Genomic DNA, 72089 nt, shown 5'->3' with positions numbered 1-72089 from the left:
TAACGAATAATTAGTGAGGGATATCAATGACTCTCTTATTTTGATATTTCCGAATTGTGCATACAAGAGTAGTTTTTTTGAAAAATTATCAAAACATTAACATGTCACAACTTTCTTATTTCACAGAGATTTTGATGCAATTTGTAACGTTGCGCTTGTTTAGATCTCTCTATTGGTTCAAATCAACATTTGTTTTCTTAGGTGGATTTGACCTTTAACGATAAATATATAACTTTAAGAATCCAGGACAATAATTGAATACAATTGAAAATATTATGGATGCTTAAAAGTGCTTTCTATATCTGGCTATGGTAGGTGGTATGTTATTCGATGTTTATATCAAAGATATTTATGTTGCCATGATTATGTTTTTAAAAGTCAGTAAAAAAAAGGCTGAGAAAACAATGTGGAGGGGTATAATATTCAGCCTGCCCGGCTTTATGCTCTTAATCTAGTTCATGCACTTCGGGTACATGTATATTGGAAAGGGAATTTGGGTCGTTATAGTCAGATAAACAAACACAACACCATGGCATTAATAATCTTAAAAGCAAGTAGTAGAGAGAAAGATTGATTAACGCTCATAAATTATTTACATGTGGTAAATATAGGTGAGAGAAGTATGTGACTATCATTGAGAAAACGTGAGAAATTCACAGCATCAGACAGATGTCGAATGATGGAATAATTGTCCGCCATGCTCGGATAATGGGAACAGGTATTGCACATTTGAAAAAAAATAGTTGTGTTTTAATATTGCTAGAATCAATGTTCGTGTTTCTCTCTGCTTTGGAGTATTTCACTTTTCAACCCTCTGATAATGTACTTCGATTTTGAATAATAATATTTAAAAAAATGGATAAGCAGGTTGATGATGAAATTGTGATAACATTTTGTCATTATAACCATGCCATTACAAAGATTGCAGAAATATTAATAAATACTCTTCGAAAATTAAACAGGAGCTTTATGCAGCAATGTTTGCACATGCATGATCGTATCACATTTCTTGCAACAAAAATCTGCATGGGGATTATGACTATTGTAAATAAGAAGAAAACAAACCTTTATACACGGGCACCGGTCACAAAACAAAGACGCAAATCTATACGTTTACAGGTATGTAAGGATCTTCAGTATCTGATCATTATCAGCAGCAGCAGCACAAGAAGAAGAAAGAAGATGAAGGACGAGCGGAAGAAGAAGACGAAGAAGATAAAAGAAGAAGAAGGTGATAATGAAGAAGAAGACAAAAAAGAAGAACAAAAGAGGGAAAAGGGAGAGAAGGAGAAAAAGAAGGAGAAGAAAGACAAGAAAAATTGGAAGAAGAAACAAGAGAAAGAAGGAAGAAACAAGAAGAACAAGAAGATAATAATTAGAGATGAAGAAAAGATGACGAAAAAAACGAAGAAGTAAAAGGAGGACAAGGAGAAGGAAAATTGAAGAGGACAAAGAATAAGAAGGACAAGAAGTAAAAGGAAGAAGATGAGGAGGGTGAGGAAGAGGATGGTGCTTAAATGTACCTGTTTCGAAAGGTCATCATTAAAAAACGTTGGCATGTAAAATAACATTTATTCAGAGCTAACGAGGAGCACCATTTTAAAGGAAACCAAAACCCAAGAAAAGAGGCAATCTTATTGGAGAGAGTAAAATGAAAGGAACAATTTAAAAAAAAGTTTCATCAAAATCGGTTATGAAATAAGCAAGTTATGGGAGTTTGAAATCTCTTATTGTACTTTCTATGGGCATCCTCAAATTGGCAAACGTGCTTCAAAATGGCTGATTTTGTGGACAACTCTCCATTTGTTTTGTACACATATTTTCAGATTTTCCCCCTTTATTTTACATATTTCACATCATCACCTCCTCACCTTGACATATATGGTGTGGATTATATTTTCCCATGACATATGTTGTGCTCAGAAGGAGGCAAGATGCAACTTGAAAGATAATGAGGAAAATCTGAAAATTTGTGCACAAAGCAAATGGAGAGTTGTCCACAAAATCAGCCATTTTGAAGCACGTTTGCCAATTTAAGGATCCACATAGAAAGTACAACAAGACTTTTTGATTGTCCATAACTTGCTTATTTCATAACCGATTTTGATGAAACTTTTTGTAAATTGTTCCTCTCATTTTACTCTTTCCAATAAGATTGATTCTCTTCTTGGGTTTTGGTTTCCTTTTATCTTAAGGGAGAAAAAGAAAGAAGAAGAGAGAGGGGTGGGCGTGCGTGTATATAAGCGTATGTGTGTGTGAGAAAGATTTTGAAGTGAGCTTGTTAGAAATAAAAAAATGGCATGCCGAATCCAAAGCTCAAAATAGAAACGATATTGCTGAATATGGATAACACTTTCGAGAAGACACCTGACCGTGAAATGGGTACTGTTTTTATCTCTGATATCAAGCGTGGTGGTTACCAAAATTATCACGATTGTTTTGAGCAATTCGATCAAAATTCAACCATAACTAATCTGACTACATATTTCTTATTATAGATAGGAATTGAAAGCATACCGTGGCCATGCATGATAATGATATAGCGGTGGCGTCGTAATTCGGTGATCGAGTTGAAAATTGGGTCATACGCCTGCGCACTATTGTTTTCTTTAGTACACATCCTCATCATCGTGTTCCACAGAAAGGGTTTTATTATCTTGCATTAAGCAGTAATGTTAAATGCTCACCGCTGAACCACCACCCGAGGGAATAGAAAAATACTCGTTACTAACGAAAATGATAATATATACGAAGACAAATGTACTTTATTTGATGAAAATCCCCATTGTAACTGTACATGATGAATATAACTAAAATCTAAATGTAAATTATTAAATAAGACAATGTGTAATGTAATTAAGGAAATGTACTTTTAGAATTAAAGAAAAGCAAACAGTGTGAAGGGTGGGAGAGTTGTTTTATCTTCTCTGGAAATGATTGGGCGCGGATCTGCCAATTGTTGTATGCCAATGGATAGCATTTTACTCCCGGGTACACACGATTATGAGTGACCATCGACTAAGATGATATTCCTTCATCGATCATCCGGTTTTTCTAGAAGATTGCAACAAACTGGCACTCAATAAAGAATTGGACCGAATAACCTATTGCAATTTTAACACGAATTGCAATAGGAAACCTTAAAACTTTTCGTTTATCGGGTTCCCAACCATGGATGATTTGCATCACACTTGAATAATTATCTCAAATAAATGAAGATTATTCATTAAAAAACAACTTCATTTCAGCTTAGCAATGTTAACGTTACTTTCCGGTGATAATGATTACTTAAAAAGTAAAAGTACTGTATGAAAAACAATCGAAAAATAAATAAATAATGATGATGCATATTTGAATTTGCAAAATAAAATAACAAACGATTCATACAGGGGGCAATTGTGCAATTGATGAGAAAATACTATGAAGAATTATTAAACATATATGACATTTATGAAGTATTTCCTTTTAAAAAATATAACATAGATCTATTCCATAGTATTCGTTACTGAAACGCAAAAAAAGAAAAAGAAAATGAAAGACAACAACAAATACGCATGAACTATATAAGTGATAGCTTTTCAGCCTTTTATAACATTTTCGGATATTTTATCATCTCCCTCTGATACACGATATGGCACAAATCTAAATAGTCCTAACATTGTAATAACAGAAGGAATAAATATTAGAACTCACCTTTTTATGTGCCATGAAGCCGTTCAGTTACTTCTTTTTACTTCTCGTTATATTCCCAGCTCAATGATCCAGACTGAGTTCAGCTTTGAGACGGCTTTCATCATTTATTCCAAGTTGTTTAACTCACTCAGTTAAGAAAAGACCAGCATCTAGCGATTTCGGTGCATAGAGTGGTTGAGAGTAAATGTCTTCCTTACTCCTTATGATCATGCATGCCGTGTGCTGTTCATCTCTCCCGCTAATGACGCACACACCCACTACATACACACACCGCTACGCACATCTTCACCTACAATCACTGTACCTTAAGCGTGGTTAACGCGAAGAGTGCATTGCCAGATAGCGTAAAAGAAGCAACGGCTCCCCAAGCTGCAGCTAGCAGTAGTGCATATTCTGGATAAAATGAGGGAAGACGACCAAAGCGAGGCGCCACGATAAAACGTTCTCTTACGAAATCGTTTAGAGGGGCTTTTACAATTTTGGTTTATTGAACGTAGCCTGGATTTTTTTAAACGAATTCACGAGTAATGTTGTACTGTTAAGTCAAACTAAATGCCAAATCGACATGGTCGATATTTATATATATACATATACATACATACATACATACATATATACATGTGATTATTTCCTGATGAAGCCCTATATGGGTGGAAATTTGATCAAAATGGTCTCTGTACGGTTGTTTCATTCTATTTGTATTTTGTTTTACAAAAATACAACAGACACAGAACCTACGGTTACACACACACACACCCTAACCCTCACACACACACCCTCATACGCACACACATATATATATATATGTATACACACACACACCCATACATATATATACACACACATACACACACCAACACCCTCTCACACACACAAACACACCCCGACACATATACAGTGCGTCCGAGAAAAAAAACGAAACCGAGATTAAGAAATGATTTATCATAACTTAATTACAAATGCAATAGACAAATGACCTATCAATGTAAAGCTAAGAACCTCCTCTTTCATCTGATATTATTTAGATTATTCCTCATTCACGCATGAGTGAGCAAAAACAATTTGAAGCAAGGATACAAAAAACTCATTTGGCGGGGGTATCTGAATTTCAAAAAGAAAATCATATGCCTAAAAAGTTTAATATCTGCTCTCTTTTTTTGATACCTCAATCACAAAAAAATGGTCAAGAGGTAAAAAGTTATGTTCCCTCGAAACAATGCTTGTATTTTCATAATTTCATTAAATAAACGTATTTTCACCGGTTTCCCCAGTAGGTATCGCATGGTTAACAAAAGACTTAATGCATGGTTGATCGTAAAGAAAACGGAGTGTCGAGTGAGTTCGAACGCTAGCCTGTAAAAACTCTTCGTTTTATGAAATTATTAAAATTCAAGCCTATTTAAAATAACTAGAAATTAGTTATTTCTTGACCATTTTGTAAAAATTAAGGTATGAAATTAAATAACAGATACTGAACTTTTGAAAAAATGTGGTTTTAATTTTGAAACCCAGATAGAGCCCGCCAAATTAATTTTTGGTATCCCCTCTTCAGATTGTTTTGCTCACTCATGCGTGAATAAGAAAAGGTACTTTCAGATGAAAGAAGAGATTCTAAGCTTTACAATTGTAGGTCATTTGTCCATTGTATTTGTGATTAAGTTATGATAAATCATCAATAAATCTCGGTTTCGTTTCTTGTATATGTATGTATATATATATATATATGTATATATGTATATATATATATATATATACGTGTCTTAACACATATACACTGTATGGCGCTTTGGCAAAGTACATGTGTTCATACAACTTTTCTCTACAAAACAGCACCAAGGAGCTAAAACAGAATGCAATGAATATATCAATATATAATGCTATACCACCAACGACCCAAAACAGTGGCTTGTAGTAGAAAATGATGAAACCGCCATCGACAGCAGGTAATCCAACGTAATCTTTATTTTCCATATATTTTCTTGAATTTGAAAAAAATGTATTTATATAAAATAGACTATGCATTATTTATATCTGATATACATATTTATTACTTGAAATATATTCATTCAGGAACACGAGATTAGTACATTAATAGTGCCGTATTATTTGTATCATTGTTATTGACTACAAACAAAAATATGAATCGTGGAAACAAACCTTGTCCATTTGGCATACTTACCATGCAAATATTTATTTATTTATTTTCATTTTATTTATTTTATTTTTGGCAAAAGGAATGCGTGAAATTACAAATACGAGAAAATTGACACACCCATCGACCGATGGCCAGGGATAGCCAAACGGACACTATACAGTGCGTATAAAAAAAACGGGACAGATTTGAAAAGTCTATAAAATTTTAGTTTCAAATTATTATGTCTATATTTTGGTGTTAATAGGTGCTCTAAGGTCTTGTCTTTCAAATGCTATCAAAAAATTCAGTTTCGTTCATGCTTGAGCGAACACGGGACGTTTTTGTTAGGGGTTCAAAAAGAGGCTTGCGCCAGAATTGAATAATATGATGTTCGGACTTTTTGCTAATTAGCAGACTTCCTCTTAACCTTTTCATTATCTTTGCCATAATTTTCAAATCATGCGGTCAAAATTCATTTTCAGATCTATTTATTTGCTTGAATTATTCTGTTACTTCTTTTTAATATGCTCTCTGTTAGCTTTGAATATTCCTTCAAGTTAAAATATTTTTTTTCAACCGAATTATGGGAGAGCATGGATTTTTTTCAAATCCTTTCATTATGTGCTACAAAGGTTATGGTGCCTTTTGAACAAAGCCACACAGATGGGCGGGCGCTCGGGTTGCTCCCCCCCTCAATTAAAAAAATCATGACCAAGAAAAAGTGTACAGGAAATAAGGAAAGATAGAAATTAAAATATGATGTCATTTTCTGAATATTATGTCAAAATCTATCACAAAATTTGATATTGTAATTACAAAAAGTGGGAATATTTGCGTGCTCACTTCGCTCGCTCACAACTTTTTTGATACATTTTACCCGATCTGCCATATCTAGCTCCCTCAAAATTGACTCAATACACCATTGTCATTGAAAACATGAATCCCTTCCTGTGCTTCCTGTCAAGCAATTAAACTTGGTCAAGGAATTAATGACCCACTGAAAAACAGATTCATATCTTTTAAAGGTACATAACATTATTTGTTTCAAATAATAAAACGATTTGAATAATCACAAATTCTCCCAATTAATAATTCAAATCTTCTTGCTTGGGTTGACAAAAAATCTTCTTTTCTCAGTTACTTATGAAGGAAAATTAAAAGGTAAGAGAAGTTTAAATGAAAAAACAAAATAATTCAATTAAATGAAAAAACAAAATAATTCAATTAAATGAATAACTTGTAAATAAAATTTGACAGCATAATTCAAAAATTGTGGCACAGATAATGAAAAGGTCAAGAGGAAGTCTCCTGATTAGCAAGAAGTCTATCATTGTATTACACATATTCTGCAATTCTGGCGCAAGCCTCTTTTTGAACCCCCAACAAAAACGCCCCGTGTTCGCTCAAGCAAGAATAAAATTTATTTTTTTAAATTGCATTTCAAAGACAAGACCTTAGAGCATCTATTAACACCAAAATATAGACATCATTATTTGAAACAAAAATTTCATAGACTTTTCAAATCTGTCCCGTTTTTTGATACGCACTGTAGTTCCTAATAAAGGCTCTCCCATCACTGGTCGATAGTCACTAACATTATTATAAACATTAAAATGAATCAAATCACATAGATTTGAAGGTCATCATGAAATGTTATTCCCAATGTGATAACCACAGTAGAATACAACTGCCGATGATAAAACTAAGCGTCCACTGTCTCTAATACGGGGAACGTCATAAAAAAGTCGCATTCCCTTCTTTCTTTTCTCTCTTTTGATCTTTCTTGCTTTTTAAGTACATTTTCCTTTATTCCTTAAATTTCGTCATTGAATTTTATTTATTTGTATATTCCTGTATTTATATATTTATTCATACATACGTTGATTCAATTATACAATTATGTATTTTTTCATTCATATCGGTTTTTCCCCTCGTTTTTGTTTTCACTCATCTTTTTTTAAATACATTTTCCTTACCTCTTTCATGTTTTGTCCTTTTATCTTTTTTCTTCTTTCTTTCTTTCTTTCTTTCTGGTCGTCATTCATTCATATATTCTTTCTTTCTCTCCTAATTCTTTCTTCCTTCCTCTTTTTCTTTCTATCTTTTTTGTTCTTTTTCTTTCTGCCTTTCCCTTTCTTTTTTCTCTCTTCCTTTCTTTCATCTTTCCTCTCTTTGTTTTGCTTCTTCTGTCCTTTCACCCCCCCCCTTTTTTCTTATCAAATTCATGAATTGCTTAAGATCTGAACAAGCGTTTAACCAAAGAGATCTGTTTAAATATCCTTGGTTTAACACAGCCTGCGTATAAATGTAAAAAGTTGCAAGTCACAATGCTTTGCTCTCATCCCCGTCAGGTTGTAAATTCCATAAGCAATACTGAATTGTTACCAACAAGCCCCTCCCCATCCCAATCTAATTATTTGAATGATGATGTTATAAATAAGAGGGAATATGCTAAATAGATGTTCATATTTCAACTTTGAAGAGCATTTCATCATTATATTATCTTAACACAAGATCAAAACTTTGACAAAATACGAAAGCCATGCTAAGAAACATTTTCAACATTACAATGAAAATTCCAATTGATATTCGTTGTTGTAGGGCCTATAAACATATTGAATACATTTCCTAAGAAAGACAGTGTTCACTGCATTGCAATATATTCTCATGTTCTTACTGTAGGCCTACATAAATGGTGTTTTGTGTGATGATTTCATTCAAAGATATAATTTTTTGTTTAAATCATGATACCTATATCAGAAGAAAGTCTTCCGCATTGCTGTTAGTATACATATATATTTTTTTAATTCCTCAATTATCATCAAGCAAACACATTTTAAGGGACGTGATACCAATTAAAATTATCATTCAAGTCACCTTAGTAAGTTATAAAGTCTAACTACAATACTGACCCCTCGTATTCTCGTTTATATAAGCCCCTCCCCAGTATACAATATACAGTATACAGTGCGTATCAAAAAAAGTTTACACTTTGAAAAAGACCTGGGAATTAAAAAATATACAACATGTGGGTTTTTTTCACATATAATCTTAAGTTTGGGTCTCATCTATCCAATGAAAGTAAAAGTTTTGACAGAATGTTACACTTGAGTGAGCACTGTCCATTTTTGTAAAGCTCGCAGAAATCTGTTTGCGCAGAAATGCTCGTTTTCACGCTGTGTCAAGTGGAAAGGGCGAAATCAAACTCACCCTGTGACACATTTCTCATATAATTCCCTTGCACTTTTAGTCAATTGAAATAAAACGGATACATTCAAGCATCTTGTAACAACTTTGCCGCCCAAATTGACATTTCAACACTTAGTAAGCATAACCTTTAACCTTTTTGTGCCAGCTGGATCTTAGGACATAACTGAATCTGAACAAAAGTTTATTTCAGACATCTCTAGCATTTTTTCACTAAGTTTTTATCATTTAAAGTGGGTTTACATTTCATTTTTATTTAATACTTGTTTCTCCACATTTTTCACAAGCTTGACTATGATTGTCAAAATGAAAATTAAGCCTTAGCCATTTCATGTAAATTACAGCTCAGTGTAAAGCAAATGTCGTCACGATAGCCTCGGTGTGTGGGGAATTGGGGTGGGGCGCAATGCACTCTTTGAAGTGTTTTTGGCAAGGAAACAAGTTTAAAAAGGTAAAAGATATCTTCAAATCAATTTTCCTAAGCTAAACTCCACATGTTCTTCATGATTAAGGTCTACTTTTATCAGCATAATTGTTTCAAAGTTCTGCGCAAATCATTTTTCACTAACTTTTCAAAAGTGAGTGGTGCTCACTCAAGCGGAAATATTTTTCGACAGTTATATCGTCATTTGCTTAAATGGATCTGTACCAATGTTAAAGTGTGGAAAAATCTTCAGGAAATTAGAAATGTATAATTTTACAGGATTTTTTCAAAGTGTAAACTTTTTTTTTTGATACGCACTGTATATATATATAGAGAGAGAGAGGGAGAGAGAGAGAGAGAGAGAGAGAGGGAGAGAGGGAGGGAGCGCGAGACCTCGACTCCCATTACTTAGTATGGCAATTGAACCACTAGTGGATGTAGAGCCCTGGGCCATCATCCCCAAGTGATTTCTATATAATCTCAAAGTGGAATGCATAATGAACTTATCGTTTTAACGACGAGGTAACTTCCATCAAATTGTCAGAAAGCCCATTCTGATTGGTACGTCCCCATGCTCCCTCAGTATGCATCCTTCATGATCGAACCCCGGTGGGTGTTTTAGTATAGCTGAGACTTTAAGAACGACTGGCGAACCTTTATTACGCGCTAAATAATCAGCAATGAGCATTAGTGAATATCACTTACCATACAAGAAAGGATCACCAGTCGTTTTTAAAGTCGCCCTTTAAGGAAACCAAAACCCAAGAAGAGAAATAAAAGTTTCATCAAAATCGGTTATGAATTAAGCAAGTTATGGGAGTTTGAAAACTCCTGTTGTACTTTCTATGGGCAAATTTTCCTCATTATCTTTAATGGCATCTTGCCTCCTTCTGAGCACAACATATTTCATGGGAAAATATAATCCACACCATATATGTCAAGGTCAGGAGAAGATGTGAAATATGTAAAATAAAGGGGAAAATCTGAACAAATGTGTACAAAACAAATTGAGAGTTGTCCACAAAATCAGCCATTTTGAAGCACGTTTGCCAATTTGAGGATCCACATAGTAAGTACAACAAGACTTTTTAATCATCCATAACTTGCTTATTTCATAACCGATTTTGATGAATCTTTTTTAAAATTGTTCCTCTCATTTTACTCTTTCCAATAAGATTGCTTCTGTTCTTGGGTTTTGGTTTCCTTTAACTTTACGAACTCCTTTATGAAACGATCCCTTTTAATATATATTGGTTTTCAAACGTGTATGTATATTGACTTCTCCTAGGGATTTGGATAATCATTGTAGTGGAAGGGGAAGGCCGAGTTTAAATATCGCCGATGTGAAAATGAGAGAGAGACAACTAAAAAAGGATCTACTTTCTACACTCTGAAATGCCAAGAGAAAGTTATGACGCTAAAGGGGAAATGAAATGACGAAAAAGGGAGCAAGTAGGGAAACAAGCAGATACCCCCCCCAAAAAAAAAAATACGAAGAGACAGAGAGAGGGAGGGAAGATGGTTTTGTTGAAATGATTTTAAAATTAAACCTATATTAGGAAAGCAGGTCTCTTGATTGATCACAGCATTTATATTTTAACAAAATTAATGTTTGATCGAAAATTACAGGAAATTCCACTGTCATCAATCTTTCAAACACTGTCTTGCCCATTTATCTTATAATGCAATAAATATTTTGCAAATAATATTTGCACCTTCACCATGTCATTTGGCATTTCACGTAATTTTAATAACTTTCTATTTGGATCAGATTTGATCATCACTGAATATTTGTCGTCGTATTCTTTAGCTAACATGTACCATTAAAAAGGATGTTGAGCAGAGAATTCGTTCAAAAATCATCGAGTAATCAACGAGACAGAGAAAGGGGTCAATCGAGCGAGGGCTGATTATCAGCGTTATGTATTTTTGATTGCCCCATCCATTGCTCTATCAAAAACGATTGTTTATTGAGGAAGACTTGAGCTTCAAGAGTGTACTTTAGAACTATTTCATTATGCCCCCCCCCCCCATTGACCCACTGTCATAGTGTTTTTGTTTCTAAATTCGTAAATGTACTCTAAAGTGCAAGTCAGAAAAAATGTTACACTTTTTAAAGTAAGTATTTTTGAGGAAAATGTGGGATTCAGAGAGAATTTCTAGCATGTATGGATAGAGTTTATATTCCTTTGTCACTTGGTAAAATTTGTTTCAGTGTTGCTTTTATGGTTGAATGCACAACAGCCATTGTTTTAAAAAGTATCAAAACCCATTTGCGCCAAGTCAGGTGATTACCTTTACCAGCTGAAACAGAGATAATAGTCTAGGAGCCAGGGGGCTTTATTCAGAATTTTTGGTGGGGAAGGTTTGACAAGCTTATCCGGGGTAAAATTGTGCGCTGATTCCAAAAATGCCACTCTTATTGACCGTACTCACGCCATTTTGGTCATTTTGACCAAAAATGACCATTTTGACCACTCTTTGGAAAATGGTCCCTTAACAGACTGCTTTTGTAGCCTCATGCAATTAAAAGGGTCTATCTTAAGTAAAAATGCACACAGATTCCAGCTAAAGTGCTTTCATTTGCCAAATCACAATAGCAGTGGTCATTTTGGCCATAATTTGGCCAAAAATGACAATTTTCATGATTTTTTGGCCGAAATGTGTTACAAATATTGATCAGAGCTACGACTGGATGTTTTTAGAAATCCACATTTATTTTCAAAATGTGCGCTGGATCATAACCATCAACCTCATGTAATTTATTCCGTCAGTTTTGACCTATGAGGGTCATTTTGGGTACTTTAGACATAACTGACCATTCGCGCAATTTGCATTATTAACTGTTCAAATAGGCAGGAAATTGAGGTCTTCAGCATGCTTTTTCTTCTTCCCTTATGAAATGAGAATGCATTTATATGTCCTTCATGTGTAAAATTTTATGCTGATTCCAAATATATCAGTAATAATAACCCTATTTAATAGCTTGTGGTATTTTTGACCACTTATGGCCCTCAAAATGGCCAATGACATCAGTTCATTTTACCCCCAAATACTTCGAACGTTACCAGAACCATTACAAGGTGTGCTGCGACACCTAACATTGGTGTGTTAATCCTTTAAATTGAACATCTCACAAAGTATTTTGACCTTATGTTATTTATTCCATTAGTTTTGACCTATGAGGGTCATTTGGGGTACTTTATACATAACTGACCCTTCACGAAGTATTGCATAATAAAGTGCACATATACATGTAGGCAGGAATTTGAGGTCTCATAGCGTGTTTTATCTTCTTCCCAATATAAAATGCAAATGCGTTCAAAAATCCATCTTGTGTAGAATTTTATGCAGATTCCAGATATATCAGTCTTAATGACCCTATTCAATAGATTATGGTTATTTTGGCCACTTATGGCCCTTAAAATGACCAATGACATCAGATCATTTTACCCCCAAATACTTCGAACGTTACCAGAATCGTTACAAGGGTGTGTTGCGACATCTAACATTGGGGTGTGTTGATCCTTTAAATTGAACATCTCAAAATTATTTTGACCTCATTCCATCAGTTTTGACCTATGAGGGTCATTTTGGGTACTTTAGACATAACTGACCATTCGCACATAGGCAGGAATTTGAGGTCTTCGGTGTGTTTTATCTTCTTCCCTTATAAAATGGGAATACATTTAAATGTCCATCTTGTATAGAATATTATGCTGATTCTAAATATATCAGTCTTAATGACCCTATTGAACACCTAATGGTCATTTTGGCCATTTATGGCCATAAAAATGACCAATAACATCAGTTCAATTTATACAAAATACCTCAATGTTACCAGAATCGTTACCAGGATGTGATGTGACTTCTAACATTGGTGTATTAATCCTTTAAAATGAACATTTCAAAAGTATTTTGACCTAATGTAATTTATATCATTAGTTTTGACTTTTGACCATTTTGGGTAACTGACCAATCGTGCAATTTTGCATAATAACTGTGCAAATCGGCAGGAATTTGAGGTCTTCAGTGTGCTTTATCTTCCTCCTTTATAAAATGGGAATGATGCATATGTCGTTCTTGTGTAGAATTTCATGCTGATTCCCAGTATGTCAGTCTTAATGACCCCATTTAACAGATTATGGTCATTTTGGACACTTTTTGGCCCCAAATGACCAATACCATCTGTTCAATACTTCAATTTATCCAAAAATACTTTGAATGTTACTATAATCGTTACAAGGGTGTGCTGTGACACCTAACACTGGTGTATTAATCATTTAAATTGAGTGTCCCAAAAATATTTTTGACAACCTTGGTCATTTTGGCCAGATTGTCCCCTGCCCAATGTGTATACTAAATTAGCCTATAGTGAACATAGTGAGGAGACAATTCAGGATTGTGTTAATATTAGCATCAATTATTGTTAAATTGGAAAAGTTTGAAAGCTTTAGGGTGAAAATCAATGCAATGATTCCATATAAATCAGTGTTATTGGCCGAACTATTGGACTTTGTGGTAATTTTGATCACCTTTCCTCAATAATTTCTCGTGACCACACATTATTTGATTTAAAAAGGGCTCAAATGTTGCTTAATATTATTTTCAGCTTGAGCTACTACACCAATAATCAAGAGTTTAATGAATGTGATAAAAACCTTTACATCAAGTACATAAGGTTGTTTGACCATGCACTTTGGTAATTTTCATGATTTTAGGCACATTAACCATTTTGTAATTCATGGATACGAATTCAAGAATGATGTTAGGTAGGACATATTTCAAAAACTTTCTGCACCAGATTAATACAATGATTTAGAATATATCAGTCTTAATGACTACTTAGTGGTCATTTTGGTCCCTACAATTAGCAATGACAATTACATGTATCAAAAGTATTCCAATGTTCTTGCTCTATATTTTTGTAAGATTTGTTGTATCAATCATAATCAATGACAGATTATCTAATTCAATATGATATTACTAATAGTACATAATCAAAATGTGACCATTTTGGCCACTTTAACCGTTTATCCAATGTGTGAATTTTGAAATAAACATGACTTAGCAGTAATTGTAGGCAGGCCTGAATGTAGGTCTATGAACATGATGAAATGCGTTCAATCCATTTTCATAGGAAATATTAAAGGCTCACCTTGAGTAAAAATTGTGCCAAATATCATGTGACTGTCTACTGTGGCCCCTTTGATCACTGTATGTTCCTAAATAGCCATAATTATTTTCCTTCTTTAAACATGTTAAAGTCAAATTGTACTGAGAATCATTACAAAGCAAAATAGGTCACAGTGAAGTTCACAAAGAGTTTTGACTATCATTCATTTTTACAATCTTTGTTTTTTCTTGTACAGTGATTCACAAAGCTCACATTGGCATGATTGGTGAGCAGCAAATTTACCCTTAATTCTTTTGAAGACGTACTGGGTAATAAAATACATTCTCTATATGAAATTATTCTCTGTGCCGAATTTTGGTCACTCTTTAACAATTTAGGGCAAGTTTTCCACTTTCAACTTTACCAATCATGCCAATGTGAGGTTGTGAAACATTATACAAAATGGCAAAGGTAATAAAAATGCACCATGGTTAAATCTATTCGTGAAATCCACTTTGACCAATAGCTTTGTAATGACGCACCTTTGAGTTCAGGATTAGTGGCTTCCTCTAGAATATAGTTATCTGTATAATTTAAATAAAAAAGGAGGGAATCATGTTATGGTTACTCAATGACCATACAATGACCAAATGGTGAGGTATTTGGCACAATTTTTTACTCAAGGTGAGCTTTTAATATTTCCAATCGAAAGGGATTGAACGCATTTCCACAATTGCTCCTGTCATGTTTATTTACAAAAGTCATACATGCGATAGTCAAAATGGCCAAATTGATTTCAAAATTTTGATAATGTGCTATAGTATTAGTCATATCATATTGAAATCAATAATTGATATAATACATCTTATTAACAATACGGAGCGACAACAACATTTGAATCCTCTTTGATACATGCAAATGTGATTGGTCATTGTCGGGACCAAAATGACCACTAGCTCATAAAATGGTCATTAAGACTAATATATTTGGAATCATTAATCTACATTAATCTAGAAAAGTGTCTTAAAATAACATGTAAATGATGCTAAAATGTCTCATTCCTGAATTTACTGCCCCATATATGTGAGGTTTCCATAAACATTTACTGTGTGGTCAAGGTGGCTAAAATCATGTAAATGACCACAGTGCCATGGTCAAACAACCTTATGTATGCACGATGTAAATGATTTTATCACAATTATCAACACTCTACACCAATTGGTAGCTCATGCTGATGATACTGACCAGCATTTGAGCCCTTTTTGACTCATCAAAGCATGCAAGGTCTCTCTCTTAGCTGATCTCTCCACTAATTAGAGATTCCTAGGGTCCATGGTCACTGGTCAATATTGAGGGAAACGTGGTCAAAATGACCACAGGGTCCAATAGTTATGGTCTGTGTGGAATAATTTCATTGATTTCCACCAAGAAGCTTTCAAACTTCCCCATTTAACAATAATTGATGCTAATATTAACGCAATCGAAAATTTCTCCTCATGTTCGATATCACCTGAATTTACATACACAATGAGCAGGGCTGGCCGGGTGGTCAAGGTGGCCAAAATTTTTGGCCAGCTTGACCCCCCGGTCAGCCCTGCTCATTGTGTATGTTAATTCAGGTGATATCGAACGCCCAAAATGACCAAGGTAGTCAACTTTGGGGATGCTCAATTTTAAGGATTCATTCACCAGTGTTGGGTATTACAGCACACCCTTGTTAACATTCTGGTAACATTCGAAGTATTTCTGGATAAATTGAACTGATGTTATTGGCCATTTTAAGTGCCATAAGTGGCCAAAATAACCTAAAGCTGTTAAATAGGGTCATTAAGACTGATATATTTGGAATCAGCATCACATTTTACATAAGATGAACTTTTGAATGCATTTCCATTTTATATGGGAAGAAGATAAAACACGCTGAAGACCTCAAATTCCTGTCTATGTGCAGTTTATTATATGCAAAACTGCGTGAATGGTCAGTTGTGGCTAAAGTACTCCAAGTGACCCTCATAGGTCAAAACTGATGGAATAAATTGCATAAGGTCAAAATACTTTTGAGATATTCAATTTCAAGGATTAATACACCAATGTTAGGTGTCACAGTAAAGCCCTTGTAACGATTCTGGTAACATCTAAAGTATTTTTGGATAAATTGAACTGATGTCATTGGTCATTTTAAGGGGCATAAGTGGCCAAAATGACCTTAAACTGTTAAATAGGGTCATTTAGACTGATACATTTGGAATCAGCATAAAATTCTACACAAGGACGTTTAAATGCATTCTCATTTTATAAGGGAAGAAAATAAAACATGTTGAAGACCTCAATTTCCTGCCTATTTGAACAGTTAATAATTCAAAACTGCGCGAATGGTCAGTTATGTCTAAAGTACCCAAAATGACCTTCACAAGTAAAAACTGACGGAATAAATTACATGAGGTTGATGGTTATGATCCAGCGCACATTTTGAAAATAAATGTGGATTTCTAAAAACATCCAGTCGTAGCTCTGATCAATATTTGTAACACATTTCGGCCAAAAAATCATGAAAATTGTCATTTTTGGCCAAATTATGGCCAAAATGAACACTGCTATTGTGATTTGGCAAATGAAAGCACTTTAGCTGGAATCTGTGTGCATTTTTACTTAAGATAGACCCTTTTAATTGCATGTGGCTACAAAAGCAGTCTGTTAAGGGACCATTTTCCAAAGAGTGGTCAAAATGGTCATTTTTGGTCAAAATTTGGCCAAAATGACCAAAATGGCGTGAGTACGGTCAATAAGAGTGGCATTTTTGGAATCAGCGCACAATTTTACCCCGGATAAGCTTGTCAAACCTTCCCCACCAAAAATTCTGAATAAAGCCCCCTGGCTCCTAGACTATAAAGGCCTGATTCACACAAACAATGAGCGTGAAGTTTAAGCGTATGTTTATTAATCTAGAGAAACAAACAAGAGAACCCCTTTTTCAAACAATAGCTGTTGTGCACTCAACCGTAACAACAACACTGAAACAAACTTTACCATGTGACAGAGGAATATCTACTTCATCCATACGTACTACAATTTTCCTCCGAATCCCACATTTTCTTTAAAAATACTTAATTTAAGAAGTGTAACTTTTTTTTCTGACTCGCCCTGTATAATTTATAAAGGGACGAGGCAGAATGGCCAAAATTCCTCAGTCTCAGTAGAATACTAGGTAATTATACTTCAAAAAATTAAGATAATGGTGAAGTTATTTACTACAATACTAAGGAATACATGTAGCAAACCTTGGTCCATTCTCTTGCTGAAATTTTATTTCATTTTTAATATTTTCTCAGAACTGTATCTAGTTATGCTAATGCTTCTAGTATTGCCAATATTCCCATTCTGTCTCGCTTTCTCTTCCTTGCACCCCCACCCCTTTAGATCCTATTTAAGATTTTATTTTCGTTCTAAATTAGCAATAGTGAACAGTTACATCGTTTAGCAAATCAACAGTTCGTTTTTAATCAAAACATTAAACTAGCAATATTTGTCATTCGAGAAACTCATACATTCTAAATTGTTCGCCCTTTGCAACTTCTACTGTTACACTTTTGGTAATTTTACAATCCGAATAAAATGGCAAGAGGAAAACTGATTATAATGACATTGGATTTACGTACAAACTGCACATACACACACAACACACTACAAAATAGATTTGCCTTTATTACAAAATAAAAAAAAAAATCATTTGAAAAAAAAACCCACTTATCTCTCATATCTTGAGAATTTATTTATTTATTTATTTATTAAACAATATTTCAATAGGGTGCCCTTTCAGCAAAAGCTGGTATCAAAAGGGGCCCTAAAAGCATAAAAACAGTACATGTATATACAAGTGGTAAAACATACAATGTAAAACAAGGTAAAAACATATAAATCATACATAATTATTAGAAGACAGAAAGGCGTTAAAATCGGGCTAAATCACTAAAATATTTGTGGTACAAGAATCATTGACATTTTAACATTTGCTGGACATTATATATGATTTCAGTTCTTTTTTAAAACTAGAGAGTGTGGATAGGGTTTTTAAATGAAGGGGCAAGGAATTGAACATTGATATTGAGGAAATAATGAATGAGCATTTATAATATTCAGTATTGCATTTTGGGACATCGAGTAGTAGATTGGAGGCGGATCTTGTATTTACGTTATGTTTTTCGGATACTAATTTAAAATTTTCATTAAAAAAGTCGGAAGATAAATTATTTAAGCTCTTAAATATAAATATACATCGAAAATACATTACTCTTTGGGGATAGGAGAACCATTCAAGTGTTTTAAATAACTGATCAGAAGGGGTGAGGACGTTTGCTTTGAGTATTATTCTGGCAGCACGTTTCTGAAGTTTTATTATTTGATTTGTTTGTGTGATAAATCTTAAACCCCATACCTCACAACAATAGTCAATTTGACTTTGGATTAAACAGTTATAGATTAGTTTAGCAGTGGTAACATCAATGAATGGATTAGCCCTTTTCAGTATGGCGAGAGCAGCACATACTTTTTTACTAACGTGTTCTACATGATCATGCCAAAGAAGTTTATCGTCTATTATGACACCTAAACACTTAGTGGAGTGAACCTTATTTATTACTTTACCATCAAACGTGATAGAGATATCTGAATCTGAATTAGGAGCGGTAATTATATTTGTTCATTCTTTGTCTTGATCCCAGAATCATCATATTTGTCTTTTCAACATTGAGAATCAATTTATTTAATTTTAACCATTGGTTTAAAGCATTTACATCTTCTTGTAAAGCCAATTTCATACTATCTATATCACATCCTGATAAAAATAATGTTGTGTCGTCGGCATACATTGTAACTTGACCATTCTTTATTACATTCGGCAGGTCGTTAATAAGTACTAGAAAGAGTAGCGGACCTAATATGGATCCTTGTGGTACTCCGATAGACACACTTTCTTTCTCAGAAATAGATTTGTTATATTGAACACATTGCAATCTCATGTTGAGATAAGAGTTAAACCAAGTGTTTTATCGGAACAGCCAATACGCTGGAGCTTATTTAGCAGTACATTCGTGTTGACAGAGTCAAACGCACGTCTAAGATCAATAAAAACAGCGCACACAAGCTGACCATTGTCTATTGCTTTAGACCAGTGATCCGTCATTGAAGCTAAAGCGGCTGCGGTTGAGTGACCCGGTCGGAAACCGAATTGTACTTTACTCAAGATTGACTTTTTGGTGAGATAATCGTAGAATTGTTGATGGGCAAGTCTTTCAATTATTTTGCTTATCGTGGGGAGAATTGAAATTGGGCGATAGTTACTTAAATTTGAAGTGTCACCTTTTTTATAAATGGGTAAGACTTTTGCGCATTTCCATTCATCAGGGTAGGTGCTCTCCAAAAAGGATTGATTGATGAAATTTGTAATGTAAGGTAGAACAGTTTGAATTGAAATCTTTAACGGTTTCGCTCCAATGCCATCCAAACCGCACGCTTTAGATTCTTTTAACAAATTGAAAACCTTTTTTACCATATCTTCATTTACGGGTGAGAAATTAAACGTATCTTCTGGTGGTATTGAATTACACGCTGTGTTATCATTCTGGTTATTACAGTGTATATCATTACTAGTTGCATTTATATTGATAAAATAATTATTAAAAGCACAAGCAATTTCCATTTCGTCTTCAACCATCTCGCCTTCTATATTAAACTGGTTTGGTAATTTCTGTTGACTTTTTGGAATTAGGTTTCTTAGACATTTCCACATATTTTTTGGATTATTTCTGTTCAATTTGATTTCATTCATAATGTACGAACGCTTTTCATTTCTTATCAATGTATTAACTTCGTTTCTTACTTTTTTGAATTCAGTCCAAGTACTCTCCATTTTGGTTTTAATTGCTTTGACATGAAGGAGATCCCTTTTTGTCATAATTCTTCTGATGTCAGATGTTATCCATGGCAGGCTTTCATTACGTACTCTTATTAACTTGATAGGTGCAATTTTATCTATGATGTTTTGGTATAATTCTTTCCAGGCATTCCAACTGCGATTCACATTCGTTGGATCTAAACAATCATCAAAGTTTACATTAAGAAATTCTTCATTAAAATTGCTTGGAGTAACTTGGAATAACAACAGCAACCAATGGAATAAGAATGGCATAGATAATATAGACTCCTCGGTCCGTATATAAGTCTGGGTTAAGTTATAGGCCATATGGTCTCAATCTATTGAGAGTTAAGGGAAGCTTAAAATATTGTTTACATTATTTTTCTTATGTTTAATTTATCCCCAAGTACTTTCAAGACGGAAAAGGCTATTTCAATAAGTATTCCCGGATAGTTTTAAATGCCGAAATTATAAGCTGATTTACTGGCAGGAGTAACTATTTTAAGAGATTTGTGTCACATTTAACCCGTAGGCTATCCGTAGATTAACCTCAACTTAAGACCAGAATTTAAATTAGATCCGAGTTCAGAATACTGGCCCGTTTCTGTTAAAGGTCACAACATGGCTCCTTTCTAGTAAACTTGCCCATCAAATTCATTCATTAATTTTTGACGTTATTGACCAATTTCTGCCAAATAGCAATTGGGAGAGTCAGGTCAATAAGTCCGAAAGGGCAAAACTTTTAATTAAAACGGCGTTTCAGAACCATTGCCTTGTTCGCAGTGGGGAACTTATAAATCCCCTTAAAGAGCACACACGCCCTACACAACGCCTGCAATGTGTAGCAATATAGTTGATACACCATGGTGTTTTTTGTTTACTGCCAACGCATTCTAAAATTGTAAAATATAGATGTTTAAAACATCCTATAGTGTTATATATAATTATCTTGAACAAATACGGTAGCGCTGCCGTACTATCATGCGGGTTATCGTCTCTAATCACCATTCACACTCTAAAAAATGAAGTGCTAATTCAGCTCTTAAAGAGCGTGTATAGTGACTGCACTTCGGAGTGCTGATTTTTCTCGTTCAAATTTGAACTAGACAAATCAGCACTCCGAAGTGCAGTCACTATACACGCTCTTTAAGAGCTGAATTAGCACTTCATTTTTTAGAGTGCAACTTGTAAAAACAGCGAAAACTAAAAACATAACGTGCACCAATTTCATTGAAATGTGACCTCATCATAGCTTCAATAACTACCAAGCTCAACCCAGCATCTATAATTGAAAGGTCCGAACAAACAAACAAAAATACTGCATGAAAGATATATACCATGCCCCCCCCCCCAAAAAAAAAAAAATCCCATTAAGTAAAAATAGACTTTGGTGTAAAAAAAAGCACAAGTGATTCAAATTTACCATATTTATTCATTTTTACTGAACCAACTAATAATCATAAATCCTGAATAAGCAAAAATAACTATTAATTTCTAATCAAGTCAAGACACTTGTTGATACCAATATGAAAGAGATTATACAAGTAAAAGGAAAGACAGGTGAGAACTTGTGAATGCTTGGTGACATTGACCCGCTAAATCCTGCCGCTTTTCCTCCTTTTCTCGGGTCCGAATATGCGGCGATTCCATCATCCGTTCTGAGTATGCCTTGAACAACCCCGTAAGACGACGAGTTTGCTACGATATGACCCCGATCCTGAAGCGCGTTCACGATGCTCTGTCATGGTGAAAAGATATGAAATGATCGATATCAACGAAGTTATTGCAACTAAAATAACAAGTACACGTGCTAATTTACTTTTTTTAAATCTGTAATTATGCCCTTTTTAATCAAACAAAATCTTTTTTGAGCGTTATTTATTTATTTATTCATTCATTTATCTATCTACCTATCTATCTATCTATCTTTCTATCAATCTATTTATTAATTAAGAATTATTTTAGCAGGGTAGCCCCGTTGGTAGTAATGCTGTTGTCCTCTGGGAGCCCTCCCTGTATAACATAAAACAAAGAAAAATGCAAGCATGATATCCAGTATATAAATGGAAAATTCAAATCCTAAATATAAACAGATGGAAAATTGAGGTATACATCTAATAATGGAAAATTAAATTGAGAACAATAATGTGATCCAGAGCTACAGGTACAAAGCAATGGGGAAAGAAAGATATAAGGTAAGAACATGAGATGGGGAAAGAACAACATAGAGAACTAGAGCGGAATAAGAACGCACATTGCCATGCTTTACACCAGAATATAATATTGTATAACATCACAATATCTTTTAATCCGAACTGCACGGATCCAGGTTTAACAAAACCAGATCGACCGTGGTCACCAACCGAACTCAGGACCTGCTTTCAAATCAAAACCCAAAAGGATTCAAATCTAATGAATCCAAAACCTGGCCGGGCCCTAACCACAGCCGTCCTGAGTCCATGCAGTTTGTAGGGAAACAAGGTACGAAAAAGGAAAAAAAAGATCTTCGTGTACAAAATTCCCGAAATACAATTACTGAAATGCTGCAGGCAGCTTTTTGGTCTGTATGGATATACCATCAACGCCATACTCTGACCTAAACGTTAACTTTTCCTATATCTTAGTTAAACATAAAGGGTATTGGTATAGTAGTGAATAGCACAGAAGTATATGAAATCTACTTGATAGTTTTTGCACTCTAAATATATCATTCTTTTAAAATGATTAATCAGTGTATCAAAAAAATTAAAGAAAATGTAAAACAGTTCTAAGCACTGCTCTAACCTGAGGAAAACCATTTTCAATAAAAGCCTTGTTCGTCAAAAGATTATTGTGAATCCGAGGTTCATTAATGGCTTCGTCTAGAGAAACATTCATGACCAAAGTCCGCAGGATGACCTGGAAAAAAGTAAGTGATATAGATCATCTTCAGCGTTGTGTCAATGCAATACTGTTACAATACGAGTGTTCGTTATACTTTTATCGTAATACTGAACTGCCGAAGAAGCAATAGTGTCTTTAGTTATCACGGAAACAGAAATACCATTGGTGGCAAATCGATTGTTTGATATATGACGTGTGTAACCTCACAGATTTTAAACATATTAAAAACAAAGTCAAAGCCCAAAACCATCAGACGTGATAAAATACGGTCCTGTCCAAATAAGCGTGTCATAAAAAATCAAATAAAAAGTAAAAACTCACTTACTTGTGTACCAATCTCGCTCTACTGCCTAATTATTTCTATTGCGAGAATAATGACAGATAAAACATGAAATTGCCATTTCTCATGTTTTATTGCCACTGGGGGATATTCCCAGATTAAAGCGACATTCGCAATTTGTTAACAAGTTAATAAACAAAGCAAGCCATAATCAACCAGTAGAGACCTCGTCCAAGGAGGTCAACTTAAAAGGGGGAAACCGGGTCACGTGACCTCCCAGAAGGAAGACATCCGACCGGGACTCCAGGACAGGTATCTCTTGGAGTGCAGATCCCCTTATTTACATTTATCATTTATTTAATACAAGGTTATCTCATGTGTGTGAAATAATGTTGGAGGAGAGGCTTCAAGACCTGAACGTGAATTCTTGGAAGGGGAACCTGCAGGGAGGAAGACATCCAGCCGGACTTCCAAGCCAGAACGCGTGGGGATGTTGGGTTACCCTCTCCCGATTTTCTTGACAAAATTACTGTACAGTCCCTCCCCTGGGGTTAAAATTTGACCGATATGAGAAAAACACCCATTAATCAGGCTAGACCCACCAAACAAGCCCATCCAACCCACCAAACAAGCCCAACCAACCATATCAAGCCCATCAAACTAACCAAACAGAACCATCCAGCCAACCGAAACAAGTTTAAAGGACAAGTCTACCCCAACAAAAACTTTATTCGAATAAAAAGAGAAAAATTCAACTAGCATAACACTGAAAATTTCATCACAATCGGAAGTAAAATAAGAAAGTTATGGCATTTTAAAGTTTCGCTTCATTTCACAAAACAGTTATACGCACATCTCGGTCAGTATGCAAAAGAGGAACTGAAGACATCACTCACTATTTCTTATGTATTTTATTATATGAAATATTTTCATTTTCTCGTCAATGTCATGTGAAATGAAGATTATTTCCTCCCTGAACGCGTGGAATTCCATTATTTTAACATTTTGTGCTTCAGGCAAGGAGGTCCTAATCGTCAAATTCGTAAAAATTGAAATATTGTATAATTCAAACAATAAAAAACAAAAGAAATAGTGAGTGAGTGACATCATCGACTCTCTCATTTAGATTTAACTGGCTTGTTCATATGACTATTTTGTTAAAAATAAGCGAAACTTTGAAATGTCATAACTTTCTTATTTAACATCCGATTTTGATGGAATTTTCAGCATTGTGCTCGTCTGATTTTTCTCTATTGATTCAAATCAACATTTTTCTGAGGTGTTCTTGACCTTCAAGTATATTTCAAAATTTCAAGATGTACATAGCATAACTAAATACATGTACGTATACCCGTGTCAAACCAACATTAGGCATTTCTTTTAGGCATTTTTGTTTATCCAGTATGATGAAAATTTTGCCCATTCTAAAGTAATTGCCGCTTCTTTTTTTAACCTGACTGGACAATTATTTCCTGTATTGGGTAAAATACTGCCCAAATTGGTTGGACACACAATCACCATTACGGAAGTAAAAATTTACCCAATATTTTTACATTGCATAAATCATGTACATGAGTACCACTACATATCAGCCATAATTACCAATTAACTACATAATCACAACAGGTATTCATATTGCGCCATCTTTTTAGAAATAACCTTTTCTGAGGCGCATAAATGCAATCATTATTTCCCAAGCGTAGCTTAGGCAGCCTTCCAGCGCTCAGTGCATTTTAAGGAATTAATCCTTCTGGGTACCCATTCACAAAATCTAGGTTGAGTGCAGCACAATATGGGTAGACTTCTTGCTGAAGGAAAACATTCCATGCTGGTATTCAAGCCCACGTCCTTATGATTGAGAGACGAGTGTTGCAACCGCTAGGACAAATTGTTAATATCATTTCAATTGTGCAATAGTATTAACAAAAAAACTTGCTCGAAATGGTGAAACCCGCTAAAAATACTGCGTATAGAGCGAGGACCCCTATGATAATAATGCAACCATAACAATCCAATCAAACCAACCAATGCAAGGCTATCCAACAACCTTTTAAGCCCATCAGGCCAAACTCAGACTAGCCTGTCCAGCCAACCAAGTCCATCCCAAAACAAGCCCAGCCAACCTACCAAAACTAGTCCGTGAAACCAATCAATAGTGAAACCAGACTATAAGCGTAAATATGTAATCTCCGGACTTTAATTTTCATTTGAATTGCTTTGAACTTGAGTTATATGAAAATGTATACACCGGTCTGAAGATGAATATATCTAAATAAAAAGACTAAAATTCAGCAAAGCAAGAGGCTGCAAATTTTATGAAAAAAATGCATAGAATCGTTTCACCGCAATGATGACTTAATTTAAACGCTATAACTTCGTTATTGTCGGATTTCGATTAAATTTGCATTGTTTCTTTTTTTCTTCAGATTTTACTTTATCTGTTCTAATCATACTATTTTTTAGCCTGTAGAACTGCACCCCTTCAGGTCCGCATGTTTCCTTCATAATTATTGAATAGCTCAGTAGTATTGATTTCATGTGACTCTAATCTAATAATGCAGGATGATCTTACCCAGAGAACGGAGGTCGGAATACGGAAACCGCCTGACGCTCCGATGACCATCTTGACATCCCCATCACTGTCGATGATGACGGTGGGTCCCATGGTCGATAGAGGGCGTTTGCCAGGTGACAGCTGGTTAGCTGGCAGGGTCCATGTTTGGTATTTTGTGTCGAAGTAAAAGTTTCTTAAATGATTGTTGAGAATGACGCCTGTTGACAATGACGCATCTTTGCAACCGAAACTGAAAGTATGGAAAGTAAAATATACCCAAATCAATATTACACGTGTTTACTTTCAATTGAAAAAATACTATTCAATGTTCTAAAGTGAAAAAATGCTTTGTGAGAAAAGAAGGGAAAAAAAAAGGTCGGACAAAGGAAAAAAAAAGAATTATTATTCCTGAGTGTTGTAATCCCCATCTGGGTATTTACTGGCCGACATGCTTATATTACAATAACCGTGATTATATTCAAGATACCAAGAACTCTGCTTTACAATCTGATCAACGGTAAATCACTCGAGTATAATGAAGTATGATCCAAGTTCATATTGGATCATTTCGAGAAAATCGAGAAAAATTAAATGATTTTTGTGTATGTCGAGTGAAGACTTTGGTCAGTTTTTCATTATTACTATTCTTATAATTATTCTTTTTTTGCGGGGGGGGGGGGTACTTTTGGATGAAATTCTGAGATATAAATTACACACAACTTGGCTATATGCCTAAGAACAATATTACATGTTAAACGCAATTCGACCATGGACTTTTGCAGTTTTTATGTTCACATACTTGATAAACCTTTCCCAGTAAAAAAATTATGTCAACTAAGACCTCATCTTTGTGTGCATATTTTAAACGGTATTACTGATTTTTTTAAATGACCTTTCATCAATGAAAACTGAGAAGCAATAAATGAATTTGATGACTTCTCATGTGCATCATCATTGTTCTAAATAATGAATAACAACGACGAAAGAACGCATTCCTCCATGTTCACAGAAGAGAGGGCCATCTTTCGTCTTGACTTAATTCATGTGAATACCGTTCATGCCCTTTCAGGACACACTCTACAGCACGTTGTTCATGCCCGTCGCTCTAACAATAAGTTGTTTATCTTTTATGTTCAAACTTTTCAAAACAACTTGTTCAAAACTATAAAAAAATCAAAATATTATTTGCCAGAGTTACGGGCATAAACAAGGTGTTTAAAATTTTAAAAAGTGGTTTTACAGTGTATGAAGAGTACCATTACTTCCGAGACAATCTGAGAAAGGCTGCAGGACTATTTCCTCTTGTACAGTATATTATTTGTCAAGGTCTATACTTACTAATATCCAACTGATGTTGTCATTGACACAGCATCCCCATTAGGAGCCAGAACGCTGATGTGACTAGTGTCACCAACATCCGGATCTTTGTCGATGCTTCTGACCTGCGCGCTATAAACGGCTTGGTCAATGACATAGTCGTGTGAAGATGTAGAGAAGACATCCGGGTCAGCGCCTGTAATTAAATCTCTGACATACCGACTAAATTCAAGAGAGCGAAGATCTTCCAGTGTCTAAAAGGGATACAGAAAAAAAATCAAGCACGTAAAAGTTGCAAGAACAAACTTACAAATAAAGCAGAAACTGCGAAGACTTCGGTTCTTTCCTAGGGAATGGAAAGGGTACTATGATAATACACCAGTCGATGGACTGTACTTTATCAGAAAAAGAAGAAGATTATCTTGTTTGATTTGTGGCAAAATTGAATAAGGGATATCCCTTGTAAACATATGAATCATCGTCTAATACATTGTCTACCAAACTTATTTTTCCCATCCGAGGGACAATTAAGTTAAAATATGAAAAGTAATGTTTGTGAGCAAGTCCACTCGTGTCAGGGGGGGGGGATATAGATGTCCAGTCCATTAAACATTCGAGACAGACGTATCAAATAGGACATCGGATATTGATTATCATAAGGTTCCTGACAACATGAATTGTGAACATTGTTGGCGATCATGTATTGCAGATAATAATCTTCCAATGAGTTCTCAAAGATTGTCTTATTTCCAGAAAATTTCATTAGAAATCTTTCTTTATAATATGCTTACAGTATTTTCCTCATAAGCAAGATCAGAGCACACTTTTCGAAGTGTCGAGACAAAACAAATTTTTACATGTCTCTTACCGAATAACAATTCAGTTACTTATATTCAGGAAAACAATCCTCTCCACTTAATGTTTTTCTTAAGACATTCTCTGGCATTTTCACAATTTATCTACCTGTATATTCCCCGGTTAGCATGTCCTTACCTCCTCGACCACCTCAGACCATGTATCACCGAGCTTTGTCCTGAGTCCAAAGGCTACCTTACATATTTCTATAAACCTATGATACAAGAGGATCCTCTCTTCTGATGTCATATTATCAGAGGTGGGAAGATTGAACTCTGAAAGAAAAAAATATAGAAATTAATGACCTCGAAGACTTACATGGTGGCAGGGATTGGAGCGTTACGTTTCACGGCGTGGAGAGTCCTGAAAACATAGAAAAGGGTATGTATGTACACTGTTTGTCATAAAGGTGGAATAAAATATTTTTGAATAAAAGTCGACAGTTTTGTTGGTATTTGAAAGGCTACGCGTAGACAAAATGGTAATTGAGTGATTACATAATGTTTCCCCATTACACAGCTGACATTATAACATGAGAAATTTGAATTACGTAATAAATTCTTTTGTTGTAGACTATAAAAGCCTATGCATGTGATATTCTATCCCTTTCCCTGATTTGGCACTGTTTATAAGAAGGTTGCATTTTTTCGAGTTCCTTGTACCGTTTGAAATAAAAATCGGTAGAGACGTTCCCTGGACTATGCCTGGTCCAACGGCAACAGCAACACGCGAGAGAGTGGCAGCACTGCGACAGGAGGGCTACAAGCAGACTGATATCGCAGAAGTCCTAGGGATATCACAGAGTGCAGTCTCTAAGATTCTGAAACGTCAACCTGAGGAGGGGAATGTGCGGCCACGGAAATCTCCAGGACGTCCCAGATTGACCACAAGAAGAGATGATCGCCAACTGTTGAATTTCAGCCGCAGAAACCGGAAATTGGCCACGAGCCGTCTTCGTCGATTGTGGAGAAGGTATCATGGGATCTACGTTTCCCGGTCAACCGTTAATCGCAGACTGCTCCAACATGGTTACCGAGGACGACGGTTGACCAAATGTCCACGCCTGTCTGTTCGCCACAGAGTAGCTCGTCTTCTTTTGGCTAGGGAGCATAGAAGGCTTCATCCAGGACATTGGCAACATGTGGTCTTCACGGACGAGAGCCGGTTCATCCTTGACCGAAAGGATGGGAGACAACGAGTTCGTCGATTAGCCGGGGAAAACCTTCGCGATGAATGTATCCACGAGACGACTCAAGGCGGAGGCGGCTCAGTGATGATATGGGCCGGCATCCATTATTGAGGGAAAACGCCACTGATATCTTGGAGTTCCACTGTCTTCCATATGCAAGACGAACGTATGGGCACAATTTCCGACTGCAGGATGACAACGCTAGACCGCACAGGGCCGCTGCAGTAAGGGAATTCCTGGAGGCAGAGGGCGTCGTACAGTTGCCATGGCCAGCTTGTTCGCCGGATATGAACCCCATAGAGCATGCATGGGATGCCCTAGGCCGAGCCATCAATGACAGAGAGGTCATTCCTCAAAATCTGCAGGAGTTGGCAGATACTCTGAGGGAAGAATGGGACGCTATGCCTGTTGACGTCATCAACAAGCTTGTGGACAGCATGCCACGACTTCTGCATGCGCTGGTTCGGGCCAGGGGTGGACATACCCGATACTAGCGACTGAGTAAGAACAATGACTCAAGTTTGATGCAAATTTGTCCATGAAATCACAAAAAAGAAGTCATCTGGAAAACTGAGAGAGATTGAAAATAAATATTCATGATCCTTTAATTTACTGTATATTGTCGTCGTTGTTGTTCTATGCTCATGACATCCATCGCTTAGGACATAAACTTGTAAAATATCACTGTCAAACGTGTGTAAAAGGCAGAATAATAAAGTAAAGTGGTTATCATGCACCATAAATGCCATATTCAAATCATGTTGTAATAATTACGCTGTGAAAATTTGGTGAAAAAATATTCCACCTTTATGACCAACAGTGTATGTTGGAATGAGGGACATTGAAGAAGAAATAAACACATTGAAATAAAAGACATGCAGTTATAATTGGAATGCGAAAAAAATGAAAATGAAAGAGAAGAGGAAAGTATTCTTTAAGTCTGGATGAAGCTCTTGAAATGACTATCCACATGAAGCACACGAAGAGTAGAAGCCCGAGGGGGGGGGGGTACTCGACCAAAGAAGGAGTAGGTCTGTGCCGCGGGCGAGACAAATAAAAAAAAAACGGGGCCTTTGAGCGGGCTTATGGTAAAAAGGAGGGTCCTCGGAACGGGCTTCGGAACTACAAACGTTTGTGAAAACGGGGTCCTTGGAACTGGTTGCCTTCGTGTGAGTGCGTATTCATCCTTTTGGAACTTGCATACATGCATGCAGCTAGCCCGGCGGCACGGGCGCCGGGTGCGCTAGCGCAGAGACGATGGTCGGCATGGTCGGACAGCGTTTTGCGACCGATTTTCACCAACATTGCGGCTCATTGTAGCAGATCAATACGGCCGGAACGCTTTGGGCGGATTTCTTTCTTCTTTTCCTCGATTAGAGGAAAATGCTATGCTTTGGAGCGGCTTTCTTTGTTCTTTTTCTCAATAAGACAAAAATGCTATGCCTTGGAACGGAAATTTGAGTGTAAAAATGGGGGTCCCCTCCGCGCCACATACCCACTATGCATTATATACTGAGTGCTCCCCCCCCCCCCCGGGAGTAGAAGAGATAAAGTTGACGCTCACAGCATCATGAATAGGCCCCTATCCTTATTCTGGAAACCATTCATTACACCATCCAAACAGGTATCTTAAGGACTATCCGTAATGTGAACCGTAAACCTATATAGGTTCTCAGTTATCAACAAATATATGAACCAATTAAGCTGATCAAGAAAACACAGTATAATAAAGTATAGGCCCCTTAGTGAAACGTCGGGCACAACATACCGACGTATCCTGACATCTTTCGCGATTGCCCGTGATGTGTGATGAATTCACGAGTAATGTCATTTTTTTTAAATTTGATCTGGACTGTGACTGTCTGCATTGATGAAAAACACATTTTTCATTGCATATTCAAAGCTTCGTGTTAGTATTTTGTACTTAATTTCATTCGAATTGAATGAATAGTGTTCGAACTTACACTCATATACCCTTAAAATTATAGGTTGATCTTGGATGTAAAATCATCACTATCATACGTGTAAATTATTCACTGGATATCTCCTGTATCATCAAATTTATACATACACACACCCTCACACCCTCACACACCCACACACACACACAACGCACGTTCTCATACCAACACACACACATATATAATTAACCCTTTCTGAGAGAAAATAGCATTTTAATTCAATTTTCTGCATTTTCCACGAATTACCAGAGTCTAACTGGTTTTAGCCTGATAATTCGTAAAAAAGACAGAAAATTTAATCAAAATTATATTTTAATTCAATTTTCTGCATTTTCCACGAATTACCAGAGTCAAACTGGTTTCAGCCTGGTAATTCGTACCAAAGACAGAAAATTTAATCAAAATGATATTTTTCTGAAAAATATAGTTCTATTATGCAGTTAACCAACAGATTTGGCAGATTATTTCGATACCACTAGATTCCTTGACCTCGAAAATGGTGGTTTAGGTGCAAACAATATGAGTTTAGGTTATTTAGAAGCCGAGATATTGCCAAAAAACCCTTTCACGGCGGTCATTTTGTAAATCAAAGATAGCAGCCATATAGGGGTCGGTGTAAATGAAAACATTGTTTTTCTGATAGCTCATACCTTAACGTTTCCAAAAATGTATAGTTTTCAATTTATTCAAAATCATCCGGAGAAAGTTTCAATTTTAACAAAGTGAACCACACTATTACTTTCTATATGGTGACATGCGATGATTGGCAATGAAAAGCCACGTGCATGTTTCCTGCAGGAAAGACGTGGCTTTGACTTTTGGCAAGGTACCTAACCCAGCAACACGTTCATTTGAAAAATGAACACAATAGCACCATCATAGCGGAATTTCCGCTAAAAGACACGGCACAGACTTTTTACAAATTCCCTTAGACTTGATCTTCAGATAAGTTCGTTGCAAACATTGAGTGTGAAACCTTGATAGAGTTATATTATGAAATTAAAAAACAGATTTGGCAGTGTAACTCGACTGAAATTAGAATAGTCAATGACCATTTATCCGTCGATGTTTGCCAATATAATTACAATCTTTTTATCCGTCGACGTTTGCGATTATAATTACAATCTTTTCACCTTGTATCGACTTCCAGGGTAGATGTTACGTAATCACCGCATTACCTTGTAATGTCCTCAGCATAAACTGAAAATATGGTCCATTAGATGTAAGCTGGGAAGTGTACATCGAGTAATCAAGAAAATCTTCTACTATTTCCACTCCTTTCCAGACAGCTGTGTAGCCTGCGAGATCCCTCATTGTAATATTACCACCTGCATAGTAAAGTGAAATTTTCATATCCTGTAGATCTGATTATTAAAATGACTTAAATTTATATACACAGAAGATTCAACATGACATCACGCCGTACTTTAAATAAATAAATGCACCCATCAAGTTTTTTTTCTCCTGCTTTTCAGAATTAAGCCAGATTGGTGAAACTTTTACGACAGCGAGGATTCTTCTAACCAAACTTACTAAAGTGATTAATTTGGCCCAGTAGACTTCCATCATCGTTATATCTATATCCCTCTTATGGATATTCATGAGTATTCTAAGTAAACGACTGGTCAATTCGCGATCAAGTGACATATAATTTCAATAGGAAAGCACATCGCTGCAAATATACACAACAAAAAAAGTAAGTCCCCCCTAAATCAAGTTGCTGTAACTTTTGAACCGATTTTTTTGAGATATGATATTTCATAGGTGGTTTTCTACACCTATTAAACAACTCCTGGGGATAAATGAGATTGATCGATTGAGTCATGCATGAGTAATTAAAGATTGAATTAAAAATTGACATTTTTGAAAGTCACAAGAGTCGTTTTTCAGATTGTGCGAATACAAAGTTGGGCAAAAGTTGTTTTTAGGTGAATTTTATGGTGTTATGCTGTTTTACTTTCCATCATTTAACCATTTCAGACCAAATTTTGATATCGTATGTTCATGGTTGAGTGAGCACAATGTATTGCAGGGGCCGCGGGGGGGGGGGGGCTTCAGCCCCCACTTTTTTTTCCAAAAGCATGTACAAAAAAGTAATACGAGTATTTTTGTGCATGGTCAGCCCCAGTTACACCCACAAATGTAATAATCGCCCACAAATGTAATAACGCCCACAAATGTAATAACACTTTACCCACAAATGTAATAACGCCCACAAATGTAATAACACTACCCACAAATGTAATAATTTTTGATCGCCCACAAATGTAATAACACTTTACCCACAAATGTAATAACGCCCACAAATGTAATAACACTTTACCCACAAATGTAATAATGCACTTTACCAACAAATGTAATAATGACTTTACCCACAAATGTAATAAATTTGAAGTGATTTTTGGCGAATTCGTTCTAAACTAATATCCTATAGTAATGCGTTCATATAGCACAAAAGTTCAAAGTCTTTTTTCCAGACCCGGTTAATGAAATATACAGTACAAGTCCAAGTCTTTTTCCAGACCCGGTTTTTCAAAATTATAATATACGTCCAAAGTCTTTTTACCAGACCCGGTTGTTTCAAAATTATAATATACGTCCAAAGTCTTTTTTCCAGACCCGGTTAATTCAAAAATTATAATGCAAGTCCAAAGTCTTTTTTTCAGACCCGGTCGTTTCAAAAGTTATAATATACGTCGGTGAGGGGTAAAGACAACACTCTAAGCCCAAGCATTTTAAGTGGGTTTAATTTTGAAGATTGGTCTCAGCTGTCATTTTTTTCAATATTTCTTTATGTTTTAAATAACCGGGTCCAGACAAAAGACTAAGCATAATACTCGTGTTATTCCACAAGAATAAGAATATGAGTCTTTTGTTTTTAGGATTGTTTAAATCATTTTTAAATCACCGGGTCTGGAATAAAGACAACGCTCTAAACATGTGCTTTTCTACATGCATGGTCTTAATTTGGAGGATTGTTGGTTCTTAGATTCGTTGTTGGGGGTTGAGTTTTATTGATTTTTTATTCCTGAAATAATTGTGTCTGGAGGAAAGTCGATCTTCGACAATCGGTCTTCATGTTGTTCCACAGTAATTAGATTATTGGATATTCGTTTTAGAATATTTGTAAAAACTATTTTATTTTTCAAATAGTAACCAAGTCTGGAGAAAGGATGTCTGATTTACCCACGCGTTATTACAATGTTTTGTAGGGGTAGTAGTATTATTTAAAAAAAAGACATATTTTTACTGGGTGAAACTTTGGAAATTTGGTCTTAGATTTGAAGTTTTTCAGTTCCTTTTTTAATAGCCGGGTCTGGAGGAAAGAGTACGTTCTAGAACTCGTGTTATTCCACGAGAATAAGAATATAAGGTCTTATGTTAGATTTTTTTCGTAACTGTTTTAGGTATGGAATAAAGACAACACTCTAAACCTCTTTTAAAACAGGTTCTTAGGTTGAAGGTATGTTTGGTCTTAGACTTTGATTTTTTTTAATTCTTACTATTAGCGTTTTTTTTGAAGAAAAAAATGGTCGGGCTGAAAGACTACGCTATATTCAGCATTCATAAGATTATGGGGTCTTTATACTGTTTTAAACTGTTATTCATAATGTTTAAATAACAGGTAACCGGGTCTGGAGAAAAGACTACGCTTGATTCTCAATTTACTCTTAGTGCACATATTCACAATATACACCGTATAAGTTGAAACAACAACAAAGACATTAATTCCACCAGTTTTAATTAACTGGGTCTGGAGAAAAGACTAAGCTCGATTCCCATTTTTTCCACAGGAATATCATTATCGTATCTTAGTTTGGACTTATATTATAAATTTTGAAATAACTGGGTCTGGAAAAAGACTTTGGACTTATTAAAATTCTTGAAACAACCGGGTCTGGAAAAAAGACTTTGGATTTATATTATAATTTTTGAAACAACCGGGTCTGGAAAAAAAAGACTTTGGACTTTTATTATATTTTTTTAAACAACCGGGTCTGGAAAAAAGACTTTGGATTTATATTATAATTTTTGAAACAACCGGGTCTGGAAAAAAGACTTTGGACTTATATCACAATTTTTTAAACAACCGGGTCTGGAAAAAAAAAGACTTTGGACTTTTATTATATTTTTTTAAACAACCGGGTCTGGAAAAAAAACTTTGGACTTGTACTTTGTTTTATTAACCCGGTCTGAAAAAAAGACTGCACTTTTGTGCTATATGAACGCATTACTATAGGATTTTAGTTTAGAACGGATTCGCCAAAAATCCCTTCAAATTTATTACATTTGTGGGTAAAGTCATTATTACATTTGTGGGCGATCAAAAATTATTACATTTGTGGGTAAAGTGTTATTACATTTGTGGGCGTTATTACATTTGTGGGTAAAGTGTTATTACATTTGTGGGCGTTATTACATTTGTGGGCGTTATTACATTTGTGGGTGCAACAGCCCCCCACTTTGAAAACTGTTCCGCTGCCCCTGTATTGTGACGTATCATCATAGGGGTTTTTGGTAGTATCCACTACAACTTGTTAGATCATGTTAAAATTTGAAAATGTTGGTGGCTCCCACATTTTAAAAATCTGGATCCACCAGTGATTTGTCCATACATTCCACTTATCCTCATAAATTGTTAGGAAAAGAATACATTTATACAGTATAAAGAGTATTAATTTTTAAGTTTTCGAGTGTGCTCGCTCAACCATGAAAATGTTTAAAGTTCGGAAAGTGTTTGGTGATAGGAATGATGGATGATAAAAACAACAGCAATTAAAGTCACATTTGAAACCGAATTTGACCCCAATATTCACTTTGTTACCCTTTAAAATGAGTCTGTGACATTGAAAATACCAATTTTCCCACTTTGATGCGTGCTCACTCATCCATGAATAAACAAATCGATTTCATTTTTTGCAAAGAATTCTGCCCATAGGTTGATAAACATTACTGCCAAACGACATTGCTAAAGACAGCCTTGAAAAAAGTTCCACCGTATTGAATTAGTAGTTATGCTTAAACATATGCACCCATAATGTACACAAGTCTATGAGAGAGGAAGTCAAAATTTTAACAAATATGAAATGAGGGTTTGTTTCATGGACGGTTTTTGTTATTTATGCCAACAGTTATTTCATGAAACTTCGCACATGGCTTCAGAGTAACACTATCCAAAAGGCGCGAACATCAAAATAACCATTCGATACGGCACAGAGTTGGGCCAAGGCCTTGAACTTTCTTCTCATTTGCATAATTTTCGAATATTGTGTGCTCACTGATGCATTAAACATCGATTTTTTTTCAATAACGTAAAAAAGAGCTAATCACATTCCACAGGTTCATTCAAGCGTGAATGTTTAATTAAACGCCTTTGAATCATTGGAGCATGTTAATTGGTCATGAACATAACGAAAAAGTTGAGAAAAGATCATTTTCAGTGACCAAAATGAAACAGTACTTGCTTATGATATTTGAAAATCGTATTTTAGTTTTCAATAAATGTTCATTGAACAGTGAAACGATGAATATTGTTAAAGATACTCTTCCCAAAAATAACTGTCATCATGTTCTATCATTTTTATTGACAGAAATGTGTAAAAAACCGTCTCTGTGGTCTAGTGGTTAAGGCACCGGCGTTCAAAGCTGGGGGCCCGGGTTCGATTCCCGGCAGAGACATTTTTTCGGCATCACCAATTTTTCCAAAGGGTAGATAGCTCTGGGGAACCTTGATTTAAGCTACGCCTACCATTGTTCTCTTCATCCATTTCTTTACAATATTTAAATAAAAAAGAGTTGCCAAAAGCTGTTGTACATGTATAACTTTACACACACATATATATATATATAGTTACATGTATATTTTAGATTTGAAACCTTGATGAAAATTACATGTGCCTGATGGAGAAATATTTATTTGAAATCCGCGTTGTGATTCCAATGATGAGTTTAACAGAGCCAAACTCGCCTAGTCGTATTATTCTACCTGACTTTCAGTTTGCTGGCCAAAGTTTCCTACTTAAAATAATAACACATGAATATCTAGTATACGTTGTTGCGTCGTGGTTTAGTGGTTACGACTATTGTCTTTTAAGGGACGTGGATTCGATTTCCAGACATGGCGTATTTTCCTTCAGCAAGAAATTTACTCACATTGTGCTTGAGCCAACCCAGGTGAGGAAATGGGTGCCCGGTAAGATATTCCTCCAATACTTGAGCGCATATATGGCAGCCCGGCTACAGCCGGGAAAATATATATTAATATGGTAACTACGCTAAATGAAAGATCCACATTATCATTATTATTACTACTACCATTTTAGGCTTATAAAGTTCCAACGTAAATCCGGCATGTCTGTTGTAAGTTGTCCATATCCCTAGACGGTTCTCTTTTAACATTGAAAATGTAATTGAATTGATGTTGAATCTTACCCCCAGCCTGAATATCTTGAACAAGCTTAGAAGCAGTATGCCCCTGATAAAATTCCTCCACTCCGTTTTCAGCAATGGCTTGTAGTGTGTCGGCTAAATTTTGGTTAGTGATGACATCACCCTCGATAGCAACACGCCCCTCTTCGGCGTTGTAATATAGGTTCCTGTGAATAAAAAAAAAATTAAGGAAAAGTTTAAAAGAAGTGTGAGTGGGGTAAGTGGGAGGGGAGGATAAAGATAAAGAAAGACACAGAAAGTGGAAGAAACGAAAATTATCTGTGACTTAATATTGTTCTCAGGGGCGACGGTAAGAAGTTGAAAGTGGGGTGGCCGGGGAAACATGGGAAAAGGGCACCTTAAAACAAGTAAAAAAAAATGATTTACAGCTGTGTAATGAGCCGAAAAAAAATGAGGGTGTCTAAAAATGTGGTATTTCGTAGAATTTATGAGAAGCTGCGAGCAAGCGAATTGAGCGGGGAAAAGATTTGACACTTTTAAAACGAAAATCCAATATTTGTGATATATTTCGAATTAATATACAGAAAAATAGTATATTTCACTCTTTTTCTTTCTTTTTATGTCCTTTTCCAGGGACTCAGTTTTATAATATGAGGGGAGCAATAAATAGCTCTCCTAGATCTTTTAAGGAGAGCGGTATAGGAGCACTACAAAAAGGTCTTCTTCAACATACAAGGGGAGCTTTTTGTCCAATTAACAAAACAGATGGAGGAAATGTATGTACTATAAAGTTACAATCAACAACCAAAGGAAGTATTTGTAATCGTTTTACAATGTTTTGTAATTAGATTGTGTGTTATCAAAACCTGTTTGAGTTAGGTTTTGACTTTGGCTTAAAGTTAAGTCACTAACATTTTTTTTTTCAGGGGCTCCATTTTAAATTTTTTTGGCAAATTTCGGGGGCTACTTTTTGCATTTCGGGGGCTCTTTTTAAATGCTACTTTTTTGTATTTTGAGGAATACCTGTTCACTTATTAATGAATTATTACTTTTTGTTCAATATTGTATGATTTTTTAAAGTTATTTTTCATGCTTAGAATCTTGGATGTGGGTTGTGTGTGGGTGGATGTGTGTGGGTCAGTGCGTGTGTGTGTGACTGTGAGTTGGACTTGGATATAGATATACCTGTTCACTTATTAATGAATTATTACTTTTTGTTCAATATTGTATGATTTTTAAAGTTATTTTTCATGCTTAGAATCTTGGATGTGGGTGTGTGTGGGTGAGTGCGTGTGTGTGTGACGGTGAGTTGGACTTGGATATAAATGAATTCAATATCTAATTTCTACTCCATCTATTCCAGTACAATACCCTGTACTCAGCCATGTACATGTAATAAAGTCCCACGTCCCCTAACTTTTCCTGAAGTTCTTTGAAAACGCAGATCTCCATGAAAATTTCATTTCTCTATTGGGGAGTCTAAATTCGGTGAGAATGTATTCATTAAGAACTTAAATATACATGACAATGAAGAAATCATCAATCTTTATTGGCAGTTTTGAATAATATTCATGAAATGTAAACTCTGTCTGAAACAGAAAATCACCATCATTGAGACCTTTACTGAGTGAATTGTCCCCCAGAGCTCTGGCAGAGACAGAGCTCTAACTGGCTAGCTAGTAAAAGCGCCAATGCGTGAGCCTGCCGCCAGCCTTGTAAAATAGATGGAGCTTTGTTTGATGATTTATTGTCTGATATAATACCTCATCCCCTAGAAAAAGAAAATAAATGATTTCTTAGTTATAATTAATAAATAAGGTAACTTATTTTGGAAGTTAATAAGCCGTTTTGAAAAGCAAAGCCGAATGACAACTCACCAATGCTAGGTTACAAGTCTCTGGGATTTATTTCCTGTGTAATTCGAATTATTTAATCACAGAATCGTGATATCTGTAGGGGAAACATGTGCATTCGAAATTGCACATGGTGGTAGTCATAATGGACCCCTATACATGCAACTGTTTCCCGACCGTTGCATTGATTTTTTTTCCGTACTTGGTACCATGTGTATGGAAATACGTGGTACAGAAAAAATAACGCAACGTCGGAATTTGAAACTGCGCTACTCGCTATTTTTAAGGATTATTCATGACTTTGAGTGTTGGATTTTGGATGATTTTTAAATGGTAAGCGGAGCTCGAGCATATTGAGTTGTTATTCACTCGGCAATAAGCATGATTTTGGGTGATTTCGAGGGCGACTTTAGGCATTTCCGCGCAGGTCAACCATCGCGAGGCGCGCTATTAATCGCGCTACCAAAAATGGATTAAGGCGTGCATGTAGCGCGCGATCGGTCTCATGCGCCTTAAAATCGAATCCCTGCTTTTCCCTTTTTAAGTCGTGATTTTTTATTTATTTATTTATTTTTTTTTTCTTTTTTTTTTTTTTTTTTTTTTTTTTTTTTTTTTTTTTGGGGGGGGGGAATCCCCAATCTCCCGTATCTGTGCGCCACTGCTTTATCTACCCCACCCTTTTATGACTTATGAAACTTAAGGCATGTGCATGTACGATTATTCTTACAAAAAAGTAGTAACATCTAAAAATGAGTTGTTGTCACTCGTTACCACATAAAACGGGTCCTTCTCATGTATGAAAGGGGCACAGAACACGTTCGTGAGGGGAATGTTTCTGGGTAAAAGGGGGGCACTGATTCGAGAAAGGGCACTTACAAGAAAGCAAGGGGCACTTGCTCACACATAAAATGAGTCCTTCTCATGCTTGAAAGGGGCACAGAACACGTTCGTGAGGGGGCATTTTTCTTGCGTAAAAAGGGCACTCTATCAGTGCTTATAAAATAATGTGGGGGCACTCTGCCCCCGCCCCCAGGATTGCCGCCCCGGCAAGTTGTTCTTCAATGAATAATAAAGAAAGTTGATAACGTTAAATAAAAATGGTGAAAGACAACACAAGTATATAAGGTCAGATTGTGGGTTTGGGGGACATGACTTTGTTCTTAAATACATGCTATGTTGTTCTATAAATATTAACCAGACAACTACTGAATTCTATAAATCTGTACATGGTTAAGTCAGTTCCTTTAACCAGAACTTGAAGGCCGATCGGAGTTTAAATGAAAGTCCTCGATCACGTCTTTCTTTCATTAAACAAAGTCTGACGCCCTCTCTGTTGAATTTTTCAAACAATAAATATCGAACTAACCGAATATCAGGATATTCGTCCCACTGGTCTTCAATGCTTCGTAAGGCATGGTGAAGATGTGCTCCCACTGTGAAACCATTCCTTGATATATTGATGACGGGCTGGAAGAGATCGGACCAGGGTAGTTTACCATACTTCTGATGAGCATTCCACATACCTCTCACTTCACCCGGGATGGCGACACTCTCCATTCCTATAGGAAATTTTGAATGTTACGTTCCGGGGATGTTTTCATGAAACAAATATTGACTTTCACTGACAAGATGAATTTTATGGATGTTACTCCGGGATGTTACTGTAGACGCAAGTTGACTTACAAGTTACTTCTCCTGCATCATTCGTGTCTATTTCATTTGATATGTCATTGGTAAATTAACATTCTTCGACTGAGCTAGATCCCGATACATAAAACAGAATGAATAGTGTGTAACGGTAAAAGAATTTCATCTTATACTTGCTGTGTTTCGTATGTTTTTTTTTATCAAAACAAAGCTTGATTTTCAGTGAAATTAGCTTATTTGGTAACAAAATCTAATGGCTAAGCCAGTATCTACCGAGATAAGGACAACACCTGTTTTCACACATTTTCTTCTGAAACAACAGAAAACTTAAAAACGCATATATTCCGATACTTCTCCAGTTCTTCGTGTTTTTTTTTCTTCATTTTTTTGTTTACCCTACTGATTCATTCAACTCATCAACATATATTTTGGGTAAAATTTGCCAGTTTAAAGTACTTCTTGGCAGTAAAGTCTACATTGATCACGATCGACCTTTTGTAGAAATTATTGCTGTGACAGTCCCCAGTACCTCTACAGAAGATTAGTCTACAAATGTAGACCCACATCTGCAGTGTGTGTATCACAGTTGATTCAAGGAGTCTGCATAGCAGACTAGGCCTACTGTGGCTGCAGATGTGGAAATGGCTCGCTTCGCTCGCCCTCTCATGCTGGTTTGCTCAAACCAGCAGCAGCGCGCTTCGCACGCTGTGATCCCACCTCACGAGCCATTCAGAGTCTGCATAGCAGACTAACTGAAGATATAAACCATGGTCATATTATACACCGATATAGTAGTAAAGGAAAATGAAATACATCACCATATCAAACATCATTTGGCAAATCGCCATAATGAACATCATTTGGTAATTGAACGTTTCGACATAGGGAACTTGTATTTACCGTACTTGGCACCGTCAGGCCCTTGGCCAGCAAACATCTCTGGATAAGTGGCAGCCTGCGCCGATTCCTGGGCATCAAGGGACTCGACTATGCCGCTAGCTCGGGTGTAGATCACCATGAAGAATCCACCACCAATGCCTGAACTCTGACCATTCACCACACCCACACACAACGCACTGGTAATGGCGCCATCAACGGCCGATCCGCCCTTCTCAAGGATATCCCTTTGGTGTGGAGGGGGAAGAAAAGAGATAGGAGGGGCGAAATGTACAAAAAGTTTCAAAGATGGATGGGGTTTCTTTAGAAGAAAAGAAGAATGAAAAAAGACAGAAAAAGTGAAACAGAGAGTTAGAGAGAGAGAGGGGGGGGGGGGACAAGAAACGTTGGACACAGGGGAACAGAATATGGGATACACAAAAAAAGTTTAAACAAAAAATACCAAGACAACAACGAAATTAATGAATATTTGGTTTAAATAAATCACAATGTATACATAGTCGAATCGGTATCGAATCTAAAAATAATTTCATAAAGTCGATAAAGATGTAGGATATGTCGTGAAAATTTGACTAACTATGAATCAAAGACGCTATGATTTATCTTTTCAAAGAATAATAAACAGATCCTTCACAACCAGGTCTATTTTATGATTTTTGGAAGATATTGATTTCGATTCGACTCATTAATTTTGATAGTTCTTGGTTGTAAATATTCTTACCTTCCCATTTCTGAACATAATTGTACGTCAGTCGCCACAGCGCCACTTTCGTAATATTTAAGAGTCCCACCTATCGTTTCAAGAATAAAAAAAATGTGATCATTCATTTTTCTATCTCTCAGGGTGGAGTGATATCATTTCTGATTACAATGTTAATGTATTTGAACAGTTTCATCGTCAAGCTGTTTCGAGTTATCATGGGTATTTGTGACTTCTAAGCAGTCATATTGACAGAAATACATTTTATCTGAAGATTTGAGCCTGGTTTTTAAGAAACTCCTGTTATAAAAGAGATGCCTACGCTCTCTCGCACGCACATAGATAAACGCACACCATACACGCACACACCCATGTGTTTGACAAACCCTGTCACGGATACTCGCTTCCATAGTAAATATACGATACACATACAGTGCGTCCCACAAAAAACGAAACCGAGATTTCATGATTTATCATAACTTAATCACAAATACAATAGACAAATGTACAATGCACAATCGGTATGTTTGTATTTTCTGTATATTGTGGAATGACCTTAAAATCCTAACCACATTCGATAATAACCACGAAGCAGAGAGAAGAAAGGCAGATCTCAATTTATTTATATTCGACCTTCCAGGTGATTTTCGTTATATAGGTTATATGATAAATTATAGTTTCCAATTTGGATTTACTGTGGAAATTCTTTCCCACATTTTTTTTCATTCATTACTCCCCATTTAATCTGCAAGCAGGAGAGACAATTGCATAAAAAAAAAAGTTTAGCAAAAATCCTGCAGAAACTAAGAGAGTATATAAATCTGTCAAACCGCTAAATACATATTGCGACCTTTTCAACTTTTGAAATGCTGAGAAAATGTTTACCAATGTGGTCAGTTGCAGAGTTATAAATCACGCCTGTCATTTTGTCATACAACTTGTTTTATGTGTCGTTAATCAAATTGTATATGGTTCCCAGGTGTTTACATTTGCATTGGATGACCCCTAAATGAGGCCCACGAACTCCCCCCCCCCCTGAACACGGTAAATAGCCGATCGGTCTATACATAGAACCCTTCCGTTATACCATGGATTTCTAGTAGGATCCATGGTTATACCATGGACCTACCAGCAAATTTGCTGGTAGGTCCATGGTTATACTGACCGTTTGGTCTAACCGCCACGCAGTTTATTTATCAGATCCCTTATAACTCTTTCATGTGATACCCACTGGTCTAACCTTCGGTGCGTATCCATGCCAGGTAGACCATCTTTTTGTAGACCAAGTTTTTGACCAAGACAACCGAAGCAAAAGTATGCGCGCATTCTTCTAATATTGTTCCTTGAAATTACGTCCTCGTAACTATTACATTTTACAAATTTTGCCCATTGTTTCCCATGCTGCCTTTATTTTGTTTATTTCATATCTCCCATCCCACCCCCATATGCACGCTCTTCATGTTTTTGTTGTCTCTTGTCTAGCAGTGTTGAACCCGGCCGTATGGTGACTCTCTGAACCGAAACGTTCCTACCGTGCCTTAATGGTCTGATAGGTGTATTGACTTTATCAGATCTGTTATCGCTATATCGATACATAATGTACTGTTGGTAATTAACCCAACCAGCAATGGTTCAAATTATGACTCGACAAAGTCAAAGTACGTTGATTTCCCATTGAATTTAGTGCACTAAGTATAAATATTCATGGTTTATCGCAATGGCCTGTTATTTATACAGGTATACTTTACAGTTCTTCAACGCTGAAGAAAAGAACCAGGGGAAAATAAGCTTTTAATGTATTACCTATTCATCTTTTTATGCGATATCAAAAGGTAAAAAAAGCACAGCCTTTTCGATGATGTTAAGCATATAACAATGGCATTCTGTAGGCAAGACCTGAATTCTAATATAACTTTTCCAGGCAATAGAAGCACAAAAATAGAAATGGCAGCTGTACATATTTTTTCAGGATTCCCGACACTTCTTGTATTGTCGTCGTCAGTGTTTAAAGACTCGCTGAAACTTCGAAGTGTACACAGAATAATTTTGAAAATTCCTGTTTTTATTTCAAAATTATTCAACGTAAACTTCGAGGTTTCAGTAAAATACAAGTATAAAATATATCATAAGCATAAATATTTTATTTAAGATTCAGATTCCCTCTGCAATATTTCCTTATATAAACAAACTTACCTGTGGCAAATAACAAGCTCATCAGTGTGAAAAGGATGACAAATATCTTCGAATTCCTAGCCATCTTACTTGATCTCAGACTTGGCGTAGTTTGACCACTGCAACAGGGAAAATCCCAAACAATATGCGGAATGTCGGAGCGTAGGCCCTAATATAGCAGTTATATTTAATAGTGAGTAGGCCTACATGTATGTCACCAATCGAGTAAACAAAAGCCCCCACAGAGAGAATAGTTACAAAGACACGCAGCGATTTGCGAAGGTCACTATGAAGATAAATAAGCCGAAAAGTGAGCTCGTTGATGTACGCATGCGTATAGTGTGTATGGGGGGAGTGGGCTTAGAAATATAAGGGTGTGTGGGGGGTGTGCGAGGGTGGGTGTGAGTGTGGGTGAGTGGAGGAGGGGCTACGATTGGTCTAAATCCTTTTTTACCAAATGCCTAGTGGGCTTTATCCTATACATCGCCAGGTGACATCGCAGATGGTCTAAATTTGTGATCATTCAAGCAAAAAGCGATTAGACAAACTAGGTTTAGCTCGAAATATTATGTGAAAACGGTTTTTGTCTCACGTGCGTAGGTGCCGCTTTTGTCTTACCTCCATAGGCGCTGCTTTTCCGACGGCGGCGGCGGAATCAACACCAAATCTTTTTAAAATGACAGCATAACTTAGAAAGTATACGGACCTACGTGTAGTTCATGAAACTTGGCCATCCTGCTTGAGTTTCAGGTCACATTAACAAGGTCAAAGGTCAATTAGGGTCAATGACCTATGGCCATGTTGGGGGTATTTGTTAATTTTCATCATAACTTTGAAAGTTTATTGGTCTAGTTCATAAAACCTGGAAATAAGAGTAATGAATTATCACTCAACATCTCGTGCGAATTTCAGGACACATGACCGAGGTCAAAGGTGAATGAACTTTGGCCATGTTGGGGTATCTGTTGAATTACCATTATAACTTTAAAAGTTCATTATTAGTTCTGATTCATAAAACTTGGACATATATAAGAGTAATCAAGTATCACTGAACATCCTGTTTTAGGTCGCATAACCAGGGTCAAATGTCATTTAAGGTCAATGAACTTTGGCCAAGTTGGGGATATTTGTTGAATTAGTCTAGTTCATAAAACTTGGACATAAGAGTAATTAAGTATCACTGAACATCTCATGTGAGTTCAGGTCACATGACCAAAGTCAAAGTTCATTTAAGGTCATTGAACTCTGGCCATTTTGGAGGTAATCATTAGATTGCTGTCATAACTTATAGCTATAGTTTATAAAATGTGGATATACTGTAAGGGTAATGAAGTATCACTGACGAGTCTTAGGTCGCATGATCAAGGTCAAATGTCATTTATTGTCAATGAATGTAGTATTGTATCATTTTATGAGTGGTGTTTTTTGTGAATAGGTATTATATGATAGTTTTCAAAGTCGGCACTGCTGCTATATTGAATCGCGTGATGCAGGTGAGACTGCCAAAGGCGCTCCACTTGTTAGTGTTACTAGTCAAAGTAATTCTTAATGACAACGACCAATGTGGAGTCAAATCATTATATACTAGCATATCAAATTAGGATAATATGGTAAATTTCATTGATGTCCCTGCTGACCGCATTGCCATTCACCATCTCTGCCCCGCCCTAATATTTATCTATACGGCCTTTACAAAGGCTATGAACTGTAGGCGTGAGTGAAAATAACTCCTTTGAAGGTTTTTCACAGAATTCTTAATTGATAGCAGCCGCAAGATTGCATTTTTACATGATTTTCAGTGTCCTGCAAGATTCACATTGTATGGGCAATATTATTAGGTCATTATTTAACAATATCCTGTAGGAAATAATGACACCAGAATATAGTCATTATTGTAAAATATCTGATTTACACCATGTAAACCATCTTTCCCTAAATGTTTTTGTGTTTCATTTTACGTAAAAAGTTGTTGGTGATGTACATAAATTGTTAAAGGTAAATGCTAGTTTTGGTAACGATATCAAAATGAGTTCTTAATCAGCAAATAAGCACAGAATTCGGGTCAAGTGTCGGGCTGACATTCAAAGCAATAATAATAATACACTGTCCCACATGCGCTTATCTGTGTTGGTGATCTTCAGTGTGAACATTTTTCAGCATAGATTTCAAGTTTTCACAAAGTTCAGTTTATGTAACTGTACCAGATCTAGATCCTCGATGATATACTGACAATTAAGCCTGGTTTTACAGACTTTCTCATGAAATCAGTGTTTACTGCAACTACTGGAATTTCTCTTTAAATACAACAATTATGAAAGTACAAAAACACAATGTTGCATGACCAATAGTATATTCATTAAATATTTTAAATGCTGTGCAAGCGTATGATGAAATAAATATTTAAGAACGTTTTCTATATTTTAAAAATCAAATATTTTCATTATTAATGAAATATATTATTAATACGCCATGTGTGTGGTGAATTTTGTATTTTGATATACAAAATGGCTGCCAAAGGCCATAAAAGTATTATGCACAATGAGAAATGAGAGAAAAGAAATCACAAGAGTGAGCGCTAAAATGCATTATATATGTGATAAATTAATTGGATACTGTCTAAAAACGTATTTTCTAACGAAATATATCATTCAGGTTTCAAGTTTGTGTTAAATACTGTATTTCGACTTTCAAAATGGCCGCCATCGACATTAACCGTATTATGTACAATGCAAAGTGGGAAACCAGTATTCACAGAAATGAGCACCAAAAATGCACGTAATAGTGATCAATGAGCAAAATATTGCCTGAAAGCATAATTTCTATTAAGATGTATTATTTATTCTGCCAGAAAAGTGATAAATACTGTTATTGGAAAGTCAAAATGGCCGCTATAGGCCCTTACAGTATTATGCACAATGTGAATGGGAACAAATTATTTCAACAAAATTTGGCTTTGCTTGGTCAATTGGTGATGTATGAGTGGAATGTTGTCTGAAAACATGATTTATAACAAAATATATCATATCTTATGTAATTTAGGTGATAAATACTGTATTTCAACATTCAAAATGGCTGTCATATGCCATTCTTGTGAACATTATTTGTCTCCACCCAAATTGTATATTATACGATAACTGGCTATGGTGGCCATTTTCAATTTAAGAATGCAGCATTTATCACCTTAATTACACAACATTATGATATATCTCATTAGAAACCATGGTTTTAGACAATACTTCACCTTTACATCACAATTCACAATTATATGCAATATTTAGAGTCAAGCAAAGACAAATTCTGTCAAAATTATATGTCCCATGTTACAATGTACATAATACTTTTAGGACCTATGGCAGCCATTTTGGATTTCACAGTACAGCATTTATTACCTCCACCATGTCCACGACCCATATGTGATGTATTTAGTTAGAAATAATGTTTAAGACAATATCTTTACTCGTACATCACAGTTATATGCATTTTATGATTCTCACTCTTGTGAAAATTAGTTTCCCTGTTCGCATGTTACATAATTTTAGTTAGGGCTTGTAGAGGTTATTTTGAATGTCAAAATACAGTATTTATCACCTATATGGAAGAAAAAATGCGATAATTAAAAAAAAATGTTTTCAAATAACGTTTTACTCATACAACAGGAATATATGGATGTCATAGTCAAGCAAATCCAAATTCTTACAAAATTATTTGTCCCAATTCACATTGTAGATAATACTGTTAGGGCCTATTTGGGCCATTTTGAATTTCATAATGCAGTATATATCTCATGCATGACAAAAGAAATGATATGTCTTGCTATAAAACATGTTGTCAGACAATATTTTACTCATAGATCACAACTACATGCATTTTATGTTTCTTACTCGTGTGAAAATTAGTTTCTCCATTCGCATTGTACATGATGAATATAGGGGCTATGGCGGCCATTTTGAATTTCAAAATACAGCATTTATCACATAAATGGCATATTTACAATTATGTTTTTAGTCAGTATTCCACTCGTTTATCTTAATAATATGCATTTTAATGCTCAATCTTGTCATTTTTTGGGCCCCGGCCATTGTCATTGTTCATAATAGTCTTTGGGCCAGTGACGGCTATTTTAGATATCGAAATACAGAAATGTTCCCATATTTGACATAAAATATATATCTCATTAGTAATGATGGTTTGCATGTATTACTTCTTTCATACATCGCGTTTTTTGCAGTTTAGTGCTCATTTTTGTGAAAATTAGTTTTCCCTATTCATATTGTACATGATAGTGTATACAATGGCCTATGGCGGCCATTTTGAATGTCAGGAAAATAAATATTTTGTCAAAAATTATTTTTTAAGATTATATTTCACTCTTGCCACATAATTTCATGCATTTCACAGCCAATGTGCGGACAATTTTATGAGTTTCATGGGTAATTTGCATATTTTGACGGCCATATTGGATTTTGCCAATTTGCGGAAAATGCTCAAGGTTACACCAGTGGCATCATCCAGATTCGTAATCAGCACACTCGAATTGACAAGAAACCATAAAAAAATATTGTATATATAAAAAAACAAGGTTTGGTCAATTTTCTATGGGGCCTATCCTGGACTAATAGGAGATTTGTTGACTTCATTGTGATTTAAAGGGATGGTCCGGGCTAAAAATATTTACATCTAAATAATTAGAGTAAAATACACAGAGCAAAATGCTGAAAATTTCATCAATATTTTGTGAAAACAGTTATATGCACATCGTCATGAATATTCATTAGGTGGGCTGATAATGTCATGTCCCCACTTTCCTTTTTCAAATGTTATTACATGAAATGATAAATGTTTCATTTTTTAATACATGTGTAAATGATGTGTCTCCATTTGATGAAATAAGTTGCGGCAATAAAAAAACTAATGCACTTAATCAGCTGTCAATCCAATTGTTTTAGTTCTGGTATAAAGTTTTTGAATAAACATAATTTAATATAATAAAATACAAGAAGAAAAATTGCAAAGGAACAAATGGGGATATGACATCATTAGCCCACCTAATGAATATTCATAAAGACATGTAGAACTGTTTCAGCGGAATAATGCGAATCTTGCATGAAGCATCTTCGTTATTAATGTGATCCGATTTTGATCAAATTTTCATCATTTTGCTTTGTGAGTTTTACTGTATTTATTGAGATATAAATATATACAGCCTGTATCATTACCTTAAGTACTGAATTTACCTGATTTATCTTTATGTCGGTATATTATGTATACCGTTGGCAAGTAACTAAACCATCAATGGTTTAAAAAAACTCCACAAAGTCAAAGAACATTGATTTTACATGGCACTGCATGATAATAAATATTCATGGTTTATCGCAATAGCCTTTTATCATATGCTATACAGCTCTTCAGCGCTTTGTCAAAGCAAAGAACCGAGGAAAGGAATAGGCTTGAGGTTTTTTTTTAATGTATTACCTAAACATATTTTTATGCGACATACGCAAAAGAGCACAGGCTCTCCAATGATGTACAGCACAACGATGCCACTCTTTAGGCAAGACCCGAATTCTAATATAACTATTTCAGGCACTAGAAGCAGAAAATAGAAAATGCAGCTATCATATAAGGTACTTTTCAGGACTGCCAACACTTCCTGTAACGTCGTAGTGAAATTTCGAAGTGTACGCCAAATAATTTTCAAAATCCTTATCTCTTATTTTCCAAATCTTTTGACGTACACTTCGATGTTTGAGCAAAATTAAGTATTAGTATCAAATATAAGTATTTCATTTTAGATTCAGATTCCCTTTGCAATAGGTCCTTTTGTAATCAAACTCACCTGTGACAAATAAAAAGCTCACTAGTGTGAATAGGATGATGAAAGTCTTCTTAGCCATTTTACTTGAGCTCAGATTTGCTGGAGCATGACCACTGCAACAGGGAAAATCTTAAACAATACGCGGAATATCGGAGAGTATGCCCTGATATAGCAGTAAGATCTAATGAGTACGTGTACATGTATATCTCCAAACGAGCAAACAGAAGTTCCAGCACGATGCGATTTGCGAAGGTCACTATGAGGATTAAACGCCAACAAGTGAGCTGTTAATGTGCGCATGCGTAAAGTGTCTGGGTAAAGGGGAGTTAAGTGTGTTTGGGGGTGGGTTTTAAGGTGTGGGGGTGCCGTGCCCTATCCGAGTGGTTTAAGGCGCCTGACTATACATCAAAAGTCAGGGGTTCGATCCCCTGCTGCAGCAATTGCCCATGAGCAGGGCATTTAATCGATGATGCTCTTTTATCCTGCATTCAAATAAATGGAACTGATATACGCATAACATGGTTTGCGCTTGTGTGTAATGTTTTTAAGTGTGTGTAAGGGTGTCAGGGAGCTTGTGAGTAGAGGAGGGGCTACAATTGGTCTAAATCCCCCTTCACCAAATGCTTAGTGGGCTTCATCCTACATCACAGATGGTCTAAGTTTATGTACATCACAGTCAATGTCAGTTAGGTGTATGAAAACCCACTGATATGATTGACTAATGATTATTTCCAAACAAGTACATTAATATTAAAGAGGTAAAAATTTCTCATCCACGACTCTCGATCTTCTGATTTTGGGAAAATGCAGCTTTAGGGAGGAGAAAATATTTAGCGACATGGACTAGATTTTGAAATCGTAGATTCCTCATGTACTCTTACAATAGTTGGGCAAAAAATGCCCAAATTTTTTACTTACCCTGGGCAGCATAATTTCCACACAACTATTGGTTAAAATCTGCCCAAATTCGATAATAAAAACTAATTATTGAGTAATAAATTTGCTCAATTGGATAATGATATATATATTGTAGTCGTTAAGTGGACAAATTGGTCAAAAAACCAATTCGGAAACTTGAAAACTAGGTATAGGTTAACTGAAATTTAGACCATGGTATTAGTACATAAAATAACGATGGGATAACTGGGAAAAAACAGTGATCATGGTGAACCTAAAAGATATAGCTCGAAGTATTATGTGAAAGCAGTTTTTACTGTTACTCATAAAAGTAATTTTTATATCTAATGACAACGACCAATGTGGAGTCGAATCATACCTAAAGCATATCTAAATATGATAATGTGATAAATTGTATTGATGTCCCTACTGACGGCATTGTCATTCACCATCAGTTCTCTACCCCCACCCTGATATTCGCTTACGGCCTTTACCAAGGATATGACCTGTAGGTGTGAGTAAAGAATTACTCATTTGAAGAAGGTTTTAATTGATCGCAGCCGCATAAGGGTATCCTGTACATTATTTACAGCGTACTGTAAAATTCCCGTTGTATGGGTAATATTATCAAGGGATTATGCAACAATTTCCGGTAGGAAATAATGCTACCAGAATGGAATTATAGTCATCATTGTCAAATATCTGATTTACACCATCTTTTCATAAATGTTTTCGAGTTTCATTTTATGTAAAATGTTGAGGGTGATGTATATAAATTTCATTTTGCATATTGCAGAGTTAATTAATGCATGCACGTTTGAACAGTCAGTCTGATAGGAAGAAGAAGGAACTTGAATAAAAGTACAAAAACACAATGTTGCTTGATCAATAGTATATTTATTAAATAGTTAAAATGTGCAAACTTACGATGAAATAAATACAATCTTGGTTTAACATCGCGCGCAAAATCACATTTGACTCTGTTTTCTATATTAAAATCAAATATTTATTCATACCTCTTGCAATGCAAATTATTATATTTTCATTTTTAAAGTAAAGTATTCTGTATCAGGATGAGTACAAAACAAAACAACAAACAAATAAACAAATTTCAAAAAATCCGATGTAGTTTGGAAATAATGGAAATGATAGTACCATCATGCACCATCATACACGTAAGCCCCGTTAACATTCCATGGTTTTATGCCTATCTAATTTAAGAGTCTTTATCCGTTATGCAGGCCATCTTTCTTAAAGGTCAAGTCAACCCCAGAAAAAATCAAACTAGCACAACGCTGAAAATTTCATCAAAATCGGACGTAAAATAATTTCCCTCACTCACTATTTTTTTTGTTTTCTACTGTTTGAATCATACAAAATACCAAATTACGGAATATTCACTTTTTTTCTGTTCAATAGGAGTACATTGAACTCCCCGATTCGATATGAAGAAGTAAATAAATAAAGGAAATGCATTAACATTATTGTAATTATAAAGATATCTGACGATTAAAAAACATTTGAACTGAACTCAATCGTTGATATTTAAATGCACAATATAATAATGCTTGCATCGGTGGACTTTGCAAGTTTCTGCAATGTTGTTGTTATTTTCAAGAATGCTTTCTATCAACAAACAAAACAACACAACTGTCCGCCCACTCATTTCAGGACCATCTTTCTCTCATTAAATTGCGGTATTAATCTCGTAGGGAACATTTTGAACATGTAATGAATAGTAGTCCACTAGGTCTTGTGCAAACCTCTCACGGGAAATCAATCGAGACAATGGCGTTGGCCTAAAAGCCTGAAATTCTGTGTTAGCAAACTAAGCACGGTTGTGCGATTTTAAATAATTTAGAAAGAAAACCAACATATTTCATTGAGATTAGCTAAATCTATCCAGCAGGCTTGCGAATCTTCCTCTTACCTTATTATATCTATTTTTGCATTTTTACAGGGGCGGCATAATGATATTCTGAAGGGGGTGGTGTTGGGGAGGGGGTCGACATGATTCAGAAGTGAGGTAGACTATAGATTTGAATAATATCATTGAATTATAATCTAAAATGATATAAATGATAAAGTTGGAAGACCCAGGCATCTCTTTGTTTATACTTCTCTTTCTTCTTCTTCTTCCCTCCTCTTCCCTTTATCTTCACATACTTTGTCACCGCCCCTTTGTTAGTGATTACTGTAGCCATGCTACCTTAGTAAGACAGAGCAAAAAAAAAGCCGAACAAACATAAATCACCATGTCTACACATTGCATATGGAATTCTTGTTAATAATTGGTTTGGCAGATAACGTACATGTCGATTGCCATTTTATAGACAGCAACAACTTCGTTTTTATCTGTGCAAATATTTTGTGATCAGGATTTCCGGGCCCTTTTGCCAGCTCAGCGGCAGCCATGACATGTCATGGTTGATCGAAAGTTTCTGGAGAGAAAAAAACAAAACCAAGTTAAGTCATTAAAACAAAGTCCAATTGAAGAGAGAAAACAACAATAATTGGAAAAGGACAGGCGAGAAAAAATAAACGAAGGTGGAAACATAATTTGTCAGATATTAAAGTCAATCATTGTTATATGGCGCCATATTGATGACATACTGCAGGATAATGGGTCAGATGCATAAAATATAACAATTACTGGCAAGCAATTGCTTTAAGCACAGTCAGTAGCTAGCCAAACAAAAGATCATGCTCCAACAATTGCTTTATTTCATACGCAGAACCCTTTGGCTGTCACTATGCAAGCACTGTAAGTGCTAAATTAGCGCTTCATGTTTTTATAGTGTAGGGCTCTCTTTCAGGTGCCTAAGCATGATTAAATGCCTTGATCAAGTAAACGCTCAAGCTGCTCTTACGGAGCTTCTAAAATAGTGCTGAAATGCACAAGCAAAACATTCGCTTTATGCATGCGCTTTTTAGCAATAGCTTAATCGTCAAGCAAATGCTACCAGGCAGTTAGCAATTGCTTGAGCTTACTAGCAAAAGCATTTGCTCGCTCATTTTTATGTACACGGAATCAAGCAAAAGCCTGGCAAAAGCAATTGTTACTATTTATGCAGGGATATCCCTGATTTATGCATCTGACCCATTGTCTCTCGTATAGGCCTACAATCTGACAAAATAAACACACGGTACACTGTATGTATTACATTACATCGTCTGGTTCCTTCATCGCGCCCTTTACAATAGATAAAATATCCCTATTTATAAGATATCATATTTTTTATAAGATTGTATTCAACTATCCATAAAAACCCTTTTCTTGATTTGTTTTAGAATAAAATTAACCTGAAAATACAACCTACCACGAGGGACGATTCAAGTATTTGAAAACGATAGTATGGAGCATTTAGCATATTTTCATTATTCGGTGAACAAGCATAGTTTGTGTGTTTGTGTTGTGGTAACTCCCATAGGAACTCGTCAGGACAGCATTTTTTGCTGGTAAACGCCAAGCTGGTATATAACCAATTACCTTGGAAACATTTTACGTCTAGGTTAATCAGCCATAGTGGCTGACATAATAGACGACAGATATCACTCTTGGGCCTTTTTATCAAAGTGGAGACAATGGCAGAGTTGGGATTCGAACTCACAACCTTGCGATTATGAGTCCAATGCTCAAACCACTGGACCACACGATCCGTCCTACTGTCAGGCATCGTGTGACTAAAGTAAAGTAACTGAAGCTAGCTTGGAAGTTGCAGAAATATACATTTAAAAAAAATAAAAAGTAGTTTGTATATGTCAGATAAAAAGTAAGTTCATTTAAGTTGACTATGATCTTCTCATTGCAAGTTTATCTAATTGAAAACATCGATTGAGAATGCAGTATTATATGAGTTATGCCGTTTCTACAGTCGTGCGTGGTTTTATGATGAACTTTATTACTTCCTCGGAAAACTTGTACACTAAATATGCCCAGCTTGTAAACCAAATTTACGATATCAATATGTCACGTATATCTGACGTACCTTTAGATAGTATCTGACAGAGATAAGCCGGCAATGATTTACGATTGGTACCTCGATCTTTGAGATGATGAGTTCAGTGATGTTATCATGTCTTCTGACCTCCTTGCATGCAATGGACGAGTATTTGCAGAACTCCTTTGCTTCGTCTACTCTGTAATCTATCCGCTGCATGTAAGTTGGTAATGATAGTACAGCAACAAAATGAAATTGTAAATTAGAGACGTTTGGACAATAGTTGGGAAAGATAGCTAGATAATCATTGTGCAAACAGCGGGTCTTGGAGGAGGAAATGATTGTCCTCGATTTGCACGCCAGTGCTAAGGATATAAACATTGAAAAGGTTTAAAAGGACTGGCCATCGAAATCAACAAGAATGCTCTCTTTCCTTTTTTCCCCTCTTTTGTATCGTATTTTATCCCTTCCCCTTCTATTTTCACCATTTTACCCGCCCCTCCCTGCAGCGTCATCCGTGGTAAGACCGTGAATATAAAAGCAGACCTACCATGCCCAAGAAATTTGCTGAAACGAATTACTGATTTTATGTGAACATTATGTGATAGTCAGGACACCCCCATACCAAATCATACTTCACATCCGTTCATACCTGGATCAAATCGATCTCATCTTGGCAGTACAAGTCGGGTAAGCACTCAATCTGGATCTTTACAAGCGACATATCGCCCTCGTGTGGCTGGATATGGGCATGGACACGTCCTCGCGTCCACGGAAGGGTCGATCTTGTTGTTGATGACGAAAGCTGAAAGATGTAATTGACTTTTAAATTAGCAAATATATAATTAAACATAGCCCATTCTTATCAGGGGAATGATGTCACAAAGGAAGAAACTCCATATTGATGCAGTAACATTTCGTATCAAAATAAATACATGTATGTGTAACCTCCCCTAGACCATAGACCACTTAAAATCTGAAATAAGATTTGTTTATGCCAGTAAGGGGCACTAGTGCCTATTTGTATTTGCGTGTACATAACAGAGTACACTTTGTGTACATGTATAGTAAACTTTAAAGTATATGACGTACCTTACTAGTATTATTATCATTATCTTTGCTGATTAAATATCATTGTATCAGAGGCCTAAGAGGGCTATCACTTGGGCCCAAAGTTTTCCTCGACACTTATGTTTAATCACGAAGTCGTGTATAAAGAAATCGGACGTATTGTGTATGGGTGTAATCACCATGATTCACGAGGGGTGAGGGTAGGGAAATACAGGAGGAAAGGGTATTGAATATCAGTAGAAATTTAAAGGAATAAGTGTTGATTTGCCAAGTAAGCCCCTAGTAAGTGTTTACTAAACAGGGGCCGCGGAACGGTTTTCAAAGTGGGGGGGTGTTACACCCACAAATGTAATAATCGCCCACAAATGTAATAACGCCCACAAATGTAATAACACTTTACCCACAAATGTAATAACGCCCACAAATGTAATAACACTTTACCCACAAATGTAATAACGCCCACAAATGTAATAACACTTTACCCACAAATGTAATAATGCACTTTACCCACAAATGTAATAATGACTTTACCTACAAATGCAATAAATTTGAAGTGATTTTTGGCAAATTCGTTCTAAACTTATATCCTATAGTAATGCGTTCATATAGCACAAAAGTTCAAAGTCTTTTTTCCAGACCCGGTTAATGAAATATTACAGTACAAGTCCAAGTCTTTTTCCAGACCCGGTTTTCAAAATTATAATATACGTCCAAAGTCTTTTTTCCAGACCCGGTTGTTTCAAAATTATAATATACGTCCAAAGTCTTTTTTCCAGACCCGGTTAATTCAAAAATTATAATGCAAGTCCAAAGTCTTTTTTTGAGACCCGGTCGTTTCAAAAGTTATAATATACGTCGGTGAGGGGTAAAGACAACACTCTAAGCCCAAGCATTTTAAGTGGGTTTAATTTTGAAGATTGGTCTCAGCTGTCATTTTTTTTCAATATTTCTTTATCTTTTAAATAACCGGTCCAGACGAAAGACTAAGCATAATACTCGTGTTATTCCTCAAGAATAAGAATATGAGTCTTTTGTTTTTAGGATTGTTTAAATCATTTTTAAATCACCGGGTCTGGAATAAAGACAACGCTCTAAACATGTGCTTTTCTACATGCATGGTCTTAATTTGGAGGATTGTTGGTTCTTAGATTCGTTGTTGGGGGTTGAGTTTTATTGATTTTTTTATTCCTGAAATAATTGTGTCTGGAGGAAAGTCGATCTTCGACAATCGGTCTTCTTGTTGTTCCACAGTAATTAGATTATTGGGTATTCGTTTTAGAATATTTGTAAAAACTATTTTATTTTTCAAATAGTAACCAAGTCTGGAGAAAGGATGTCTGCTTTACCCACGCGTTATTACAATATGTTTTGTAGGGGTAGTAGTATTATTTAAAAAAACATATTTTTACTGGGTGAAACTTTGGAAATTTGGTCTTAGATTCGAAGTTTTTCAGTTACTTTTTTTAATAGCCGGGTCTGGAGGAAATAGTACGTTTTAAAACTCGTGTTATTCCACGAGAATAAGAATATAAGGTCTTATGTTAGAAGATTTTTTTCGTAACTGTTTTAGGTCTGGAATAAAGAAAAACACTCTAAACCTCTTTTAAAACAGGTTCTTAGGTTGAAGGTTTGTTTTTGTCTTAGACTTTGATTTTTTTAATTCTTACTATTAGCGTTTTTTTTAAGAAAAAAATGGTCGGGCTGAAAGACTACGCTATATCCAGCATTAATAAGATTATGGGGTCTTTATACTGTTTTTAAACTGTTATTCATAATGTTTAAATAACAGGTAACCGGGTCTGGAGAAAAGACTACGCTTGATTCTCAATTTAGTCTTAGTGCATATATTCACAATATACACCGTATAAGTTGAAACAACAACAAAGACATTAATTCCACCAGTTTTAATTAACTGGGTCTGGAGAAAAGACTAAGCTCGATTCCCATTTTTTCCACAGGAATATCATTATTTTTTAAATAACTGGGTCAGGAAAAAGACTTTGGACTTATTAAAATTCTTGAAACAACCGGGTCTGGAAAAAAGACTTTGGACTTATATCACAATTTTTTAAACAACCGGGTCTGGAAAAAAAAAGACTTTGGACTTTTATTATATTTTTTTAAACAACCGGGTCTGGAAAAAAGACTTTGGATTTATATTATAATTTTTGAAACAACCGGGTCTGGAAGAAAGACTTTGGACTTGTACTTTGATGTTTTATTAACCCGGTCTGAAAAAAAGACTTTGCACTTTTGTGCTATATGAACGCATTACTATAGGATTTTAGTTTAGAACGGATTCGCCAAAAATCCCTTCAAATTTATTACATTTGTGGGTAAAGTCATTATTACATTTGTGGGCGATCAAAAATTATTACATTTGTGGGTAAAGTGTTATTACATTTGTGGGTAAAGTGTTATTACATTTGTGGGCGTTATTACATTTGTGGGTAAAGTGTTATTACATTTGTGGGCGTTATTACATTTGTGGGCGTTATTACATTTGTGGGTGCAACAGGGGCTGAGCCAAAAGTGGGGGGGGGGCTGACCATGCTAAAAATCACAATCGTATGGTAATTTTTGCGTTTTTGTACACGGTTTTGGAAAAAAGTGGGGGGGGGGCTGAAGCCCCCCCAGCCCCCCCCCGGTTCCGCGGCCCCTGCTAAATACGTAGTGCATTGCATTATAGAACTTATGCTTAGAAAACAAGCGGGTCAACCATTTAATAAAGCGCCTAATCTCGAATTTGATTTGTTATATAGATAGATAGATATCATCTATAACTAAAGATGAGATATCAATTTGCTTAGTAACATTTGTTATTTCGTAAGTTGACAGCAAACCGATGTCATAATGGGCCTCCTATCTAGCTAGATTGAAGTGACGACATGAGCAAAATAATCTATTTATGTACATAGATGGAAACCAATAAAGAGATTTCCGTTCCTAACTTCCTCCTTGCTATCGAGGGTTGATGGCCTAGAATTTACCCGACTCTCAGTCTTTCCAACTCATTTTAGATTTCACAATAATTCTTTTTCAACCATCCACTCTCTCTTTCTCTGTCCCGCTCTAAAATTTGATAGTGTTTAAAAGTATTAACCTCGCAACGTTCAAACATTAGTTTAAAGAGAAAAAAGACGTCTTGATACGCAGGCGTTTCATTCTATCATCTCTGTCATTTATCCTAAAATGTAGAATATGATATAATCCTAAATCGTTCGTAAAGTCATTCTTAATATATGAAACACAACACAGGGGTGAACGGAGAGAACATGCAGAATGTTCAACGCAGTTATTATAATGTTTTATATGTGACTGATACTCTGATGAATTTCGATTTAACATGACAAAAAATGTCCCCACAAACCTGTTTACATGAATTCTGACGATATCCAGAGTGCGTTCCTCGTGACGTCATATTGATGATATTGAAAGGTCGTGATACAACACATTCTTTTCCGCCCTTCAGAGTCAAAGTTACGTTGACGTCATAATGAATATACCCATGGTCGCTTTGGAAGCTGGGAGGAAAAGTGCCCTCTGGTACGTCCAACTCGAAGTACCTCACCAACGGAACGTGTCGTGAAAGTTTTCTTTCCTTTCTAGATGACGTCAAATCTGAAAGAAATAAAAACAGTGATTCATTGCAGTCGGAAAAGATATACTCTTCGTCGAGGGCGACCGGCTTCTAAACGAGCATATCGATTAAAAGTTGGGAACATACTTTCACAACAATGTCAAAGAGAGGTATAATGATGTAACTGAAGTATTTACAATCCCAATCTTCTTTACATAAATGCACGTTTGTTCCATGTGCTTCTTTCACACAGGTATTCCATCAATGTGGAATTCATAAATGGATAAACTAAAACATAATATTCTTCAACAATATTTTTGTTGTAAGTCTGGCAAGTACAAACTTTATTCAAAAAATGTTTTCCAAAATTGAATTGGGCATTTTATGGAAATGACTTTCTTTTGTCACTTGCTGTTAACATGATTGATGACATGATAATAGATGTGATAAAACAAACCATCGTTTGAAAATATGCGTGTGTGCATGTGTGTATGTGCGTTATTGGGTGGAGAATGGAAGGTATCCCCTATTCATTGAGTGGCGTATGAGCTTGTGTAATTAATGTTGTGAAATGTTGTGAAATAAAACAAAACAAAAACAGAAGCAAATCCCTAAATCCCCCACAAAAACACTATTACCAATGAAAAGACGGACAATTTGTTAATTGCTGGGGGTAGAAAGGAAAGAGTGGAAAGAGGGAGACAGAGACGAGAGGTATTGTGAAAGTTGGTAAGGGATGGAATGGGTGAGTGTTCATTAACAGTGAGTGGAGATTGGAAAACGGAGAGTGTTTGGATTGGGAGGGTGTGTGCGTGTGTGTGTGTATTTGAGAGGGGAGAGATAAAAAAGTGTATGTGCGAGAATGTGTATGTGCCAAGAGAGAGGGATGACAAAAAGTGTGCGGTTACAGTACAGTGGGAGTTAGTCGAGTGTGTGCGCGTGTGTGTTCAAGTGAGAACGGTGAAAAGAAAGAAAGACAAAACGAAATAAGAAGAAGAGAGACGAAGTATGTGAGGAGAGTGGGTAAATGATGGTTTGGATATTGGAGGATGGGGAGACGAAGATGTGTGTGGGTGAGAGTGCGTGAGTGGGTGTGTGCGAAGTGTGTTTTACAGAGGAAGTGGGAGGGTTGAGAGGGAGAGATTAATTTATTGTATTTTGAGAAAATTGGAATAATGGAGAAAATGAGGCTGCGCGAATAGAGGGGTATATTATGAAGATAGATGATGACCGGTCACCGGTGGATGTTGTGTGGGAGTGAAAATATGGGTGAATCCGAGAAGGGATACGCTGGAATACAAAATATGTTCATACCTGTTAATGTCTTCTTTACATTGAAATAAGGTTGCGTTTCTTGGTACTTCGTAAAGCACTTCTTCCACTCCACATGGGCTTGACCACAGATTGTCACCACCAATCCTACAGATATTGAAGAAAAAAAACACAAACTGGTGTTTTTAGAGAACACGTACATTTACTGCCTTTAAATGTGCCTGTCATAGTTTATACCGCATCCAATCAATCAAACTAGTCCAAGTACCATTTAACTAAGTGACTGTTGTTCTATTTCGGCAATTAGCCTTATTACTTTGGCGTTACTTATTGAGTTCGTGTCACCAATCATCGAACATCTATACAGAGTAAATGCAATAGTCAGATTTGCGAACAACATAAACAAGTGACGGTTTATTATTCTATTTTTCTTTCTCTGTAACTATTTGTGCTTTATTTTGTCGCATTTATCTAAAAACAAATACACTCTTAAAAATGCTGGGCAACATACTGTCCACACAACATTTGGTTAAAAAAAATTCTGAGTAGTTTTAAACCAATAATATGTGCTTTGGTTGAAAACTACACAGTACTGGTTGAAAACTACCCAGAGTTGGATAATTCTTTAACCAATTGCCGTGTGGACAGTATGTTGCCTAACATTTTACGGGTGTACAGTGAGAGCATAGTGAGTGTGGTGAAGCAGGTATCTCACACGATAAATGTTTTTGTTTTACGAAGTAACTTATACGAGATTTTTTTTATGTCAAAGAATGTGTTCGAAGTGTTTAAGCGATATCAATACCCCAAAGTCATTTCCTACTTTCGTTCTTATTATTACTTTATTCATAAAGAAAAAAACACACTCAAACTCTCATATTTGGCCTATTTTGACCAGATCCTTCGAATATCATGAATGATCACGTTGACACTTATGTGCTTTTTAACAATGCCCCCGCATTGGCTGGTAGGCAATATATCACGATATATATTTCACGATTTCAAGATGTATTAAATTAATTTCATTTCCCATTCATCAGTTATTATGTGATCAAAATGGGCATAGTTTATTAAACGTTCATAGTTTAGTGTTAAATATCAGAAATAAAATAAGAATCAGTGAATAAGGAGGCAAAAGGAGTAGAGTTTGTGTCGAAGTCATATGTATACAAAATTCAAAGGAGACAAAATATTAATGAATATGGCATAATGCACATTACCACAAACTTTAATTATACAGCAAAATGCGTATAACTTGGTGCACGTAATCATATAGAGCAAACGTATATATCATACACAATATTTAAAAGCACACCAGTCAACTTTCTGAAATTTGAAAACAAGTGGGTTAAACATAATATACAGGAAAAAATGTTAGCATTGCACAATCTCAACAGTATAAATGTGACGTCATGAGGTTTAACAGAAACTGAATGTTTATATATCAGGGTCTTTTTGGTTTAAAGAATATTATTTAATCCCCATACCTGAAAATATTACATCGTATTACAATTTGCTGTTGTTCAATGAGGCTAAGTGAAATACTTTTTGAATGGTCTACGTGTAAAAATATCTACGATCACAATTGTCAATAGATTGCAATTGTCATTGATTCCAACAGAAAATACTAATTGTCATAATGATGCAAAGTGAATTATCGAAGAATAATAGATTAATATAATATAATTCACGAGGATTTCCTGTTTGTGTAAAACTACAGATACATTAATCTCTAAAAAGAGATATATTGAATCTGCACTAAATAAATCCGAATTATCATGTATCCAGAAATATTTATTAGAACCCTATATTAGTGTATAATGTACACTGCTAATGTTGCATTATTTCTCTATTACATCTCATTTTTATGATGAAATTTCTCCTCATATCATGGATATGGAAGAACTGTATTTCTCTGAAAAAACAAGGAAGTACAATCAGGATCGCTTTGTAATAAAGCATTTACACGAAACAAAAAAATTCTTATGCTGATTTTAAACAGTATAGTTGTACACTGTATGTAAATAAATAATTTATGATATGAAACTGATCATCACCCTGAAATCTCCTGTCGTAAATGTGGTTGATGCCCAATGTATTTTTGATCTGAATTACACCATATACACTAGCTCTAAACGCTATTTGTTTCCTAGGACTTCCTAATGGTTGGTCAGATTGGCGTTCAGAAAGTTTAAACCAAAAATATGGATATTTATATCCTTGGAATGTAGTAAAAAGCATTTTCTTACCAGGTAATATAAATCAATACGCTAGAATTCTTAGCATTATTTCAACAGTGTAAGCACATATCACATAATGTTTATGCCTGGTATGCAAGGTTCTTTCAAATTTCCATAGTGCGGAAAATAACTTTTGTTTAAAAAGTATGTATACATTTTGAATATGTAAAGTAAATAGGTTTCTTTCTCATACTACCTTTTTAGAGCGCTAAGAAACTTAACTGTGATTTGCGCTGTATGAAAAAATTAGTATTATCAAACCGATGGACATTTTGTCTGGCTTATCCACTTATAGCTAAAAACAAAGTTGATAATTGTCGAAAATTTTACTGGGCGCTTGTTTTCCAGCTGAATAAAAAGAAAACAAGGATAAATATTTATCATTTTCAGTGTTCATAGGCAAGCCAATTATCGGAATATGGATATTGTGATGCTTTCTTTTTTTTTCAGGTATTTTCTTCGCAGAACACATATACGTGCAACAAACTATTCTACCATCATGATTAACCAGTTCTAGACACCCCCAAGAAACCGGAACGAAATGAAGGTTTAGAATGAACCTTTTCGTTGGCTCACGCGACTCAACTTATTCAGATTTTATGAATACTTTCCACAATAGTTGTTCTCGAATACTTAAACCTGCAGGCAGTTTGCCAGACATAGCAACAACTATTGTATGTAAACTGAATTCCAAGTATTTGCAGTGAAAAGAATGCATTTTTCCTAGGCTTCCAAGAAAAACGCCATGCATAAATTTGAATCACTTTATAAACCGACTAAAGTGTATCACTACAGCAAGATAAATACATTTTCGTTTTTTTTCCCCGATTATAATAAGATTTCCTTACCTTGAATGATTTCATTCTTGCTTGATTGAATGATCACCTCTCCACTGACGACATCTCCGGGAATGAATGTATCTCGACCAGCTGTCAGGTTTATTCCAAATAGTTCCATATTGCATATAGACAAAAAAATACCTGTGCTTGTACCGCTCGATGTCAGCGTGTACTGATTGAAAATTGAAAATGATTTTGTTTTAATTCTTAAGTGGATAATTATCGAGGCACCGTGAGTAACTTATCTGCAGTACAGTAGGAACTAGGAAGATGCGAAGATGCAGTTTGCAAAGGCATGCCAGGTGAGTGGAAACTCAAACAACATAATCTGCATTCGTTTCCCAAAATGCTCGCAATCACGAATAGCCTGTTACCAGAGTCCGCAATACATGCAATGAATATCGCTCAATGATCATAAAAAATAAAGGCCGTGAATTATGATGGTGGTTTTAGTAATTTGAGAGGAATAACTAGGCCTATATTATGTTTGTGAACGATTGTATCTCACTAACCCTTGCAAGAGAAGTGGCGGATTCAGGGGCCGTTTAACAAAAAAGTGGGAGGGATTTGGTCATAAAAGAGGGGTCGTCCACTATAAGCACTCTTTTCACCCAACTGCTTCCAAGGTCCCAGGAATCAGGGGCCGGTTGGAAGGAGGCACACCCCCAATCAAGGCCCCATCCGGTATCTCCTGCCATGAACACCATTGTGCAACATTGTGCATCGTTGATGGGAATTCAAATTTCATGTTAACCTTTTTGACTGCTGGATTCTTTAACTTCTAAAGTCTTTGTAAGGGACCTTCTGGCTCCTGTAGACATGGTAGAAAACAGGTCGTTGTATACTGACATATGTCACAATTTCTGGGGTCTTGATAACCCACCATTATTATTCTTTAAATAATGTACACTACAAAAATAATGAAATCTATCCAGCTATGATAACGTATTTGGGGGACTTTCTTACTTGCACTTTATAATATATCGTATGAATTCATTAAGGGTACCCCTCCCTTGTCCGCCCCGCGTGGCGCTACGCCATGTGCTCTGAAGCAGAATAATTCCTGGTAGATCAACTGTGTATGCTAATTGCCAACGTACACATGGTGGCATCTTCATTAACATGTAACTTGAGATGCATTATGCATGAGGTGAGGCGGTCATACCTCAATTGACTTAGAGATGATTATCATGTAATTAATCTGCACACTGGTGGTCGTGTTCACACTGAGTTCTGGTTAAAATCACAATAACAATAGTCATAAAAATAGCAATACATGTAGTCCTAACCATATCCAGTTTTGGCAACTAAGAGGACATTGATTTAAAATTCTGGATAAAACAAGGTAGTGGATATCATGCTTTTTTTTCTTCTTTTTTTTTAAATAGAATATAATTTACGAACTCATTTTTACTCTTGAGTTGCGATGAATCGTTTTCTATCTGAAGTCAATGATATTTTGTAAACATGGTAAAGGCGACTTTTAACCAAAGCAGCAATGAAAAATAAGAATAATAATATATTTTTAGGCTTCCTCTCCACACTCGTTGTTCTCTGTTCATGTCTCCCATATTTCTAAGAATATATAATCGTAAAAATACTTACAATACAGCAGCGGAGTAAGCTTACATTATATGCCATTTCCTTATTTCCGTGAAAGAAATAAATCTATATTATTTTGCAGGAAATACATGTATCAGGTCCATGTACATAAAGTAATTTGTAGACATGTTTTGGCTGTCATTTGTCCACAGTAAAGAAAATTATACAATGCTTTTTACTATATGAACCTTACAGTAACTGTTTAAACAGTTTAAGCAACTGTTTAAATCTCAACCAACAAAGTTTTATTTTTTATAAATTAAACATGATTGTTTGAACGGTTAAACAAATACTGTACTAAGGTTCATATAGTAAACAGCGTTGAATAAAATATTAAACAGCGTTTTTACTGCGTATGTATTTCTGGCAAAGGTCTTTCTCGATCGTTGGTTTCACCTGAGAATGTGCAACAGTTAATAAGGTTAACTTCCTTGTCTACGTTAGAAAGGTAAAAAAAACATACATCGGAGATCTGTCTACATTGCACTTGAATTATGTAAAATGATAAGCAATAGTATTGAGAAAAAATATTGATTACCATTCAGCAGCATAGGTAAAAAGGAAATTTCAAATTTAAGCATGCGGACAATTTGATACTCGATACATGAACTTAAAATTACTTGGAATTGGATCGTAAACATTTTTCCACGGCATAAAACTACGCACAAACCGTCTCTCACACATAACACACCCTCTCATGCTCCGGCACACACGCACTCGCCTCTTCATTCCTCATTGTTCATGATCGTCAACACTAAATTGAAAATTATCTCCTTCTAAATTTGTACAGATTTAGGGGAGAAATTTCAATTTCGTTCCGTAAAAATTAGATGGGGCCATGGGGGAGGTCCGTCACCGCAGTGGGGTTTGGTAACCTCTCGCCCTTTGAGAGAACTAAAGAGAGAAAGCGAGAGAGGGGGCGATTTCACTTGCGCAAATTGGATGAGCAGTTGTTCTGCTGGTGAAAATGTAATTTTTTTTTTTTTAATGGAGATCATAATTATTGTTAGTTCATCAGAGGTAATCTTTAACCCATTCCTTGACCCATCTCTGCAAGTAGAGAGAGAGAGAGATAAAGGGGGGAGGGGGGTGGCAAGAGATAGGCATAGGTGTAGGCGATCAGGAGGGGAGAGATCAACAACTTCCTATGCACAGAATTACGGATTCATTCGTAGTTCCTAGCTCGTAATATTCGGATGATTACCGCTTGAAATAAACTTGAAACTCGATGGATACAGATATGTTGATTTGATGGACTGTATGTCTAGCCCTCCCCCCCCTCGTTATCTCGACTATCAGGTCCTATCATTTCCCTTTATACAATGTGCAGAAGAGTATGGATGAATTTCTTGCTGAACGTACACTCTTAAAACAAATCAGTCAAACTTACCAGACCAGTAGTCAGCTGGGAGCAACTGATATGGCAATCACTGATATTCACATTTCTGACATATATTCTAGTCAGAAATAACTCTGTTCTAGTAAACTATAACTAGAAAATAGTCATTTATGACTAGAATAACTGTTGCACCCAGCTGATCCTTTTAACTAGTCATTTTTGACTGATTTGTTTTTAGAGTGTAACTGACACCTGATTACAGACATAAATCTTCAAAAGTAGTGTTTTTATAATTTGCTAAGAAAAGTAATATTGCGTAATGCAATTTTTATTTTCTATTCGTATGAAGGGCAAGAGGTATTCCTTTATTGACCCTTATTTAGTATGTTTCGCCTTGGCTGGAAATTTAAATAGCTCTATTAGTGATATATTTCAATAGTTAAATTTACAAAAGTACCGAAAATTAAAATTGTCAATTAGTATTCTTAAGGCAAGAGGACGTTCACATCAAAATCTTACCATTTATTCGCCCTTGAAAAAATTCGCCCGAAAATGCTTCAGCCTCCTTATGATTAGAAAGCCAGTTACCAATGATTATTGAAGGATATGTTTTTTTTCAAATAAATTCTAGTCAATTGCAATGTATTCTACCTGAGAGAATTTAGAGAGAAAACATCTGCAAAACTACTCAAATTTATTCAAACAGCAAAAACTGAGAAATAGTAAAATAACAATATACTCTTCTAACACACTTTTACAATGATTTATCTTATTTTAATTTATTTTTTTCAATTTCGTCGAAAGGCGTCAGTAAACAATTTTATTCGACTCATTCACTATCAACTTTTAGAAATATCACAAATGAAAATACTACTTGCCCATTTCCCTAATCGTTTAATTGAATAGAATGTAATATTTCCAAACAGGCACAGCGGACATTTACAGAGTTTTGCATTTAAAACAGTAATTACCATTTCATTTGTATAAAGATACTTAGAAAACAAGGCATAAACAGCAATTGTCACTGTAAAAAATGTAAACTTCTACCAGGAAAGGATGACGACATTATTATGTCTAGGATGTAAGTGACCAATATCTTCTTTCCGAGCAGATTCTTGTTGTTGTTTTTTATCTGGTTTTTGCTAACCATTCTTTTAACAGAGAAACCAAACCGGAAAGCGATATCTTATCACTTAACTCGAGGCTGTGAGATTAATTAGTACAATGATATACTTCTGAATTCATGTAAATATTGAAGGTCGACTTGTTATGTGAGAAAATACAATTACACATAAGACATTTTATAATTAATCTTAATTATTAGTGTCTTACGATTTAAAGTTAGAACAACGAGATATTCGCTTACGATTTATATCTTACTTCATTAGAAATAGAGACGAATTACATGTATCAGTAACAGTTGATATGGCGGAAAGAATATATTGCTCATCCAATAATGGACGTTTTCTCAAAAGGAATCCGTTTCCATTTTGTTGGCAAAAATAATAGCAACTGCCATGAAAATCGTATCAGATGAACAACATTTCAACTTTCATTATTCACTGATAGGACCATGGATCATAACTATTTTCTGAATATTCTATATTATAAGTTGATCACAAGAAAAAGTGTTTTTAACAAATAGCTTAAAACAAACACATATATCAAATTCATTAAAATATCATCGAAATTGGATGTATAATAAGTAAGTTATACTATATTCTTATCTTTTTAAGCTTTAACAACGTATTTCACGTCGGACGGCATGCAAATCATTGATACACCTCACATTGTTTTATTACATGAAATTACAAATGATACAGATGACCATCAATATTGTAAATTATTACCTATACAAAGCATTTTAGCAGATAAATAAAACTCATATTTCGCTCGCTACTTTCAGTCCGAGACCAACAAGGTAAAGATTTGTTTACCTCATTAGCTCCTTTAGTTGCTTACCGCATATTTTATGCATATCACATATTTTTTTACATTAAATTAACGAGAAATATTTTGATAGTCTCTACGTCATGATCACTTCCGAACATTCCTGTTTTCAAATAGATCGAATGACCATATTTCCAACGATTACACTTGATAATGTGTAGAAAAGCGATGGCAAATGAATTAGACACTTCCCTTCGCATAGCTGTAGTTAGACACAGCAATCTACAAATTGTTTAAACTTTTGACATTTTGCAAATGTAATTTTGGCATGAAGGGCAAATACTCCAGCAAAAAGCAATATTGCAATGTCATTAATACTTCCCAGAGGAAATTGCGATTCAAAGTTGAAAAGTCGAAAAGGTGAAATACCAAACACATTGAAAGTGAGTAAGCATGTTAAACTGTTAAACAATAATAGTGAAATTGGTGGACGTGGATCTTGTATTTTGACCGCCCCTCTGAATTTGCTACTTTTGATACTGGTCATGTCCTTTAGATATTAGTTGTGTAAGAATATTAGTTTAACATCGATTTAAACATTAGTCATTCAATAAACAAAACAAATATTTACTTTGGAAGTGACCAGAACATATCAAATTCAAATGCCAACAACAAAAAATGTGTAGTCAAGAAAGAAACCTTGGTTGACATATATTTTAACAATACAATACATTGTATATCATATTTTGACAATCCATATCGAAATAAATACTCTCCTTTATATACATACAAAACGTGTACTATTTATACATATATTACCATTCAGCAAAATCTAGACATATTACGATTAATGTTGAGAATTCTTCAGACATGTCAGAAAGAATGACACATTGCTTATTACTGCAATGGGTCTACAACATTATCCATATAACATGTATAACAGTATTATGGCCTCACTGTACTCGTGGATAAACAAGACATGACGTCTTCATCTTTCTTCACGTGTTTATGTGTCAGTGTGTTATCAGTAGCATAAATAGCTTCATGATGTACATTTTACTTATGAAAATGCATGTTCCGTTGCAGGAATTGATCTTTACTTTTTGACTTTAGCATAGAGGATACTCGGATCAAAATCTTTACCCACTGGGGGTACTATCTGAATATTAGCCGTGACGTCCAATTCGGCGTATATCAAAGAAGGGACTTCCTCGGGATTTTCCACTGATGCATACCCTACCTCTCCTCCTACCATGGGGTACACCAACTGCTTGGGACGTGGCTTCTTGTATGCGATCACATCTGGAGGATCTGGTTTCACCACCTCGTAGCTATGTGAGGAGTCTCCTCGTATTTTCTGCTGTACAGAGTGGAGAGAGTGCAACGAGTTGGAAGATCCACTCCGAGGAATATTCTGATAAATCGCTCGCGGATCGGGTGTCACTGGCTGTGGAGGGAGATGTCGCACAACCCCTGTAGGTTTCTGAGCCGACGAGTTGTTGGAGCGATTCTTCTTCTTGGAGCTTCTCCTGGAGTAGAGGAATTTCCTGGAGCTGGATCTGCTCTTCCTGCCGAACCTCGATTTGGTCGGTCGTTCAGACACGTCCTCGGACATGGTGATCTCTGGAGTCGACATCACCCACCTGGTGTTAACATTATGTCTGTCCACGTCTTTGCTAGCACTGCGTTGTCTGAATATCTTTACAGAGACAACGATTATTACAATCATGATTAGGAATACTATCAAGCCACCCAAGGCTATTAGCGCTATGACTGGTGTAGAGAGTGGCAAGGATGTACGTGAACCAGGTGTGGCCACATCTGTGTAGTTACTGGTAAGTTCAGGGGTTGCATACGTGGTTGTTCCGTCGGTCAATTTCAGAGTAGTCCGTCTAATGGGAATGATAGCTGACTGGTTGGGGGTCATCGCTGTTGTTGATTGATGAGATGGAGGCGTGACTATTATCTTCACCGCAGACATGGAGAGGACACTTGTTCCATCCTGCGCCTCGGCGGAGCATTTTACCCACAATCTATCATCAATTATTTCCAAGTTGAAAAGCGATAGCCTACGTGAATTGTCGTCTGTTCTAAACCTATCAGGCTTGCTTAGGAACCGTAAAACCGCATCGGCTTTCAAACTCCACAGGTAACTCTCTATAGGTTCATTGGCCTCTGCAGTGCAATTAAATTGGACATCACCTCCAACCTCAACATATGCCACTAAAGGGTCAGTACGTACCTTTAGCCCTGATACTGTGAGAGGTATCACCGTGCAGGCTTTCTTTTCTGTCTCTAGTGGTGATACTAACTGACAAGTAAACAGATCGCCTTCATTTAGGATAGTCCTTAGGACTACGTGATCATCCATGGTGACATCTGGATTCATTTCTACCCCGTTCTTATGTATAATGGCATGA

At 35.7% G+C, this 72089-nt stretch overlaps 2 protein-coding genes and 1 long non-coding RNA gene across 4 annotated transcripts in view; all 3 read right to left on the bottom strand.

The window, feature by feature from the left end:
• The window catches only part of LOC121414797, a 9661-nt gene extending 5594 nt beyond the window's left edge, over positions 1-4067 (bottom strand). Inside the window, exon 1 of the long non-coding RNA XR_005969914.1 lies at positions 3694-4067. This is a non-coding gene — a long non-coding RNA (uncharacterized LOC121414797). The remainder of the gene's footprint in view (positions 1-3693) is intronic.
• A 17574-nt stretch (positions 4068-21641) lies between these two features.
• LOC121415651 (glutathione hydrolase 1 proenzyme-like) lies at positions 21642-51317 on the bottom strand. Of its 2 annotated transcripts, none has more exons than XM_041608939.1 (11): positions 51020-51317; positions 43033-43102; positions 42315-42538; positions 41134-41326; positions 37957-38120; positions 32703-32852; positions 28513-28649; positions 27541-27773; positions 26221-26452; positions 23270-23383; positions 21642-22223 (listed from the first exon to the last, which is right to left on the bottom strand). In XM_041608939.1, exons 1-11 carry the CDS (start codon positions 51075-51077, stop codon positions 21984-21986), a joined length of 1815 nt encoding a protein of 604 aa, XP_041464873.1. In that variant the 5' UTR covers positions 51078-51317; the 3' UTR covers positions 21642-21983. The 2 variants fall into 2 exon arrangements, with proteins under 2 accessions (XP_041464873.1, XP_041464872.1); XM_041608938.1 differs by lacking the exon at positions 51020-51317 and adding an exon at positions 45205-45504.
• Positions 51318-53780: 2463 nt separating this feature from the next.
• On the bottom strand, positions 53781-65479 carry LOC121415650. Its single transcript, XM_041608937.1, has 6 exons — positions 64848-65479; positions 61802-61906; positions 60278-60528; positions 56489-56641; positions 55885-56049; positions 53781-54336 (listed from the first exon to the last, which is right to left on the bottom strand). The coding sequence occupies exons 1-6, from the start codon at positions 64954-64956 to the stop codon at positions 54247-54249; spliced, it is 873 nt and encodes a 290-aa protein (XP_041464871.1). The 5' UTR covers positions 64957-65479; the 3' UTR covers positions 53781-54246.
• Between the last annotated feature and the right edge of the window lie 6610 nt (positions 65480-72089).

Source organism: Lytechinus variegatus, chromosome 5 (assembly GCF_018143015.1).
Source record: "Lytechinus variegatus isolate NC3 chromosome 5, Lvar_3.0, whole genome shotgun sequence".
Lineage (NCBI taxonomy): Eukaryota > Metazoa > Echinodermata > Echinoidea > Temnopleuroida > Toxopneustidae > Lytechinus > Lytechinus variegatus.
Note: the sequence above shows the minus strand (reverse complement) of the source record. Positions and strands in the feature narration are given on the sequence as shown.

What these genes read in the sequence shown, in the direction of transcription:
- LOC121415651 (XM_041608938.1), bottom strand. Translation starts at nt 45,268, where the DNA reads ATGGCTAGGAATTCGAAGATATTTGTCATCCTTTTCACACTGATGAGC. An exon ending in TCAAGATATTCAGGCTGGGG is followed by an intron (nt 32,853 to 37,956) that starts GTAAGATTCAAC and finishes TTTACTATGCAG; the next exon opens with GTGGTAATATTACAATGAGG. An exon ending in GGTCTGAGGTGGTCGAGGAG is followed by an intron (nt 27,774 to 28,512) that starts GTAAGGACATGC and finishes TATCCCTTTTAG; the next exon opens with ACACTGGAAGATCTTCGCTC.
- LOC121415650 (XM_041608937.1), bottom strand. Translation starts at nt 64,956, where the DNA reads ATGGAACTATTTGGAATAAACCTGACAGCTGGTCGAGATACATTCATT. An exon ending in TGTAAAGAAGACATTAACAG is followed by an intron (nt 60,529 to 61,801) that starts GTATGAACATAT and finishes TATTTCTTTCAG; the next exon opens with ATTTGACGTCATCTAGAAAG. An exon ending in CTGTCAGATACTATCTAAAG is followed by an intron (nt 54,337 to 55,884) that starts GTACGTCAGATA and finishes TTTTCTCTCCAG; the next exon opens with AAACTTTCGATCAACCATGA.